The sequence below is a fragment of the Lolium rigidum genome, chromosome 3 (genome assembly GCF_022539505.1).
Source record: "Lolium rigidum isolate FL_2022 chromosome 3, APGP_CSIRO_Lrig_0.1, whole genome shotgun sequence".
NCBI lineage: Eukaryota > Viridiplantae > Streptophyta > Magnoliopsida > Poales > Poaceae > Lolium > Lolium rigidum.
This window is the reverse complement of record NC_061510.1, coordinates 13,136,561-13,208,649: the sequence shown is the minus strand read 5'-3', so window position 1 is coordinate 13,208,649 and position 72,089 is coordinate 13,136,561. Positions and strand designations below refer to the sequence as shown.

At 46.6% G+C, this 72,089-nt stretch overlaps 1 protein-coding gene across 1 annotated transcript; it reads left to right on the top strand.

Moving 5' to 3' along the window:
- Nucleotides 1-17,156: 17,156 nt before the first annotated feature.
- LOC124694345 (MLO-like protein 1) lies at nt 17,157-60,327 on the top strand. Its single transcript, XM_047227340.1, has 14 exons — nt 17,157-17,435; nt 17,557-17,614; nt 30,242-30,462; nt 57,639-57,755; nt 57,849-57,909; nt 58,083-58,174; nt 58,261-58,335; nt 58,408-58,496; nt 58,578-58,627; nt 59,225-59,265; nt 59,536-59,745; nt 59,841-59,908; nt 59,992-60,052; nt 60,142-60,327. The coding sequence occupies exons 1-14, from the start codon at nt 17,331-17,333 to the stop codon at nt 60,325-60,327; spliced, it is 1,434 nt and encodes a 477-aa protein (XP_047083296.1). The 5' UTR covers nt 17,157-17,330.
- Nucleotides 60,328-72,089: the final 11,762 nt, after the last annotated feature.

The following is a 72,089-nucleotide window of genomic DNA, read 5'->3' as shown; positions in this document are numbered from 1 at the left end:
AACTTCTCCGTTCTTTCACCATTCACCAGAACTGAAAACGAGACTGATCGAACACCTCTCATCACCATATTAACCCACTGACTGCTAAAACCTAGCTTCAACATGATTGCTTCTAAATAATACCACTCAACACGGTCATAATCCTTCATCATGTCAAGCTTTAACGCACCAAAACATCTGTTTCGCACTTTCTTCTTCTTCTTCATGAAATGCAGACATTCAAACGCCGTAATGATATTATCAGTTATCAATCGGCCGGGCACAAAAGCCGATTGTTCAGGAGATATAATTTTTGGTAAAATTATTTTAAGCCTATTTGCAAGAACCTTGGATGCGATCTTGAAAAGGACATTACATAAGCTTATGGGTCGGTACTGTGTAAGAGACTCCGGCGATGGAAGCTTTGGAATCAGAACCAGTAGTGTCTCGTTCAGACTTTCAACACTATCTTCTCCCCCCAAAATTCTCAGAACAGCCTTTGTCACATCCGGTCCACATACTCCCCAATGGCGCTAGAAGAAGTGGGCTTGATAGCCATCCGGCCCTAGGGCCTTAGATAGGTACATTTGAAAGAGCGCCACTTTTACTTCTTCAGCCACAAACGAAGAGTTTAATTTATCATTCATATTTCTAGTAACCTTCCCTGGTACATGAGACAGAACCTCATCAACCCTGGATATCCCTTCCGCATTATATAGTGTCTTATAAAATTCCATTGTTAACAATTTAATTTCCTCTGCATCCTCCGTAAGTGATCCATCTGGCCTGGTTACCTTAGAGATTTTATTTCTCTTCCTTCTACCATTAGCACGTTGGTGGAAATACTTCGTATTTTGATCACCCTCCGAGAGCCACTGGATCCTGGACCTCTGGCGCCACATGATGGGGGGTGCTGTATGCCGACCTGGTCGGCACGGACCAGGCACCGCACACCCCCCGATGGGCGGTTTGGGCCAGCCCAACATTTTGTTTCGCTTTTTTTTATTTTTTCTTTTTTCCTTTCTACCTTTTCTTTTTACGTTTTTTGAAAGCTAAAATGTTTTTAAATTCGAAGTTTCAAAATTTGGAAAACATTATTTTCGAAAATTTAATATTTTTTATGTATGAACAAATTTTGAATTTAAACATTTTTAAAACTTGAACAATTTTTAAATTTGAATATTTTTTATATTTCAACCAATTTTCGAATTTCCAAAATTGCATACTTGAACAATTTTAGGGTTTGAACAATTTTTTATTTGGACAATATTTTTAAAAACTATATTTTTTAATCTGAACATTTTTCAAAAATATCTATTTTTTAAAATTTTAAATCAATTTTTTTAATTTTAAGATGAACATTTTTAATTTGAACAAATTTAAATTAAACATTTTTTTGATATGAACAAATTTTAAAATAAACATTTTTTAATTTGAACATATTTAAAATATTTCTATTTTTAGAATCTGAAAAACAAAAAGTAACAAAAAAGAAACGGAAAAAAGAACAGAAGAAAAAGAAAACAGAAAACAAAAACAGGAAAAACAAAACAGAAAAAGGAGAAACAAAAAAGAAAAGAAAAAACGAAAAAAGACGAAGCCCGCACCTAACTGGGCCGGCCTGTACCGCACGCTGGGTGTGCGGCGCGCGGTACGCGCCGACCTGGTCGGTGTATAGGGTTTACCCACATGATTGCCTCTGTATGATATATCTGTTGCCGAACACATGCAGGCAGTAACCGATCCAGCCCAATTTGCTAGGGTGGAACGGGCCTAAGTTGGGCTGGGCGTTTTTACATTTTTTTTAAGTTTTTTCTATAATTGATACATAGGCTGGGCTAATCTTAGGGTGGGGCCACCTTTACACCGACCGGCTCTGCCACTGTTTGCAGCTGCATCTTGTTGCCAAGGAAGGCTCGCGCGGCGGCACGTCCTGCTCTTGGTGCTATTTTTTTTTTGTATAACTAAGTAGTGGTTGCAAAAGTTTGTATGTTTTTTAACAGATTGTAGAAAGATGTATTTGAATTACAGGGAGCAAAATGTTTTTAAAAAAGTGCATATAAAGTGAAACACATATGGTGTAGGTTCATCGGGTTGATTTTAGCGAACGGAAGGGATTCATCACTGTTAGTAACGTGCCGTTGAGAATCGACTATTATCAACGGTATTAATAGATTATATCATGAAATATAAATAGACACTAGTGGAAAAACAAAGTTTTACATAGTATATACTTTTATGATAGAGAATTCAACGGGTTCAACTCTATTACCTGTTTTTGTTCGCCTTGCTCTAATCGGTTGCCATGTACCTCTAGCTCTAACGCACGGCAACGAGTTTACGCCTCCATCCTCTCTATGTCTCGAATCCTCCTTGGGCTCTCTTGCGTGCCTCGACGCCCTCCATTATCAGCATTATAAAATCATTTCACATACAACATGATACAAGAAAATAGCAATAGGAACCCATCATATGTTCGAATATTTCATGTGGCTAGTCTCATAAAGTTCCATATATACATGTGCACAATGGTTTATGAAAAAATATCACAAGTCTTGCAATCGTCGAAAATAATTATGAGTGTTGTGATCCAGAAATAAGATACGGTATCGTAAAAAAAAAGTAGGTGAAATTCAAATAAATGAGGAAAAGTAGGGGGAAAATTCACTTTGGCTCATTGGTGTAGATGCATCCACTGTCTAAAAAATATTTTTAAAATGTCTAAATATTCTGGAGAAAAATATATCCGTTTGTACGTCTGAACATCTTATGTTCTAAGATGAAGTTATGCGAAAAGGCATTTTTGTGGCATGTGTAAAATGGGAATTTGTGGGGCTCTAAAATACATTTTCAAATGACTCTGTTTTTGCCTTTTTCTTGAACCATATAAAATGTCTTTTCCCCTAAAACAATATGTGTAAATATAGTTCGTCTGTCTGTACACCGGAGATGATTTTTCAGGTTTTTTAATATTTTGAAATAATTTTTTTTGAGGGGTTTGAAATAAAGCTAAACTGAATTATTCATGATGGGTACATCTACAACTACAAGCCCAAACTACCTTTGGGCTTAATTAAGTAATACGATTGGGCCTCGGCCGATAGCAATTTAACATTGCTGAGAAGTTGGGCTCCTTAGGGCATCTCCAACCGGGCGACCCAAACGGACGCGCTGGGCCGTCCGTTTTGGGCCGTTTGCGTGCCCGCCCGGACACGCGGACAGCGCCCCGCGTCCGCGTGTCCGTTTGGGTCGCACGCGGCGCCCAACGCGGCGACCCAAAGAGACGCCACGTGGTTCGTCTTCGCTGCGCGGCGCTGCGCCATGGCGAGGCCTCGACGGGACAGCCATGGCGGGAGGTGGAACGCGCGGGAAAGATCCCGCGCGCACCAAGGTTCCCGCGCGCGCGAAAACGCCATTGGCGCGCGCTCGCGCCCAAGTTTCCCGCCGGACCGCCGGCTATAAAGACGGCGGCGGTCTCACCCGGACCGCATCACCGTTCTCTTCCCTCCACCTTCTCCGGCGCCATGCCGCGCACCCTTCGGTCCACATGGGCCAAGCTCTCCCTCGCCGCCCGGGCCAGGGTTCCCGCGGACGGACGAGGAGGAGCGCGCGGACTCGCGGTGGGTCGCCGACGACGAGGCGCTCCGCGTCGCTGCCGAGGCGGCGGCAAAGAAGGCCGGTGACGCGGAGATGGGGGAAGCGGCGGCCGCGGAGGGCTGGCACGAGACCCCGGACGGCTGGTACGCGGCCGTGGAGGAGGGGGCGGACGCCGCGGAGGAGCCCGTCGCCGCGGAGGACCTCGCGCTGGCGAACATCAACGCCGCCATCGAGGAGCGTTGATGGCGTGTATTTCACACGTTCGTTGGGCAACCCCAAGAGGAAGGTATGATGAGCACAGCAGCAAGTTTTCCCTCAGAAAGAAACCAAGGTTTATCGAACCAGGAGGAGCCAAGAAGCACGTTGAAGGTTGATGGCGGCGAGATGTAGTGCGGCGCAACACCGGAGATTCCGGCGCCAACGTGGAACCCGCACAACACAACCAAGCTACTTTGCCCCAACGAAACAGGTGAGGTTGTCAATCTCACCGGCTTGCTGTAACAAAGGATTAACCGTATTGTGTGGAATATGATTGTTTGCAGAGAAAACAAGTAGAACAAGTATTGCAGTAGATTGTATTTCAAGTAAAGAGAATTGGACCGGGGTCCACAGCTCACTAGAGGTGTCTCTCCCATAAGACGAACAAGCATGTTGGGTGAACAAATTACAGTTGGGCAATTGACAAATAAAGAGAGCATGACAATGCACATACATATCATGATGAGTATAGTGAGATTTAATTGGGCATTACGACAAAGTACATAGACCGCCATCCAACCGCATCTATGCCTAAAAAGTCCACCTTCGAAGTTATCATCCGAACCCCTCCAGTATTAAGTTGCAAAACAACAGACAATTGCATTAAGTATGGTGCGTAATGTAATCAACAACTACATCCTTAGACATAGCATCAATGTTTTATCCCTAGTGGCAACAAGACAACACAACCTTAGAACTTTCTCGTCACTCGTCCCGGTGTCAATGCAGGCATGAACCCACTATCGAGCATAAGTACTCCCTCTTGGAGTTAAAAGCATCTACTTGGCCGGAGCATCTACTAATAACGGAGAGCATGCAAGATCATAAACAACACATAAGCATAACTTTGATAATCAACATAACAAGTATTCTCTATTCATCGGATCCCAACAAACGCAACATATAGAATTACATATAGATGATCTTGATCATGATAGGCAGCTCACAAGATCCGACAATGATAGCACAATGGGGAGAAGACAACCATCTAGCTACCGCTATGGACCCATAGTCCAGGGGTAGACTACTCACTCATCACTCCGGAGGCGACCATGGCGGTGTAGAGTCCTCCGGGAGATGATTCCCCTCTCCGGCAGGGTGCCGGAGGCGATCTCCAGGATCCCCCGAGATGGGATCGGCGGCGACGGCGTCTCGCAATGTTTTCCGTATCGTGGCTCTCGGTACCGGGGGTTTCGTCACGGAGGCTATTTGTAGGCGGAAGGGCAGGTCAAGAGGCGGCACAGGGGGCCCACACCACAGGCCGGCGCGGCCAAGGGGGGCCGCGCCGCCCTAGGGTTTGGCGCCCCGTGGCCCCTCTTCGTCTCTCCTTCGGACTTCCGGAAGCTTCGTGAGAAAATAGGCCTCCGGGCTTTTATTTCGTCCAATTCCGAGAATATTTCTTTACTAGGATTTCTGAAACCAAAAACAGCAGAAAACAAAGAATCGGCACTTCGGCATCTTGTTAATAGGTTAGTTCCAGAAAATGCACGAATATGACATAAAGTGTGCATAAAACATGTAGATAACATCAATAATGTGGCATGGAACACAAGAAATTATCGATACGTTGGAGACGTATCAGCATCCCCAAGCTTAGTTCTGCTCGTCCCGAGCAGGTAAAACGATAACAAAGATAATTTCTGGAGTGACATGCCATCATAAACTTGATCATACTATTTGTAAAGCATATGTAGTGAATGCAGCGATCAAAACAATGTGTATGACATGAGTAAACAAGTGAATCATAAAGCAAAGACTTTTCATGAATAGCATTTCAAGACAAGCATCAATAAGTCTTGCATAAGAGTTAACTCATAAAGCAATAATTCAAAGTAAAGGTATTGAAGCAACACAAAAGAAGATTAAGTTTCAGCGGTTGCTTTCAACTTGTAACATGTATATCTTATGGATATTGTCAACATAGAGTAACATAATAAGTGCAATAAGCAAGTATGTAAGAATCAATGCACAGTTCACACAAGTGTTTGCTTCTTGAGGTGGAGAGAAATAGGTGAACTGACTCAACATTGAAAGTAAAAGAATGGTCCTCATAGAGGAAAAGCATCGATTGCTATATTTGTGCTAGAGCTTTGATTTTGAAAACATGAAACAATTTTGTCAACGGTAGTAATAGAGCATATGCATCATGTAAATTATATCTTATAAGTTGCAAGCCTCATGCATAGTGTACTAATAGTGCTCGCACCTTGTCCTAATTAGCTTGGACTACCTGGATTATCACCGCAATACATATGCTTTAACCAAGTATCACAAAGGGGTACCTCTATGCCGCCTGTACAAAGGTCTAAGGAGAAAGCTCGCATTTGGATTTCTCGCTTTTGATTATTCTCAACTTAGACATCCATACCGGGACAACATAGACAACAGATAATGGACTCCTCTTTTAATGCTTTAAGCATTCAACAACAATTAATTCTTTTCTCATTAGAGATTTGAGGATGTTTGTCCAAAACTGAAACTTCCACCATGGAACATGGCTTTAGTTAGCGGCCCAATGTTCTTCTCTCACAATATGCATGCTCAAACCATTCAACTCAGTGTAGATCGCCCTTACTTCCGACAAGACGAACATGCATAGCAACTCACATGAAATTCAACAACGAGTTGATGGCGTTCCCCAGTAAACATGGTTATCGCACAACAAGCAACTTAATAAGAGATAAAGTGCATAATTACATATTCAATACCACAATAGTTTTTAAGCTATTTGTCCCATGAGCTATATATTGCAAAGGTGAATGATGGAATTTTAAAGGTAGCACTCAAGCAATTTACTTTGGAATGGCTGGAAAATACCATGTAGTAGGTAGGTATGGTGGACACAAATGGCATAGTGGTTGGCTCAAGTATTTTGGATGCATGAGAAGTATTCCCTCTCGATACAAGGTTTAGGCTAGCAAGGTTATTTGAGGCAAACACAAGGATGAACTAGTACAGCAAAACTCACATAAAAGACATATTGAAAGCATTATAATACTCTATACCGTCTTCCTTGTTGTTCAAACTCAAAACTAGAAATTATCTAGACCTTAGAGAAACCAAATATGCAAACCAAATTTTAGCATGCTCTATGTATTTCTTCATTAATGGGTGCAAAGCATATGATGCAAGAGCTTAAACATGAGCACAACAATTGCCAAGTATCACATTACCCAAAACATTTATAGCAATTACTACATGTATCATTTTCCAATTCCAACCATATAACAATTTAACGAAGGAGAAACTTCGCCATGAATACTATGAGTAGAAACCAAGGACATATTTGTCCATATGCTACAGCGGAGTGTGTATCTCTCCCATAAAGTGAATGCTAGGATCCATTTTATTCAAACAAAACAAAAACAAAAACAAAACGACGCTCCAAGAAAAAGCACATAAGATGTGGCCGAATAAAAATGTAGTTTCAGGGGAGGAACCCGATAATTTGTTGATGAAGAAGGGGATGCCTTGGGCATCCCCAAGCTTAGACGCTTGAGTCTTCTTGATATATGCAGGGGTGAACCACCGGGTGCATCCCCAAGCTTAGAGCTTTTCACTCTCCTTGATCATGTTGCATCATACTCCTCTCTTGATCCTTGAAAACTTCCTCCACACCAAACTCGAAACAACTCATTAGAGGGTTAGTGCACAATATAAATTGACATATTCAGAGGTGACACAATCATTCTTAACACTTCTGGACATTGCATAATGCTACTGGACATTAGTGGATCAAAGAAATTCATCCAACATAGCGAAAGAGGCAATGCGAAATAAAAGGCAGAATCTGTCAAAACAGAACAGTTCGTATTGACGAATTTTAAAATGGCACCAGACTTGCTCAAATGAAAATGCTCAAATTGAATGAAAGTTGCGTACATATCTGAGGATCATGCACGTAAATTGGCATAATTTTCTGAGCTTCCTGCAGGGCAGTGGGCTCAGATTCGTGACAGCAAAGAAATCTGGAACTGCGCAGTAATCCAAATCTAGTACTTACTTTTCTATCAACGGCTTAACTTGGCACAACAAAACTCAAAACTAAGATAAGGAGAGGTTGCTACAGTAGTAAACAACTTCCAAGACACAAAATAAAAACAAAGTACTGTAGGTAAAAACATGGGTTGTCTCCCATAAGCGCTTTTCTTTAACGCCTTTCAGCTAGGCGCAGAAAGTGTGTATCAAGTATTATTGAAGGGTGGTGCATTCTCAGCGAGGTGTGGAGTTTTATCAACTAGGCATATTATATTAGATACATAAGTTTTAGCATCTCCCTTTTCATTAGTCTTAGGTGTGCTACTCTCATCAAACAAATTTTCAGGAACAAGCCAAGCATAGTTATTTTCTAGTGCATCATTCATAGCTAGGAGCTTACATGGTATTGGTGCTTTGATCTCCCCTCCATCATCAATATTATTAGTGTATCTTATTCTATCCATATCCATCTTTTCAAGGAGACTAACAAAATTAGTAGGAGAACCAAGCATATTAAATTTAGCAAACACCTTTCTAGCTTCTCTTGCTAGACCACCAAATTCTCTAAGAAGGGTTTCTAATACAAAATCTTTCTTTTCCCCTTCTTCCATATCACCAAGCGTGAAAAACATGTGTTGGATTATAGGATTAAGATTAACAAATTTAGTTTCCAACAAGCGAACTAAATGTGCGGCAGCAATTTCATAAGTAGGCGCAAGATCTACCAAGTGTCTATCTTCAAAATTTTCAATGGTACTAACATGGTTGAAGAATTCTTCTATATTATTTCTCCCAACTATAGACCCACGTCCTACCGGTATGTTCTTTGTGGTAAAATCAAAAGGAAACATGATGAAATAAGTAAAGTAAATGCAAGTAAACTAATTTTTTTGTGTTTTCGATATAGCAAACAAGATAGCAAATAAAGTAAAACTAGCAACTAATTTTTTTGTATTTTGATTTAGTGCAGCAAACAAAGTAGTAAATAAAATAAAGCAAGACAAAAACAAAGTAAAGAGATTGAGAAGTGGAGACTCCCTTGCAGCGTGTCTTGATCTCCCCGGCAACGGCGCCGTAAAAATATGCTTGATGGCGTGTATTTCACACGTTCGTTGGGCAACCCCAAGAGGAAGGTATGATGAGCACAAGCAGCAAGTTTTCCCTCGAAAGAAACCAAGGTTTATCGAACCAGGAGGAGCCAAGAAGCACGTTGAAGGTTGATGGCGGCGAGATGTAGTGCGGCGCAACACCGGAGATTCCGGCGCCAACGTGGAACCCGCACAACACAACCAAGCTACTTTGCCCCAACGAAACAAGTGAGGTTGTCAATCTCACCGGCTTGCCGTAACAAAGGATTAACCGTATTGTGTGGAATATGATTGTTTGCAGAGAAAACAAGAGAACAAGTATTGCAGTAGATTGTATTTCAAGAAAGAGAATTGGACCGGGGTCCACAGCTCACTAGAGGTGTCTCTCCCATAAGACGAACAAGCATGTTGGGTGAACAAATTACAGTTGGGCAATTGACAAATAAAGAGAGCATGACAATGCACATACATATCATGATGAGTATAGTGAGATTTAATTGGGCATTACGACAAAGTACATAGACCGCCATCCAACCGCATCTATGCCTAAAAAGTCCACCTTCGAGGTTATCATCCGAACCCCTCCAAGTATTAAGTTGCAAAACAACAGACAATTGCATTAAGTATGGTGCGTAATGTAATCAACAACTACATCCTTAGACATAGCATCAATGTTTTATCCCTAGTGGCAACAGCACAACACAACCTTAGAACTTTCTGTCACTGTCCCAGGTGTCAATGCAGCCATGAACCCACTATCGAGCATAAGTACTCCCTCTTGGAGTTAAAAGCATCTACTTGGCCAGAGCATCTACTAATAACGGAGAGCATGCAAGATCATAAACAACACATAAGCATAACTTTGATAATCAACATAACAAGTATTCTCTATTCATCGGATCCCAACAAACGCAACATATAGAATTACATATAGATGATCTTGATCATGATAGGCAGCTCACAAGATCCGACAATGATAGCACAATGGGGAGAAGACAACCATCTAGCTACCGCTATGGACCCATAGTCCAGGGGTAGACTACTCACTCATCACTCCGGAGGCGACCATGGCGGTGTAGAGTCCTCCGGGAGATGATTCCCCTCTCCGGCAGGGTGCCGGAGGCGATCTCCAGGATCCCCCGAGATGGGATCGGCGGCGACGGCGTCTCGCAATGTTTTCCGTATCGTGGCTCTCGGCACCGGGGGTTTCGTCACGGAGGCTATTTGTAGGCGGAAGGGCAGGTCAAGAGGCGGCACAGGGGCCCACACCACAGGCCGGCGCGGCCAAGGGGGGCCGCGCCGCCCTAGGGTTTGGCGCCCCCGTGGCCCCTCTTCGTCTCTCCTTCGGACTTCCGGAAGCTTCGTGAGAAAATAGGCCTCCGGGCTTTTATTTCGTCCAATTCCGAGAATATTTCTTTACTAGGATTTCTGAAACCAAAAACAGCAGAAAACAAAGAATCGGCACTTCGGCATCTTGTTAATAGGTTAGTTCCAGAAAATGCACGAATATGACATAAAGTGTGCATAAAACATGTAGATAACATCAATAATGTGGCATGGAACACAAGAAATTATCGATACGTTGGAGACGTATCAAGCGTCTCGCCGACCTCACGCGCGTGACGAAGGAGCACGAGGGCATCTGGCGGGCCGGCCGCCGCCGCTTAGGCGACCTCCTCGGCAAGAAGAACGAGCTGCTCGCTATGCGAGCAGCCCGTGACCTCATCCAGATGCCGTCGCCCGAGCGGCGCGCCCGGGAGGATGCTGCGTCGGCGGAGCGCGGCCGGCAAGAGCGCATGCGCCGGCGGCAGGGCAACCACGAGGCCCATAAAGCCGGCCGCGTCCGCTCGGAGGCGCGCACCGCCGTGGAACGCGCCGCCCGCAGGAGCTTGAGCTATGCGGGAAGCGGATGGTTCCGCCTCGGAGGCGGAGCGCGAGCGCGCCCGAGCTGCGCTGGCGGAAAGGAGGAGGATGATGCCCTCCGTCCAAGCTGCCGAGGCCCGCGAAGCCGCCCGCGCCGCCGCCGACGCCCGCGCCGCCGCCGACGCGCCACCCAGCCCGTAGAAAGCTGGAGTGGAATCCTCACGCGTACAGGCCGCCCGCGTCGAGTGAAATCCACGGCCCGACGGCGAGCCGGCGAGGAGTCGCCGGCGAGGCCGCCGGCCCCGTACGTATAGGATAGAAGTAGTAGCTAAAAAAAAATGTAATGAGTTCTCTATTTAATGAAATATATTACTTATGCCTATGACACGCGGGCCAGGGGCGGACAGCGGGCGGACGCGAGCGACCAGCCTTTCGCGTCCGCGGCCACGCAAACCCGGCCAAGATTTGGGCCGGGTTTGCGTCGTCCCGGACGCCGCGGGCATCCGTTTTAGGGATGGGTCCGCGCGCTGGGCCGGGTTTTTGTCCGGCTGGACCCATCCGGACGCGCGGGCGCGGGATGGGTCGCCCGGTTGGAGATGCCCTTACATGCATAGTTTGTAGTTGCATTGTGAATTTGACTGTCTCAAAAAGACTCAAATTGTGATAGCCTTTTCTTCCATGTATAGATTTTCTGAGTGCGTCAAAAGAACGCAGCAGCTGTTGAAATACTTGTCGTCACCGGATCAGCAGATGGCGGTTGCCTCCTAGCTCCTTCGCGTCCGGAGCACGCTCGATTTCGCGCCGGATTCAAGCTAAGTATACGTCGTTCGGCCGCGCGCCTATAAATACGTGGCCAACCTTGAGACCCGCCGATCCCGATCACGATTCACGACTCCAAACCATCAAACCACGCCTACGTTCCTCGAGATCGGTTTCCATGGATAGCCGGTGCGCCTTCTGCTTCCACCCCCTGCCAGGCGCCGCCGGCGACGCCTGCCGCGTCTGCGCCGCCGCGGCCACGACCACGAGCCCCTTCGGTTCCTCTTCCGCCAACCCGAGCCCCTCCGCTTTCAGCTACTCGGCTCCTACGGCCACGACGAGCCCTCCCGCCTTTGGCTTCTCAGCGTCGTTTGGACAGGCGGCTTCGGCGAGCCCCTTCTCCGCCATCGGCTTCTCCACGCTGCAGAGCTTCTTGGGAGAGACGGCTCCTCCCAGCCCCTTCGCTTTACCGCCAGTGTCTGCCAACGCAACGCCCTATGGAGTTGCACAACCTCTCGGATCAATCACCGCCGAGAGCCCCGTGTTCGACGACGACGAGCCGGTGGAAGACCCTCCCGCTGCGACACTCGGCGGCGTCCAAGAAGCAGCATCATCGGCAACCAACGCGCCGCTCGTCCTCAACACGCACTGCGAGCTCCCGGCCATCGCGAGGGGCAGCGCCCGCGACAGCTTCGCGGTGCTGGTGCACGCCAAGGCTCCCGCCGCCGATCATGCGGCGCCGCGCCCGTCGCTCGACCTCGTCACGGTGCTGGACGTCAGCGGGAGCATGGCTGGTAGCAAGCTGGCGCTGCTCAAGGAGGCCATGGGGTTCGTCATCGACAAGCTCGGGCCGGCGGACCGCCTCAGCGTCGTCTCCTTTTCGCACCAGGCGCGCCGGGAGACCCGGCTCACGCGCATGTCGGACGCCGGCAAGGCCTCCACCAAGCTCGCCGTGGAGTACCTTTATGCCTGTGGCAACACGGATATCCTCAAGGGTCTCGACACGGCCGCCAAGGTGCTCGACGGCCGCCGGTACAAGAACACCGTGGCCAGCGTCATCCTTCTCTCGGACGGCCAGGATACCTGCAATCGCCCCTTTGGGTTTAATTACGGACCCAACAAGAGCTACGACTATCTCGTGCCACCTTCTTTCGTTGCCAACAACGACCGCTCCACGCCGATCCACACGTTCGGCTTCGGCACCGACCACGACGCCAAGGAGATGCACGCCGTGGCCGAGGCCACCGGCGGCACCTACTCCTTCATCGAGAACCAGGCGGTGGTGCAGGACGCCTTCGCGCAGTGCATCGGCGGGCTCCTCTCGGTGGCCGTGCAGGAGGCGTGGATCGCCGTGGCGTGCCCGCACCCTGACGTACGCGTGCGGTCCATCAAGTCCGGCCGCTACGAAAGCCGCGTCCTGGCGTACGGCCGCGCCGCCTCGGTGGACGTCGGCGAGCTGTACGCCGACGAGGAGAGGCGCTTCCTGCTGTTCGTGGACGTGCCGAGAGTCGCGGAGGACGACGAGGACGTGACGCGCCTTATCAGGGTGAGCTGCACGTACAAAGACTCGACGACCGGGAAGTCGATGCAGGTGGACTGCGAGGACGCTGTCGTGCGAAGGCCGGTTGAGGTGACGACTGAAGCGGACCAGAAGCCGTCCATGGAGGTACAGGTGGAGCGCTTCCGCGTGGAGGCGGCGGAAGACATCGCGGCGGCGCGGGCAGCCGCCGAGCGCGGCGACCACGGGGAGGCCGCGCGGATACTGGACAGGCGGCAGGAGGCGGCAAGGACGGGTGATCTGCTCGGCGACGCTCGGTGCGCGGCGGTGGTCTACGAGCTGGCCGAGCTCAGCGCGCGCGTGTCGACCCGGCGGGAGTACGAGCAGACGGGGCGGTCGAGCATGCTGTCCGGCATGAGCGCTCACGCGCAGCAGCGCGCCGCGTCCGTGAGCTTGTACGGTGCCATGGCGTCCCCCACGTTTGGAGCGCCGTCGGCGTGTGGAGCAGCGTGTCCGACGTTTGGAGCGACGCCGGCGTTTGGAGCAGCCTTCGCGACGCCAGCAATGATGGACATGGTGGGTTCGTCCCGGAAGACACGTCAAGAACGGGAACAGCAGCAGCACTTCTCATCGCCGACGACAATGCCGAGCAACGGCAGCATCTTCGCTGCCAACAATGGCAACAGCTCTAATCCTACTAGCTAGTACCGTGTCAGATTAAATTTGCGCAGTTTTTGCTCCTACACTATGTTCTGCAGTTCAAATCTGAAGGTTTCACAGTGTTTGGATCATTTTCGAATTTGTTATACCCGTTTCAACCTATATTCAAAGCGGCGGGCATGAAGATCCTTTGTCCGGGGATGAGGCTCGCAAAATTTGCATTGGATCTCTAATGAAATAGCATGTTGTGAACTTACAAATGATTTTTGCACAAAAAATGAACATTATATCATGTATCTGCAGTTCAAATCTGGTCGGCCTCCTGCCGATTCGGCATAAATTTATCTTTTTCATGAGAGGTGGACGGAAAGGTTCCAGATACACCGGTTGAGAAATTGTGCATTTTAGGTGGTCTAATATTTTTTAAAAAATGTGTTGGTACCAATGTAAAACTTTAATTTGGTGGTTGCTTCATAAAACACCTCGTTTTTGGCACCTCGAAAATGAAAAATGGCTTTTTGTTCGATGAAAAGGAAAACTTCCTCCTGCAACATCGTAAGACATTCCAAGATGCACATGTGTGCATAATATGGGCACATTATCACAAACTATGCCGCGATTCTATCCATAACATTGGTCGTTTGACCAAAATGTCATGAAACCTCGAACGTGATAGCTCATTTTGTGAAGATTTTTTTGTGATGTTTGCATTTTTCCAACTTTAATATTTTTTCTTGCAACTATGACACATAATATGACACCACGCGAAATTTCACATTCTTTGGATCATTTTCAAATTTGTTATACCCGTTTCAACCTATATTCAAAACGGTGGGCATGAAGATCCTTTGCTCGGGGATGAGGCTCGCTAAACTTGCACTGGATTTCTGATGAAATAGCATGTTGTGAACATAAAAATGATTTTTACAAAAAATCTTGAGCATTATATCATGTACCTGTAGTTCAAATCTGGTCGGCCTCCCACCGATTCGGCAGGAATTTGTCTTTTCATGAGGGGTGGATGGAAAGGTTCCAGATATAACGGTTGAGAAATTGTGCATCTTAGGTGGTTTAATATTTTTTTAAATGTTTTGGTACCAATGTGAAACTTTAATGTGGTGGTTGCTTCATAAAACACCTCGTTTTCGGCACCTCGAAAATGGAAAATGGCTTTTTCGTTCGATGAAAAGGAAAACTTCCTCCTGCAACATCATAAGACATCCCAAGATGCACATGTGTGCACAATATGGGCACATTATCACAAACTATTCCGCGATTCTATCTATAACATTGGCCGTTTGACCTAAATGTCATGAAACCTTGAACGTGATAGCTCATTTTGTGAAAGATTTTTTGTGATGTTTGCAATTTTCCAACTTTAATATTTTTCCCTGCAACTATGACACATAATATGACACCACGCGAAGGTTTCACATTGTTTAGATCGTTTTCGAATTTGTTATATCTGTTTCAACCTATAATCAAAACGGCGGGCATGAATATCCTTTGCCCGGGGATAAGGCTCGCTAAACTTGCACTTAATCTATGATAAAATAGCATGTTTTGAACCTAAAAATAATTTTTACAAAAAATCTTGAACATTATATCATGTACCTGTAGTTCAAAATTGGTTGGCCTCCTACCGATTCAGCAGCAATTTATCTTTTTCATGAGGGGTGGACGAAAAGTTTCTAGATACACCGGTTGATAAATTGTCCATCTTAGGTGGTCTAATAGTTTTGGAAAATGTGTTTCTACCAATGTGAAACGTTAATTTGGTGGCTGCTTCACAAAACACCCCGTTGTCGGCACCTCAAAAATGGAAAATAGTTTTTTCGTGCGATGAAATGGAAAACTTCCTCCTGCAACATCGTAAGACATCCCAAGATGCACATGTGTGCACAATATGGGCATATTATCACAAACTATGCAACGACTCTAGCCATAATATTGGTTGTTCGGCGTGAAAGCCATGAAACATCGGACATGATAGCTCAATTTTTAGAAGGTTTTTTAAGATATTTGCAATATTCCGAGTTTGATATTTTTCCAAGATAGATCTTATTTTTCTGAAAATTTTGATATATTATTTGTATTTTTCTGAATTATAATGATTTAGTTATGATTATTTCGAAGATTAATCTGGTAAAATGAAAAATAGCTATGCCGACGGATTTGCCGTCGGCACATGGCTGAAATACGACACAGACCTGACGCTGTTACCTCGCCGTCACGGCGGAGAGGCTGTGCTGACGGCCGAAAGTATACCAATGGCACCATCCAGGCGGCATTCCCTCGCTGGCGGTGTCCGATGGCCAAGAGAGATCGCTCATGGTTGACAGAGGATGGTGAGGAGAGAATAGATGAATGGCGTCGACCGTCGGGAACCGTATATGTAGGTCTCTCGATGAAGAGAGCGGCGGTTGCTCTTCTGCGAAGTTCGTGCTCCATTAAGGCGTTTCTTGCGACGAGGCCACTGCGACGGTTCCCGGCGAGGCGTTTGGGCTCCCCAGATCCCTTCGCGGACCATTTCCGATGGTTCAACGCGTCGAGGCCACTCCGACGGTTCCCCTTCCTGGCGACTGCACCGTCGATATGCACGCGGTGGGTGAGCGTCAGCAGGCGACCATGTGCTCGCCGCTGGGAAAATGGGCCTCCCCAGGCCACAAAATACATCCATCCGACGCTAAATAGCGCCGAATTTTGGCCTGGGGAGCCCCAACCGCTGGGGATGCTCTTACTAGTGGTGGAACAACGCACCTTATAAGATGGTTTAACTTTCTCTCAACTTTCTATGTGAGACTAAATTTTCCACCTCTTAGCACTCTCTAGTGAGCTGCCATCGGCTGCCACTATGTGGACTTTGAGATTTATAAAAAAATCTAAAATTTAATATGGATTATAAAATATGGGACCAATATTTTAACACCACTCCCCACCTTGCTTCTTGCTGTGTCAGGAACAAGCTTGGAGGGCCAGATATTATTGGGCTGCGCTGGGCCAAAGGCACACCGAAAAACCTTTGGGATACCTTTTGAGAGATGCTCTTACATCTGTCGCGCCGCCGCGAAGAGTGGTCGACCCAGCGGCGCTCCTCCCGGAGCCCTCCTGTCCAACACGCCTGTGTACGACAGCGCTATCCAGGCCGCGGCGTCGCCGTCTACGCCTCTACGGGGATCAGCTCCAAATCGCTTATCTCCACTATAGCCTGCACTTCAGGAACGCCGCCGCTACAACCACGGTGAGCGCGACAGCCATGAGCATCGGCGGGAGACGCCGAGAGTGCATCCCACCACCGTCTCCCGTTCCTCCTCTGCCAGCATCGCGGCGACGGGGTCCTCTCGAGGGGGGGCTAGTCCATCTTCTTTTCGCCGCTGGAGCAGGTCCTTGGGGTGGGGATAAGGACGGAGAGGAGCGAAGTAGCGACATGCTTTTTTATTCGGACGGGGTGGGGATAAGGAAGCCGTGATCTCCAGAGAGAAAGTCAAAGTCCGACCCTTCCCACCTACTCTGTCCAACGCGCAAATAAGTATGTTTCTATTCTCCGTAGCTTTGATAATTTGTTCGTGAGTGAAACTAGCTAGATCTGCCTCCGTCTCCCTTCCCGGTGACTAGCTAGATCTGCTCAAGCCGGTGGCCGGGGAGTGCCGATGACGACGCTTGAGTTCACGCCAACGTGGGTCGTTGCTGCGATGTGCTCCTTCATCGTGCTGCCCTCGCTCGTCGCCGAGCGGTGCCTCCATTACCTTTCCAAGGTAACCAATAGAAGCCAGCTTTTGATTTAACTTTACATAGTCCAACAGATGGCGCCCTTCCTGCCACTGTTCCTCCTCCTGCTGCTTATTGTCTACTATATATATGTTCTTCCGACGGAAGGCAATCAAACGGAAGCAACCAAAACCGCTCTATAAGGCCTTCCTGAAGATTAAACAAGGTAAGTCTCATTCTATTTTTAAAAAGTCGCTCGATCGACACAAACTAATAGCGTGGAGGCTGGAAAAGTTTGCTGTCATTTTTGTGATTGTGAACAATACCGGTCCGATCTAGGATTGGGGCTGCAACGCCCCGTGTGTATATAGAGTAAATTCCTTCTTGCGCCATGTGAATATTATTTAGTAGTTTCCATCACATCTCCATAATTTATTCCACACGTTGCACAAGATCTCTTGATGAGTATGAATAGATCGGTTGATTTTTCGATAAAAAAGACTCCAGTTCGAACAAGATTTTAGATTCGTCCCACATATATAGAAGCGATTTTCAACGTGATGCTACAGTGTCGTTTAGTTTTGTTTCTGAGCTAATATGTTTTTTAGGGGATTTTGCGCTAATAAGTGTCGTTTAGTAATATCCAGATCGTTCGCTGCTCGATCTGGGCCAAAATACATTTTTTTACCCAAATACAAACAGTGCCACGGTAAAGAATTGGCTCATCTACTGTGGAGACCTAAGGCCATCTCCAACCGCGCGACCCAAACGGACGCGCTGGGCCGTCCGTTTTGGGCCGTTTGGGTCGCCGGCCGGACACGCGGACAGCGGCCCGCATCCGCATGTCCGTTTGGGTCGCGCGCTGCGTCCAACGCGCGGACGCATCGCATAATCCGGAAACACGAAAATAAAAGGAAAAAAGCAAATTTAAACGAAATTTGATTAAAACATATGCCCTATTTTGGGCAAATTTATACATAGCCCTATTTTTGGGCAAATAACTAACAAAAGAAGCCCCTATATGGGCTTTTAAATTTAAACCTATACTAAAAACCCTCTATTAGGGTTTGGTCGGCGGCGCGGTGGCCGCCGGTGCGCCGCTCTAGCCCCCGTGGGCGTCGTCGGCGACGTCGTCGTCGTCCACCCCGGGCGGCGACGCGCTGTCGTGGGCTGGAGCGCGCCGGGGACTCCGGCCACGGAGACCACAGGGCCTCCTCCCACGGCGAGTGGGGTCCGGAGCCACCCGGCGCCGTGCCGGCGCACGGAGCGCCGCCTCCTTCCCGAGGCGCTGTTGTCTCTCTCGCCGGGCGCGGCGCCCGGCCTCCCGGCGCCGCCGCTCGTCCTCCCGCCGCCGCCGCTCCTCGGCGGCGGGCCTCGTCGGCGCGGCGCCTGGCCTCCTCCCGCCGCGCCGCCTCCTCCTCCTCCTCCCGTCGCGCCTGGAGGGCCTGGGCGTAGAGGTCCCAGTCCTCCGCCTCCTCCACCTCCCGCCGCGCCGCCTCCTCCATTTCGGAGGTGCGAATGGCCGCATGGAGCTGCGGCCATTTCGCCTCCTCCTCCGCCGCCGAGATGATCAGGGCGGCGCGGAGGTCCGGGTCCTCCTCCGAGGACTCCGGCTTGGGCTCGATGAGGAGCGGTGGCGGTTGCGGCAATGCCGCACCACCGCGGGCGGCCTCTCCGATGTGGAGGCCGCCGCGGTTCCTCCGGCCCGCAGCGCCGGCGGCCGACGCCGACTGGCTGTCGGCCTCGTCGTCGTTCGCTCCGGGAGCGAACCGTCGCTTCGGGGCCATGGCGGCGGTTTTGCTCGGGAGTGGAGTGGGGACCGGAGTGGAGGGCCGGATCCCTCCAGTCCCCATTTAATAGTCTCCTTGGTCACCGACAGGTGGGCCCAAGGGAGACGAGGCGACCAGCGGGCGGACGCGAGCGGACGGCGCGTGCCATCCGCGGCCACGCAAACCTAGCCCAGATTTGGGCCGGGTTTGCGTCGTTCCGGACGCCGCGGCCGTCCGCTTTTGCGGTGCGTCCCCGCGCTGGGCCGTGTTTTTGTCCGGCTCGACCCAAACGGACGCGCGGGCGCGGTTTGGGTCGCGCGGTTGGAGATGCCCTAAGAGCATCTCCAGCCGCGTCCCCCAAAGGGATTTGGGGCGCGCCGGACCAAAAATGCTATCCAGCCGCGTCCCCCAAAGCCCTTTTTTGTCCGGCGCGCCCCTATACGATGTCCGGCGCCCCGAGCCCGTCCCCGTCCCACAGGGGACGCACCGGGGACGCCGGACACAACGAAAAGCGAGGCGGGGAGTGGCGGGGCCGACCCGTCAGCGGCACAATTAATTTAAACCTAACCGTCGCCTACCTCGCGACGGAAGTTATTGGCGCGCATCGACGGTGCGGTTCCCGCAGAGGGCGCGGCGACGCGTCCCGTCGCGCCTAGCTCGCGTGCCGGCGTTAATGAGCGCCACCGCTCCTCCGCCTCCCTCCGGCCTATAAAAGGGGCGCCTCTCATCGTCCCTCTCACACACAAACCCTAGCGCCTCTCTCCCAAACCCCGGCCGCCACCATCTCTCAACAAGACTCGACGCTATGTCCGGTAGAGGCGGAGGCCGACCTCGCGGCCGCGGCCGTGGTCGTGGTCGTGGTCGTGGCCGCGGCATAGCCGAACGCTCGCCGTCGCCTCCCACGCCGTCGTCTTCATCGTCGGAGATGGACGTGGAGCCGGACGTCCTGTTCGAGTTCGTCCACGTCCTCAAGGGCGACCCGCGCGGCATCCGGAGGCTGCCGGACTCCTTCGCCGAGTACGTCGGCGGCGTACGCCCGCGCACGATGCATCCGCGGGAGCATTCGTGCGGCTACCGCCGGTGGATCGTCAAGGCGATCTACGACGCGCGCGGCAAGATGTACCTCAACATCGGGCCGGGAGAAGTTCGCGCGCCACCACGGCCTCGAAGCCGGCTTCATCCTCGTGTTCTCCTACTTCGGCAACGGGGACATGAGCGTCAAGGTCTTCGACGAGAGGCGCTGCCTCCGGGACTACCACGTCGACAGGGACTCCCACGACGATAGCACCGACGAGGAGGACGACCGAATGAGTGTTGTTTCTTCGCGGCGAATACGTGCACGGAGGTTTCCGCCTGTTCGCCTCATCGGTAGAACCAACAAGGGCACCATCATCCCGCTGGATTTTCCGGTTTAGGTGATCGAGTGTGCCCTCGAGTGTTCTTTCTTAGCAGCGAACACACGAAACCTTCGATGCACGGCCTAGTTAGGTTTAGTTTCTTTGCAATATTTTATATTTGTGTCCACCATGGTTCAAACTATGTATTAGTTTGTGGAAAACCATGTTCCAAACTATGTTTTTGTGTAAACCACGTTCCCAATTATGTATTAGTTTGTGGAAATTGAAATAAAAATGCCAAGAAAAATTATTTTAAATGTTTGGGGGCGGCGTTTGGGGGACGCGGCTGGGGAGCGACGTCCCCCAAACGCGGCACGAGCAAAACACGTCCCCTAAACGCTCAATTCGACGCGGTTTGGGGGACGCTTTGGGGGACACGACTGGAGATGCTCTAACTGGTCCTGGTCGTAGTGGCTGCAAACACATGCCGCTGAAATTGCCTTCTCTCCATTTTCTGTCGCTATCCCCTCGCTAGCTTGATCCCGTGACCAGTGCCGTCGTAGCGGGCTACTCGGACGGCGACGAGGTCAGGTTCTGCTGCCGCCTCCCCTAAACAAGGCTAGGTGCTCCTCCCGTCCGGATCTGGTGGCGCGGCACCTTCCATTGCAAAACTGGCACAATGAGGCTGCGTGTATGAGTCGAGGAGGTGCGGGGAGACGCCATGGAGGCATGTAGCTGCCGGCGAAGTGCTCGCGTCCAGGTCGGTGTGCAGTGCTTCGCTGACAACCGTCATAAGGCGTCGCCGGCAGTGGAAGGGATCCCACGATGGCCCAGGGCTTCGATCCGGCTTTAAAAATTGTGATAATTGATTTTCTATTATCATTATTCTCTGCAAAATTAGTTCTGCTACCCTGTCTGCGCATTCCTTTGATTCCGGATTCTAGAGCTACTTTTTCATGACAGATTTCGTATATAGTCCAGAATAGCCATGGCCCATGGGCTCTCCATCTTGCAACATTCTAGAGATTCAGAGTTCACACTATACATATCATGGGTCACATGTCGTGTACATATAAATTAATCAGCGGAATGGAACATAAATTTTAATTGTTATGCATCATGTAATCTCTTAGCCACTATTGTTGTGGATAGCCGAAAGATTGTCTCTCGACGCCTACATATCCCCAAACCATATGAGCCTGCTGTGTGTTCGGAAAAATAAAGGGCCAACTGTGTATCTAGTGTGTAACCATACGAATAATTTGAAAAAAAGAAGATAATTTCCACTCCTATTAAAAGCATTCCAGCTGTTTCGTATGGCTAAGTTAGAGCACAAATACATTTGTGGATATGTGCTTTAGTTTTCTTCTCTATCCCATTTAAATGATTTTCGAACATATATTCCTGGCATTGGCAGGAGGTGGTATATTAAACATAAAACACACAACTCTTCAAATAACACGAGCGAAGGAACAAGTGAAAAAATATACGGTTAATTGGTTCCTCGGAATCACATAATGGACATTTCTTGTAAAAGCATCTTCAATGGGCACACCGTCGTCCACTATTAACCGTTGTGGCTCCCTTCATTTCCCGCTGTCTCCATTCATTCATGTCACTCCTTCTAAAAGCCTCGCTGTAACCACACCTTCTCGGTGATGGCGCACAACCACGAATCCAGCGGCAGCGACACTGGTATCATGGAAGTTTCCAGCTGTTATTTTGTTTCCATTACAAAGCGTTGTTGATCAATCTAACCTTTAGCCGTAATCTGAAAAAAAAATCTAGATTGTATGTCGCCTCTTTATTAAAAAACATACTACTATCTTATTCTGAAATCAAATAGGTAGATCGTCCGTCGTCTCTACTTAAAATAATCTTTTAACATGCAAAAATTACTGTCTACAGAAGAATTACCATGTTATATATCGCCTCTTTGGTTTGAGAAACATATTATTGCCTTTTTCTACAAAAGTGTCAGATATAAACAATCCATCATTTATCCCATCTTTTATTTATGAAAAATATTACTACTTTTTTCCATTGGTCGCTACAAATTTACCTTACGGGCACGGCGTGCGCCGCGCTGCAACTTCCTAGTGTATGTTCATAAGAGCATCCCCACTCGTTGGCGCTCCCCACGTCCAAATCCGGCGAAATTTTCGTCCGGATTGGAGGAAGATTTGGCTTGGGGAGGAGTAGTTTCCCAGTCGTGTGCTCCCCAAGCGGCGTTTCTCGGGAAAAAAGAGGATGGCTCGGGGAATCCGGACGAAAGAGGAGACACGTGGGCGTGGGCGGTTGGTTTAGCTTCATCCGGAGTCCCCGGGAGACCCCCGGGAAACCGAGGATGGCATGGGGAGTCCGGACGAAAATATGCTCAAATCCGGACCAAAACGAGGAACTGGGGCCTGACTGGGCAGTTTTTCGCCGTCCGGATGAAAAAAAGTGGCCGTGGGAGGCTCTGTGGGGAGACCAGTGGAGATGCTCTAAGGAACAGCATATGCCCATTCATCATGCCCGCACCTATAGACTTTACTGTGAGGGAACCCAAAGTGTTCAATTTCCCAAAATAACATCCGGTTCCTTTTAAATAAATTAACATTAGTCTTTGCACTAACTAGAAACAATCATTCCATTTATTTCGGGGTTAACCCTCTTACAGACACTATATTTATTTAGTGGAACCACGGATAAAACATCATCAACTAGAACGTGTTTTCATTGCATAATGTTATAAGGGAAAATTGGTTCCGTGACCCACATATTTTTGTGCTACTCAGTTTTTTTCCAACCTACGTATGAAACTGTCCGCGCTTTTACCTCTTCATTCGAAACCAAGCGTGCTTTTAATCAGGCAGCGCATTTGTTAGCTAAATCTAGTTTGGATGTAAACTCTAGTTGTGTTTTTAATTCTGTTCCAAAGTTCATCGAGGGAACACTTTGTATTGATGTGTTTTAATCAATAAAATGTGTTTCCTGTTAAAAAAAACTCTTAAATCTATCTATATCTATACCTAATAATAAAGGAGCTAAGTTTCTGCCAAAATTTTCATCCAACTTTTTCTTAGATGGATTACACATAATACTGCAAGATGCCATTACGAGTACTGGTTCCTGCTATATTTTTCCCATCCCGAACAAACCCACCGTGTATTTGATCGATCTCGCAGCCCAGGTGTTCGGTCCATTGCGCTGCGAGGTAGTTGCATTGGTGGGCCTCCGTCCGTCCGTCCAAAGGGTGCAGTAGATTAGCCATCTGACATTACTATTTTGTGCTAGATAGTCCCACCTCACTCCACCGTAACAAGTTTGGCCGGTTTATATAGCTTAAGTTTCCTCTAATCAACAAGCCTCCTCACAAAGATTCGAGAGAAAGACGGCGAGGGATGGAAAGAAAATAACAACCCCAAAGGATGTCAGAGCTATTCCGAAATTTGGCCAAAAATTGTGTGCATTCAGATCACTGTGTAAGGAGGGATGTCAGAGCTATTCCGAAATTTGCCCCGAAATTGTGTGGATCCAGACCTCTATGTAAGGAGGCCAAGTAGAGGCGGGGTCTCTGCTGGCCATAGTAGATTGGGCGGCGGCGTGGCGAGCGCCTGCCGGGACCGACGGAGCGGCATGGGCGCCGACAACCCACTGGCCGCAGCATGCGAGAGAGAGAGAGGTGTCAGGGACTAGTATGGATATGGATTATGGAGTAGTTGGTTAGTAGGTGTAAGGGTACTATCGGTATTCCACATATGGTGTGATGTTATAGTTGGTTAGGTCTATATAAGCCTACCCTTGTATCCCCTTGCAATCAATCAAGAATATGAACCCTAATTTTATCTTAATTTCCTGTAATTTATCTTATATTTAGTTTTTGCAATTTACCCGTTTTCTACCGATTTTCTCTCAAATCTTCATTCTTCGTGATCCTCTTCGATCATCGATCCACCGGGATTTTGGCAAGTTGTGTATTCCATTTTTTACTGCAACTCGTGTAGTATGTAAAATATAGGAGAAACATGAACATGTAAACTTTGTCAAACTGGTATATATTTCATTTGAAAAATATACAGTAAATTGCGAATACAATTCAATATATGTACTATTTTATATAATAGAGCGTTTTAGGAATTGAGTTCTAATATATACATGTAGTAAATAATTGTTTTCTAAAGGTTGTATTCTTCTACTATTTCATACTACTTATTACTCTGTTATATAAGCCATATAATTTTTTGCCAAAAATCCAAAAAATAGCCGTATTAGAATTGTTGTCAAAATTACCCCTGGCTATAAGTTGCCGCATGGGATTCGTACAATTAAGACAAAACATGTCAATCCCTGTAATTTAGGAATAGATGCGATCAGTTGATTTGGCCGGCTAGCTAGTTTTCTTTTTTTTTGTCTTTTTTCTTTCTCTCTCACGTAGCCTGATTGATTTGAGGAGAGTTAATGAGAGAGAGATTTGTGGAATCTACTGGGATATGATCCGGGAAAAATCAGGTTGAGATGGCAAGGATGCAGACTTTCCTAATCTTGCTATACTATCAGCATCCTTCCCTTGGGGAAGTTTGGTCCAAAACCAACGAAAATAACCATCTTAGCCCATGCGTTAATTCTCGTGCAGGAAAACTATACGGTCTATATTCAGAAACGGAAGTAGTAGTTTGTATAAAGAGATAAATACATCACTGGTCACTGGACTTAGACCCTTTGCTCGCCTTCATCACCGTACTTAGAGATACGCGATTTACGGTCACCGAATACAGCGAGTGGTTCGTAAACGGTCACTCCCCGCGGTAGAACGTTGTATTTTGCAAACGGGGCAAGTGGTGGACACATCTGTCAGGTCTCAGCCAGATTTCATTTTGCAAATATCCCCAATTTTTTTATTTTCTTCTGCAGTATAGCTCCTCCCCAAATCACCCACCTAAAAACACCAAAATAAAATAAAATCCTGGATGCCCCTCCCCGCTGCCGTCCTCCTCCTCGTCGCTCCTCCGGTCGCCGGGGTCCCTCCTTCGTGCCGCTACGCCCATCGCATGAGCTGCTGCGGGCTCCCAGGAAAAAGGGAGAGGGCACAGGGACACCGCCGCGCTCCACAATCGACGCTCGCGAGTCCATGCGCGTGCCACTTCCCCTGGTGTGGGCTTGGAGACGACGAGGTCTTCCTCCACCTGGCAGGGCAGGGGCACCGCCGTCTCGAGAATGCAGGGCAGTGCGGGCGCGCCGCCGTCTCGAGATGCAGGGGCAATGCGGGGGCACCGCCAAACAGTTCCCCGGGAGGCTGCAGCAGGGACGCGCGGCCGTCGTCTTTTCCCACGATGCCCCGCCGCGCAAGGTCTACTCCGACCTCCCTGGCACCTCGCCACCTCTCCCCAGTGCGGCTCGCGCGCCACCGGCAGGCCCTCCGCCGCGCGCTCCAGGGCCGTCCTCGCATCCACACACGCCCGCCGCCAGCAGGGTCCACGATGGCGCGCCCCGCCGGCAGGCCCTTGGCCGCACGCGCTAGGGCCGTCCTCCCTCCACAGCTCTTGTCGCGGTCGTCTGCAGCCGCCCGGACGACGTGCGTCTCCGCGTGCCCAAGGACGTTCATGGACGACGTGCTTGTCAACACCGAGGCCGGCTCTTGGACAACAACTTCACCGGGATGGACCTCTTCCAGGAGGGGGAGCACGTCCGGTAGTGGGGGACGGTAATGTATGGCTCGCCGGAGTACCGTGCTCTCTCGCCAAGACTCGATTTGGGCGAGATTCGTCCTCGATTTGGCCAGCGCCTTTCCCTGGACATGCACGAGGAAGAGGAAGGAGAGGAGCGTGGCCACGTCGCATTCATGCATCACCTGCGGGCGGCGGACGGGGATGGGGCGAGGGCGCGCGGCCGCCACCACCGGTTCTCAACCAAGAGAGATGGGGGACGGGCCCAACCGGGGACAAGACGGGGCAGGGGGACAAGACGGGGCAGGCGGCGCACGGCAAGGCGCCGGCGGTTGGATGGGAGTGAGATCAGGTGACATGCACCTTTTGCATGTCACCGTGTGACATGCGACCTAAATTCAAATTTAAACATTGCGAAAAAATCTAAAAAAAGTCATGCATGTTCACAGCACATATTAAGATAATCCCTAAAAATTTCATATCAAAATTCGAAACATACATCGAGAAACAAAAAAGAGAAACTCAGATGTGAATAGTCTATAGAGAAACTCAGATTTGAATTCGGAAACTATTCATGATAGATTTCTCTTTTTTGTTTCTCGATGTATGTTTCGAATTTTGATCTGAAAATTTTAGGGGTTGTCTTAATATGTGTTGTGAACATGCATGATTTTTTTTCAATTTTTTTTATAATATTTAATTTAGATTTAGGCCGCATGTCACACGGTGACATGCAAGCAAAAGGTGCATGTCACCTGATCTCACTCCGGTTGGATGCATTCCCTTTCATCTTTGCAATTTGGCCCTTCCTTTTATTACTATTTGAAAATAGTCTATATTGATGGTTGGGGCCTGACATGTGGGGTCGACACCCTGCCACGTCAGCAAATACGGCGCTCTACCTCCTCCAGTGACCGTGTACGATGCAACCTCATGTCTTCGGTGACCGTAAATTGCGTATCTCTGAGTATGGTGATGAAAGCGAGCAATGGGTCTAAGTCCAGTGACCATTGATGTATTTAACAACCCTTCCCTAAATCGGAACAGGAAAATATATATGGTCAATTGGCATGTATTATTTGTATAAGAAAATATAATGTCCATAACTAGTACATAAAGCTTTATGTGCTCCGATGGCAACCAAGAATAAGCATACTAGCTGAATGCTCGTGCGTTGCCACGACACGTCACGTTTTTTAATGAGTAAGAAAGATGAGTATCGAACAAAATTATTTAGAGAAGAAACCACACATAGTTGTTCCATACTCCTTCGCTCGAGAGTAACCTCCGAGGCGTTTAACCACGCATAGTTGTTCCATACCCATTCGCTCGAGAGTAACCTCCGAGGCTTTTAGGGTTATTTCGCCTCCTGTTCGGGCCATGGATGCGGGGTGGATCTCGGCCGCCATCGGCGGAAGGGCTTTGTTCCCCTGGTTTTAGGGTTTTGGTTTGGTGCGGCGGCGTTCAAGTGTTGGTGGTGGCGTCTTCTCTAATAAAGTATCCCCGCCTTCAGCCCTAGTTTGGTGCGGCGGCGTTCAAGTGGTGGTGGCGGCCTCTTCTCTAATAAAGTTTTCCTAGCTTCAGCACCATCTCGACAAGAAACTTCTGGGAGCGGTGGTGGTTCTCGAGGACTTCTTCTGGATGTGGGATCTTCGGATCGTCATGGAGCTTCTTCGTCTCCGGGAGGGACGTGGTTTTCTTGACATGTTCGGCGACTTCTTGTTCGCAACCAACAATGTCAGGTTGACTCTGGGAGAAGCGGCAACGGCAGTCGACACGGTCTAGATGTTGAAGACGAAGGACATGTCAAGAAAAGATGGTCGCACTACAAAATCATTTGAAGTAATTATTATCAATATAATATTTCACTAAACATGTTTCAAAGTAGCAAAAATCGACATGGTAATTGAAGAAAATGCCGCACATATTTTTCTTAAAGCAATGTTACCTATACTGAGTTCAAAACTAACAGAATTTCTGAATAATTAACTGCAGTTATAGCAAACTCAGCTACTGCCTAAGACATACAATAGGTAAATTTGAGTTGTTAACATCTGTCAAATTCTGAACTCCTTAGTATTTCCATTTAACCTGCACATATCTCCATATGGTGCAAACCAAAGTGTAAGCAACAACCCTCGCTCGCATAGCAAAGTGTACTGTCTAAGCCATCTAATCAATATCAAATTGTACTCTCTAAAATTTTGTAAGCCATTGTTGGGTACGTATCTAAGAGCTGGTACGCCTGATACCCCATGCCGAACAGAAAGTGGATTACAGAGTCGCCGCCAACCTACTCGCCGACCCGACCGTTGCCGGACTGGAGGAGGTCAGCATCGGCTGCGCGCATAGCCATTCAAGGGAGTAGTGTCACTACTTGCCGCTGGCCTCCCCGCCATGCGCGGGTACTCGAGCTCAGGCGCTGCAACCTTGAGCCGCCCATCGATGACGACGCCGAAAAATCCGGCGAGCTGGCCACGTTCCGAACCGAATTCTCGCGGCCAGGGCCTCGTTTATAAGCAACCGATTGGGTTTTGATTTGGTAGAGTAGAGTTCGGTACTAACACGTTCCGTGATGGGAGGAAGAGTGGGAAGGAAACCAAGACGTAACGAAAGAAGGACACCTGTTTTTTTTGCGTATGACCAATTGACCATCAAAAGCTACAGCACGGACGTCGTGGGTTTTTTTTTGACAGGTTTTTCTTGACGTACAAAGGTTTTTTTTACGTACCACCACCACCTATCCGCGTTTAATAGTTAAGATTAAGATATACAGTAAGTCGTCAGTTCGAACCTCCACCGTGCACTATAAATTTTATTTATTTCGTAGCCCTGGCAGATGGGTCCTGCATGTAAGATGGCATCAAAGGTCACATGGGCAAATTAAAAATATCAGGACTATTTTTGCAAAAATTGCAGCACCACATGTCTGTTTTTGATTGACCGAGGACCAAAACTTCATATGTGATACAAGTTCTAGGACTGCAGTGTCACACTTTGCAAGATGTAAAACTAAACTATCACATGATGCATAAATTGATGGACTAAAAGTGTAATTAGCTCATGCAAAGCTCAACTTCGAGTTTGCGGAGCTGTGACCGGATGATCCTCTGGCTATGGACCACCACGTGGCGGGCCACCGCGAAATTTGGGAGGACCACGAAGCTCACGAGCAACTTCAGGCGAAGCGGTCGTAATCTCTAGCTAGCGTGCACCTAGCTAGCGTTTTAAAAATAATTGTCGTAACTTGGGTTACTTGTTTTACCTGGGTAGTACGACACATGAAAGGACTTCTTGCACAAGTTTTGCATTTTTTTTGATGTTTTTTATATTTTCTTTGAATTCTTTTAAATTGGTGTAAAAATTGGTAGCATGTGTATCCATATTAGATGGTCGAATCTTTTAACTTTATTTATGGATACTGGATATCACCCTTCTTGGGTACCTTAAAACGATTTTCCGAACTTTCTAGACCATACTAGAGCACAGTTGAAGTTTAAATTTGAATTAGTTTTAAAAAATCACCCGAAACTCATTTTAATTAGCAAAATTCTAGTTGGCAATGTTGTTAAACATGTCAGGACGCACCTGTGTGAAAATTTTGGGTGCATTATCAAGAAGGGATTCATGGATGTGGACAAGCTAGTCTCACTCTCCGCGCACATAAATTGTTCGACATAACAACATCATGCCCCCCTCTACTACATAATCAATGGATCCAATGCATTCTACTACTTGTGCTCGGAGAAGCGTGTGAAAGATGTTTCATCTCCTACTTCTAATGTATAATTGATGGCTCATTGTTGAATATATTGACAAAGGTTGAACCAGCGGCACCTAGACGGATCCGTGGCATGCCACTGTCATTGCATGGTTTCCACTCTAAATAAGAACATAACATACATATGGAAAAAATTGGAGAGAGTAGAGGAAAAAAATCAAACATAAATATGGAAAATAGTACATAAGTACATGAACAAAATCATAGCATACATATATTTGTCGAAAGCAATAGAAAAGTATCATTTTAATTCTTAATGCGAACTGATTAGGATTTATTTTACTTGTTCTAAATGGTTGCTTGGTGCAATTAACGCAGAGTTGTTGCAAGGGTTGGTCGCCCTGCTGCTCACATTGTTCCAAAAGTTCATCAAGAAGACATGCATTTCTCCTAGCTTGGCAGTCCACATGTTGCCATGCCGGAGGGCAGGTGCGCTGGGGCTCACAAAGCAGCACTATGTTGCCTCTCAAATCATTGGCAGGTTCGGAACCCGGATGTTAAGCGAAGACACGGAACGGAGCGAATACTGCCGTTCAAAGGTAATAGAATTTTTTTCTTCACAGTATTTGTTTGTAGCATATTCATTTGATGTTAATTATCTTTACTATTAAACAGAAATCAGTGGTGTTGGTAGGTAAAATAACGATTTCCATTTTCGTACGTTAAAAAACCAGGTGCTATCCCACATCAGGAAAACCGGAAACCAACTCAATCTAGTGATCCCGCGCGAGTACACGAACAAAAACCAACGAAGGGAAAAGAGCCAACTAGATTAATGTGGTACATAAAAAAGCCGCAGGCTAATATTACGTGCATTGCCACTGCCAAGTCAAACTTACCGTTTCGTTGTTTTGTTCCGTGGAAAAGAAAGAGATCACCAATCGTACACATTGCCAAACTCCTCCTCCAAACTAGGGTTGCAGCGTGGCGTTCCGCAACGTCCCGCAATAAAAGAAAATAAGGCATAGTTTAGCTCCTGATTAGAGGAAGGAAATACGCTGGAGATGGGCATGGCAGAAGAAAATTCATCCCGATTCCGGTCCCGTGTTGCAACCCTACTCCAAACCTAGCGATGCGCCACATGTGAACATCACCGGGCTTGGACGCGAGCCTCCTCACTGCTGCAGCCGACGAGATCCCCGTCAAGATCACTTCGTACGCCATACACCCCAACGGGTGAATCATCTTTGTGTCCTCACACACAACAGGCTGTGGCCGCGGCAATGCCTACGCCATCACCTTCTCCCAGGTTACCGTCGGTGACGGCAATGCCTGGGTCAGGCGACACTCGCTGTGGTACATTTGCACAGATCGGTGGCACTCACCCACGAGCTCTCTGGTGACGATGACATCAAGGCATGTGCACCTCCATCTCTGATTTGAAAGAAGTTCAGGCTCAAATACTCCTCCCGTTCCACCAAAAGTGTCTCATCTTTGTCAAAATTTACATGTATCTACCTACTAGATAGTGTCTCATCTCTCTTTTTCCTTCTTGTTCTTGTTTTGGCTTCCTTTTATTTCCGTTAGGTTTCATATCTAGCCTATCCAACTTGTTTGGGAAAAAGTCTTTGATGTTGTCGTTGTTGATACGCTTTTGATGGGACGGAGGGTGTATACTGAATACAACGGGACAGACACAAAGCAGATAGATAAGAGAGTAGAGACCCTGCTATGCTGCGACGCCACCTGCGAGCGAACGGTCCGCGCTGCCCTGCTCTCCATATGCCCAACAAGGTCAAACTTTCCCAGTTTCTGAACCGCAAGGTGGTCGCTCTGTACTAAAACGAGTGTACTGAATCTTTGTGTGTGTGTGAAATGTCTTGTATAAGAAGTGTTACAGTACAGAGGCAGTCCATTAGCTTGTCTTCGGCTACTTGGTTAGGTATACTACGAGACGTACAACAAAATAAACAATGCATGTATGATGTAGTAACTTGGACACTCTGTGACACCACCGGGCTTGAAGCCAAACTCGTCCAACAGGTACACGGGATGAGACTTGCTCGTATGAGAAGTATAACAAATATTATGAGCAACAATTAACACTGGCCAAACTCTTTCAGAACTCTGGGTAAAGCATAAAACTGCAAGATTCACTATAACAATAACAATGGCAGTGGCAATAGGTATGACAGTACCAATGGCACAGTAGCTATGACAGTAATGACAGTTTTTTTATGGGGCATTGCAGTATACAAATTTCTTCCTACAAGACTATATGTGGAGCCTATAAACTGAGGAAAATAGACTATCACTTGAGTAATAAGAACATTGATTAAGGATGGAAGTAATCCGATAACCATGATGCTATGTGTGATGAAAGAGAGTAAATGACAAAAAACTACCACAATTGAGGCAGTCGTGTCACGGAACTACCAAATGCGTTCGATATGTCACATGAATACCACTATTGGGGCATGTTCGTGATGAAGAGCACTGATTTCATCCGTGTTAAACCATTATCTGACTATTCGGGCCCACAACTGTGTGGCAGGTGGAAACCTAAGTGCTAGTTCCATTTTGCAAAATTAAACTCGAAATATATTTTTGTGTCACACACAAATCAAATCCCCCACATAAAAAAATTAAAATAGGAATTCCCATTAAAAATGGGAGAGGGTCTTCTCCTTCCTCTACCAAGCTAGGCCGCTGGTACGCCGTCCACGCGCGGCAGGTCGTCGCCAGTGCGCCAGGAGGGTGCCGCCGATGCACCAGGAGTACGCCCACGCGTGTCGAGTCCGCGGCCATCCACCTCCCCGCGCTTGGAACACAGCGCTGCTGCCTAGTCTCCTCGATCGCCGCCGAGTTTGACGGCGAGAAGAGTTAGCTAGTGGAGACAGGGAATTCTGCTGTGGCCCGTAACGGGCTCTAGTCACGGCCTTTAGTCCCGGCCCCATTATCAGCCGGGATAAATGGCCCTCCATGTGGCCGTGATACATGGTTGGGCTGGAGAACCTTTAGTCCCGGCCCGTAACCCCAACCGCGACATACTATTATTTTCAATAATAATGTTTTTCATTTTCCTAATTTCTTTTTTTTTCTTTTCTACTTTCTTTTTGTTTAACTTGTTACTCTCTCATTTGGACTATTTTTAATATTAATTACACTTAATCTGTAGTCAAATTGTAGACTTGGTCATCATTTCTCGGTCGGTCACCCATCCGCACACTACTCCACCCTCAGCACGCTTAATTCCTCGGTTCTTTCCTGCTGCACTCTCGAGAATGTGATTATAACTTATTGTAAATACTACCATATCAATCCTATTAACTCTTATACCATTGTGTCACATTTTTTTATTTTTGAAACCAAAAATAATCTGTAAACCGGAATTGAATAAATAATATATGTTTTTTTATTAGAAAAATGTGAGTGATTTGAATATGAAATAATTATGTTTTTATTCATTTATTATTATTATCAAATAATATATGCATTATTCATATAATATGGACAAATAATTAATATCTTGAAATCTGTAAACCGGAATTGGACAAGCAATATATGCTTTATTATTAGAAAAATGTGAGTGATTTGAATATGAAACAATTATGTTTTCATTCATTTACTATTATTATTATCAAATAATATATGCATTATTCATATAATATGGACAAATAATTAATATTTTGAAATCTGTAAACCGCAATTGGAAAGTAATATATGCTTTATTATTAGAAAAATGTGAGTGATTTGAATATGAAATACTTATGTTTTTATTCATTTATTATTATTATTATTATTAAATAATATATGCATTATTCATATAATATGGACAAATAATTAATATCTTGAAATCTGTAAACCGCAATTGGACAAGTAATATATGCTTTATTATTAGAAAAATGTGAGTGATCTGAATATAAAATAATTATGTTTTCATTCATTTATTAATATTATTATCAATTAAAATATGTATTATTCATATAATATGGACAAATAATTAATATCTTGAACTTTGTAAACCGCAATTGTTGGGGTAGATTAGCCTCAACCTGCGCATCATAATGCAAACGCCTATCCTCGAGAGAGAATAGACCATTAGGCATAGGGGCAGTGATCAACGGGATCAGCTCTCGATATATTGAAGTAATATCTACCTTCTATCTTTCTAATCATACCACATGCATTCAGAGTAGTAAAACCAAGACGGTGAAGGCCTTCCAATGCTCGTAAATTACTTACATTGATATTAAGCCTTCCACCTACACAAATGGGCCCCCGAGCTTCGTATATATGAAAGACACAGCTTATATATATTGAAAGACACATAGTTCATATATATGAAAGACACATAGTTCATAGTTCATATATATGAAATACACATAGTTCATATATATTGAAAGACACATAGTTCATATATATAAAAGGCGTACACATAGTTCATATATATTGAAACGATTCATAGTTCATACAAATATAGAAGACCACCACTACTCATCATTTTTTAATATTGAGATGATCAACATGACTATTGTAGCCAACTAGCATCCAATGCCTTCTAGCAATCTCGAAGCCCGGACGAGCGTCTAGAGCTGCATAGTGCACTTGCTCGTAGCTCAAAGGAAAATTAGCCCATCCAAAAATGAGCTCATCTTCTTTTTCTTGTGCGGCGACGTCCATCCTCTTCTTGTTGTACTTCTTCTTCTCAAGGTTTGTCCCAATGGTATAGTTTGCCAAATCATATAGACTCGGAATGGGCTTGTTGGTGGGGTTCGGGACTACCTTCTGGAGGTCATACGCAGAAGTGATATGAATGTCGTAGTGACGTAGCATTTTCACATTATTGCCGATAGTGGCACCGCAGAATCTGATGTTCCCGTCCTGCAAGAACTCCTTGAGCACTTGTGGCACTTCATCAGCATAAATAATCTGGAACACCAACGTCTCGGATGCCACCGAGAGTTGAAGGACGGCGGCGCGCTGCTCAGCGGCCAAGCGAGGGTCGGTGAACTCGCAGTCCAAGCCGACACACTTGGTCGTTGCGGCATCGAGAAAGTCCCTCTTCATGCCACGGATCCACTTCTCCACCCTTCTTGCACGCAGCGCGACCGTGACCTTGAATGCCATCCCTTCGGCCATGAGGTGGTACACCCGAGTCCGAGGAGCCATCGACGAAGAGGGAGAAAGCTTTTGCGAATGGTGGAGGAGAGGAGGATGGAGAGACTGATTGGCAATGGTGAAGAATAGTGGAGCATATAAAGCAATGGAAGAGGAAGATGAACAGGGCCAGCCACCAGTGATCAATTCCCGTGGTTGGCCGCGTCGGCGCCGGTGGTTCGATTTCCCCGCGCGATGCTCGATTTCGACGCCGGCTGCTTACGCGTGACGGGTCTTGCAACGGCGCCAGGAAGTAGCTCCTTGTGACAGTAAAGCACACGTTCGTTGGGAACCCCAAGAGGAAGGTATGATGCGTATAGCAGAGAGTTTTCCCTCAGTAAGAAACCAAGGTTATCGAACCAGTAGGAGATGAAGGCCACGTGAAGGTTGTTGGTGAAGGAGTGTAGTGCGGCGCAACACCAGGGATTCCGGTGCCAATGTGGAACCTGCTGATAACGCGTGAAGCACACGTCCGTTGGGAACTCCAAGGGGAAGGTGTGAAGCGTACAGCAGCAAGTTTTCCCTCAGTAAGAAACCAAGGTTATCGAACCAGTAGGAGATGAAGGCCACGTGAAGGTTGTTGGTGGAGGAGTGTAGTGCGGCGCAACACCAGGGATTCCGGCGCCAACGTGGAACCTGCACAACACAATCAAAATACTTTGCCCCAACTTAACAGTGAGGTTGTCAGTCTCACCGGCTTGCTGTAAACAAAGGATTAAACGTATGGTGTGGAGAATGATGTTTGCTTCTGAAGAACAACAGAGAACAGAGTTTGCAGTTGATTGTATTTCAGATGTAAAAGAATGGACCGGAGTCCACAATTCACTAGTGGTGTCTCTCGAATAAGAAATAGCATGTTGGATGAACAAATTACAGTTGGGCAATTGACAAATAGAGAGGGCATAACAATGCACATACATATCATGATGACTACTATGAGATTTACTTAGGGCATTACGACAAAGAACATAGACCGCTATCCAGCATGCATCTATGCCTAAAAAGTTCACCTTCGGGTTAGCATCCGCACCCCTTCCAGTATTAAGTTGCAAACAACAGACAATTGCACTAAGTATGGTGCGTAATGTAATCAAAACAAATATCCTTAGACAAAGCATTGATGTTTTATCCCTAGTGGCAACAGCACATCCATAACCTTAGAACTTTCTGTCACTCGTCCCGCATTCAATGGAGGCATGAACCCACTATCGAGCATAAATACTCCCTCTTGGAGTTACAAGTATCAATTTGGCCAGAGCCTCTACTAGCAACGGAGAGCATGCAAGATCATAAACAACACATATATGATAGATCAATAATCAACTTGACATAGTATTCCATATTCATCGGATCCCAACAAACACAGCATGTAGCATAACAAATAGACAATCTTGATCATGATAGGCAGCTCACAAGATCTAAACATGATAGCACAAGAGGAGAAGACAACCATCTAGCTACTGCTATGGACCCATAGTCCAAGGATGAACTACTCACGCATCAATCCGGAGGTGGGCATGATGATGTAGAGTCCTCCGGCGATGATTCCCCTCTCCGGCAGGGTGCCGGAGGCGATCTCCTGAATCCCCCGAGATGGGATTGGCGGCGACGGCGTCTCTGGAACTTTTCTCGAATCGTGGCTCGGTACTAGGGTTTTCGCGACGGAGTGAATAAATAGGCGAAGGGGCAGAGTCGGGAGGCGGCCGAGGGGCCCACCCCATAGGCCGGCACGGCCAGGGGCCCCACTGCGCTGCCCTAGGGTGTGGGATCCTCGCGGCCCCTCTTCGTCTCCTCCTCGGACTTCTGTAAGGCTCCGTGCAAAATAAGACCGTGGGCTTTTGTTTCGTCCAATTCCGAGAATATTTTCTGTGTAAGATTTCTGAAACCAAAAATAGCAGAAAAGAGGAACTGGCGCTTCGGCATCTTGTTAATAGGTTAGTGCCCGAAAATGCATCAAAATGATGTAAAGTGTATGTAAAACATGTGAGTATTGTCATAAAACTAGCATGGAACATAAGAAATTATAGATACGTTTGAGACGTATCAAGCATCCCGAAGCTTAGTTCCTACTCGCCCTCGAGTAGGTAAACGATAACAAGGATAATTTCTGAAGTGACATGCTGCTATCACAATCTTGATCAATACTATTGTAAAGCATATGAGATGAATGAAGTGATTCAAAGCAATGGTAAAGATAATGACTAAACAACTGATCATATAGCAAAGACTTTTCATGAATAGTATTTTCAAGACAAGCATCAATAAGTCTTGCATAGGAGTTAACTCATAAAGCAATAGATTCTTAGTAGAAAGTTTTGAAGCAACACAAAGGAAGATATAAGTTTCAGCAGCTTGCTTTCAACTTCAACATGTATATCTCATGGATAATTGTCAACACAAAGTAATATGATGAATGCAAATAAGCAAGTATGTAAGAATCAATGCACACAGTTGACACAAGTGTTTGCTTCTAAGATAGAAAGAAGTAGGTAAACTGACTCAACATAAAGTAAAAGAAAGGCCCCTTCGCAGAGGGAAGCAGAGATTACTCTTGTGCTAGAGCTTTTTATTTTGAAGACATAGAAATAATTTTGTCAACGGTAGTAATAATTCATATGTGTTATGCATAAAACATCCTATAAGTTGCAAGCCTCATGCATAGAATACCAATAGTGCTCGCACCTTGTCCTAATTAGCTCGGATTTCCATGGATTATCATTGCATTACATATGTTTCAACCAGGTGTCACAAAGGGGTACCTCTATGTCACCTGTACAAAGGTCCAAGGAGATAGATCGCATTTGATTTCTCGTTTTTGATAGATCTCAACTTAAGGACATTCGTACCCGGAAAACATAGAAAACAGATAATGGACTCCTCTTCAATGCTTAAGCATTCAACAACAGATAATATTCTCATAAGAGATTAAGGATTGATGTCCAAACTGAAACTTCCACCATGATACATGGCTTTAGTTGGCGGCCCAATGTTCTTCTCTAACAATATGCATACTCAAACCATTTAATCATGATAAATCACCCTTACTTCAGACAAGACGAACATGCATAGCAACACGCATGATATTCAACAAAGGTGTAATAGTTGATGGCGTCCCCAGAAACATGGTTACCGCTCAACAAGCAACTTATAAGAAATAAGATACATAAGCAACATATTCAATACCACAATAGTTTTTAAGCTATTTTCCCATGAGTTATGTATTGCAAAGACAAGGAATGAAATTTTAAAGGTAGCATGCAAGCAATTTACTTGGAATGGCAGAAAAATACCATGTAGTAGGTAGTTATGGTGGACACAAATGGCATAGGTTTTGGCTCAAGGTTTTGGATGCACGAGAAGCATTCCCTCTCAGTACAAGGCTTTTGGTTAGCAAGGTTGTTTGAAGCAAACTCAAGTATGAACCGGTACAACAAAACTTACATAAGAACATATTGCAAGCATTATAAGACTCTACACTGTCTCCTTGTTGTTCAAACACCTTTACCAGAAAATATCTAGACTTTTAGAGAGACCAATCATGCAAACCAAATTTCAACAAGCTCAACGATAGTTCTCCACTACTAGGTTCAACACTACATGATGCAAGAGCTTAAACATGATCTATTTGAGAGCTCAAAACAATTGCCAAGTATCAAATTATTCAAGACAATATACCAATTACCACATGGAGCATTTTCTGTTTCCAACCAAATAGCAATGAACGAAGCAGTTTTCAACCTTCGCCATGAACATTAAAAGTAAAGCTAAGAACACTAGTGTTCATATGAAACAGCGGAGCGTGTCTTTCTCCCACACAAAGAATGCTAGGATCCGAGTTTATTCAAACAAAAACAAAAATAAAAGCATACAGACGCTCCAAGTAAAGCACATAAGATGTGACGGAATAAAAATATAGTTTCACTAGAGGTGACCTCGATAAGTTGTTGATGAAGAAGGGGATGCCTTGGGCATCTCCAAGCTTAGATGCTTGAGTCTTCTTGAAATATGCAGGGATGAACCACTGGGGCATCCCCAAGCTTAGACTCTTCACTCTTCTTGATCATATTGTATCATCCTCCTCTCTTGACCCTTGAAAACTTGCTCCACACCAAACTCAAAACAAACTCATTAGAGGGTTAGTGCATAATAAAAAATTCACATGTTCAGAGAGGACACAATCATTCCTAACACTTCTGGACATCACCCAAAGCTACTGAAAGTTAATGGAACAAAGAAATCCATCCAACACAGTAAAAGAGGCAATGTGAAATAAAAGGCAGAATCTGTCAAAACAGAACAGTCCGTAAAGACGAATTTTTAGAGGCACTTAACGTGCTCAGATGAAGAAGCTCAAATTGAATGAAAGTTGCGTACATATCTGAGGATCACTCATGAATTTTCGCTGATTTTTCTGAGTTTCCTACAGAGAGTTGTACTCAAATTCGTGACAGCAAGAAATATGTTTCTGCGCAGAAATCCAAATCTAGTATCAACCTTACTATCAAAGACTTTACTTGGAACAACAATGCAATAAAGTAAAGATAAGGAGAGGTTGCTACAGTAGTAACAACTTCCAAGACACAAATATAAAACAAAAATTGCAGAAATAAAATGGTGGGTTGTATCCCATAAGCGCTTTTCTTTAACGCCTTTCAGCTAGGCGCAGAAAGTGTAACTCAAGAATTATCAAGAGATGAAGCATCAATATCAGATTTGGGAGTTTTCTCAACAATGCATTGTATCTTGTCTATGTAAGTTTCAGAGGCTCCTCTTTCATTACTTTTAGGCTTACTATCCTCCTCAAATAAATTTTCAGGAACAATCCAATTAAAATTCTTTTCTAGTGCCTCATGCATTCTGCTTAAGAGGTATTGGTACTTTAATCTCCCCCTCACAATTGGTTTTATTAGTGTACTTTAGCCTATCTTTTTCCATCTTTTCAAGGGTACTTGCAAAATTAGTATAAATACTCCCTCTTGGAGTCACAAGTATCAACTTGGTCAGAGCCTCTACTAGCAACGGAGAGCATGCAAGATCATAAACAACACATATATGATAGATCAATAATCAACTTGACATAGTATTCCATATTCATCGGACCCCAACAAACACAACATGTAGCATTACAAATAGATGATCTTGATCATGATAGGCAGCTAACAAGATCTAACATGATAGCACAATGAGGAGAAGACAACCATCTAGCTACTGCTATGGACCCATAGTCCAGGGGTGAACTACTCACACATCGATCCGGAGGCGATCATGGTGATGAAGAGACCTCCGGGAGATGATTCCCCTCTCCGGCAGGGTGCCGGAGGAGATCTTCAGAACCCCCCGATATGGGGTTGACGGCGGCGGCGTCTCAGGAACTTTTCTCGTATTTTGGCTCTCGGTACTAGGGTTTTCCGATACGAAGGAATATATAGGCGAAGAGGCATCGTCGGGGGAGCCAGGGGGTGGGCTCCCCACATCTGGGCGCGCCAGGAGGGTGGGCCGCGCCGCCCTATGGGGTGGCCCCCCTGCTGGCCGCCTCCGACTCTTCTTCGATGTTCTGGAATCCTCCGTGGAAAATAGGGCCGTGGGCTTTTGTTTCGTCCAATTCTGAGAATATTTCCTCTGTAGGATTTCTGAAACCAAAAACAGCAGAAAACAGGAATTGGCGCTTCGGCATCTTGTTAATAGGTTAGTACCGGAAAATGCATAAAAATGATATAAAGTATGAATAAAACATGTAGGTATTGTCATAAAACTAGCATGGAACATAAGAAATTATAGATACGTTGGAGACATATCACCGGCCAGTAATGGTGACGCGCGTTGGCTTCCGCGGGAAACGAAGCGTTTGACTTTAAGTCCTGGTTTGGTTTACGCGCCGGGACTAAAGGGGGTAACGCATGCGCCGCGTGCCGCAAAACCCTTTAGTCCCAGTTTGAGATACGAGCCGGGACGTTTGGGTCCTAACGAGCCGGGACTAATTGGTGCCGTACGCTTGGAAGTTTTTGGGGTGACGTGGCCAGGCCTTGGATCCCGGCCCAGGACATGGCCGAGACTAAAGGTGCCTGACCAAAGGCATGTTTTCTACTAGTGGTTATACCTGACGGCGCAACACCCCGCCACCGTTGCAGCCGCACTCTCCCCTCCCATTTCCCCCGCCGCCTCTCTCGGTGAGGCCCATATCAACCGCCCCGCAAGGCGCTCAATGGCAAGGACAGCAGAGGGCAGAGGTACTAACTGCGCATAACTGCAAGTCCTGAAATGCGAGGCGGAGGGACTCGGCGTCGACGGAGTCGCTGGCTGTCTGGTGGAGCAAGCTGGGCCAGCGGCGCCGGAGCCAAGCTGGCGGGGGCGACGAGCTATGGAGGACGTAGTGGGGGGTCGCCGGCGGTCTCGGTTAGGTCCTCAAAGACGCGCGGCGGTTGGAATTTGGGCGGGAGCAGGGCGAAGGTTGAGGTCGCATGGGTGTAGCACCGGCCGGCAGGCCGACGGCAAGGGCTCGGCGTGCACGGGGACGAATTGAGCTCGCTGCTCAGCCAGCATGGGTACTAGGACTTGATTGCTTTTCAAAAAAGGGAGGTAGGGGGGTCTTTTGTAAATTTAGCAAATAAATCTTTTGTTTTTGCCACGTAGGACCTAAAAGTGGGTTCCAGCTGCTAGAAAGTGATTAAGATGCGCAAATTAGAAAATCAGTGCTCTTCATCACAAATATGCTCAAATAGTAGTAGTCATGTGACAAAACGAACATATTTGGTAGTTCCGTGACACGCCTGCCTCAATTGTGGTAGTTTTTTTTATCATTTAGTCGATGAAACATGGCAGTTTTCTTTAGGAAGTCAGGAAATGACATTGTCGGAAGTTTGAAATTACAGTACCTGTATCTCATCAAAGCATAAAATGCTTGCACCACACTTATTTGCTTGTTTATGAACAAGGAACTTATCAGCAACAGCTAAGGATATGCTTTTATTGTGTACCTTGTTTGTACTTTTCTTCCCCAATCAGCCACTCCTTTAATTTGGCATCGAAAGGGAGTCCTTATATCCAACTAAAAGTAGTCCAGTGAATAGACTTGTCATCATCCCATCTCTTCCACACATCATCCATATGATCATTTATTTCAAGCATAGTCTGCACGAAAGAGTAATTCAACTTTATATAGATCATAGATAGCAGGATCCAAACTGAAATATGATAAGCACCAAGTTGATTCACAAAAGCAATTTGAAGCAATTTACTCCAAGGTTCTACGCCAAGGTTCATTAGAAGCAATTTGACAACACTAGGAGTTGATTCACAAAAGCAATTTGAAGCAATTTACTCCAAGGTTCTACGCCATGGTTCATTAGAAGCAATTTGACAACACTAGGAGTATTTTATTTTCGAAAAATGGCGCTTTATTACTCAAAGTTTTGACGCAATACACCTGGCTTCCGCATAGCTAGGATGCACAGAGCCGTACACGGTTACAAAATAACACATTGTTCATCACAAAGGAGATCTCTAGAATAAAAAAACATATGAGCCGCTATCCTCAGACTATGCAGCCACCAATGTTGGATAATAAATTCCTTGGCCGAATTCTCCAATCGTGTAGACACCACCGTAAAGAGGTCGCGATCCTTAAAGCGCTGAAGCGGCGACCATAAACGGAGCGTAGCCGTAGACCGGTAAATTATCTGCATAAGAGAATAATTTTTTTCGTTAAAAACCTTATTATTTCTACATAGCCAGAGTGGCCATATGATGGCTATCGCTCCCACGCTGTCCTAAACCTAACCTCTACCCCATTTAGCCAATTGCCAAAAATATTTACAATGCTATGGGGAGGGTATAAGCTAGATCATATCTAAATGACTAACCATATAGCTTTAGCGAACCGGAACTGGAAGAGGAGATGTCTCTTCTTCGTGACAGAAAACACATTTCTTACACCCATGCCAGTTTCATTTTGCAAGGTTATCTTGGTGATGATAACACCACGGCGTAGGTACCATGCAAAGACCTTTGGTTTTAGTGGTATCCTCAGCTTCCAAATCCTTTTATTATTGTAAACCAGTTGAATAGGTTCAATTAACGCTTCATATATGGATCTTACCGAGAATTTGCCATTCTTGGTAAGTTTCGAGCGGAATATATCTTTCCGTTGAACCAGTTTGATTGAAGCTAATCTCTGTAGCAATTCATTCCAAGAGGTTAAATGGAGACCGACTACATTACGCCTGGATGCCATAAATGTTGGAGAAGTTTTCATCACCCTTTGAAGAGTTACATCCTTAGGACGTACGATCATGTATAAAGCTGGATATTATTCCCGGAGCGTGATTGTCCCCAACCATTTATCCTCCCAGAAACATATCTCCGACCCATCCCTAATGGAGAAGGACCCATACAGGAAAAAGTGCCTCTTGGCAGCCATGATGCCAGCCCAAAAGTGTGATTCTTCGGGTTTCCAAAAAACCTGAAAAATCGCTTTTGAGCCTATCTACTTCCCCCTCAACAAGTTTTGCCACAGACCTTCCTCGGTTAAGAACCTAGCCAACCATTTACCTAGTAAGGCTTTATTCTTAACATCCAGATCATGGATACCAAGTCCACCTTGATCTTTAGGACGACATACAATACTCCATTTTGTCAACCGATATTTTTTTCCTTTTACTATCTCCTTGCCAAAAAAACTTGACCGGAGATAATTCAATCTATCTAGAATTCCTTTAGGCAACTGGAAGAACGAAATCATATATAGTACCATATTTGTCAGTACTGAATTTATGACTACCAAGCTTCCACGGAGAGATAGTAATTTTCCTTTCCAACTACTAAGTCTTTTCTGCAATCTTTCCTCGACTATTTTCCATTCGGGTAGAGTAAGTCTCCGATGATGAATCGGAATACCCAATAGCTTATTGGAAAAGAGACTAAATCACATCCAAATAACTTGGCATATTGGTTGGCATCGTCTTGGGCGTCACCGAAACAAAACAATTCACTCTTATGAAAATTAATCTTTAGACCAGATAGCTGCTCGAAAGCTGAAAGAGTTAATTTCAGATTTCTTGCCTTATCCAGGTCGTGATACATAAATAGAATTGTATCGTCGGCATACTGCATAATAGACAGTCCCCCATCAACTAGATGAGACACCACTCCTTCAATCTAACCACCTTCCTTTGCACGCTCAATTAAAATGGCCAGTATATCCGCCGCAATGTTAAATGACATTGAAGATAGGGGATCGCCTTGACTCAACCCTTTCTTTGTTTGGAAGTATTTACCCACGTCGTCATTGACTTTGATGCCAACACTTTCACCAAAGATAAAGTTATTAATTAAAGCGCGTCATTCTGGAGAAAAGATTTTCATCTGAAGTGTTTGTTGTAGGAAAGACCATTTAACTTTATCATAAGCTTTTTCAAAGTCGATCTTAAGGATAACCCCATTTAAATTTTTGCGGTACATCTCATGTATCGTCTCATGCAAGGTCACAACACCATCTATGATGTATCGACCTTGCATAAATGCAATTTGAGTTGGACACACTACGTGATCAGCCACTGAATTTAGTCTAATAGTAGCAACCTTGGTGAAGATTTTAAAGCAAACATTAAGGAGACAGATTGGTCTGAACTGCTAAATACGATCAGCATCGTTAACCTTAGGGAGGAGAATGATTTCCCCAAAGTTAATCTGGAACAGTTCTAGTTGCCCGGCGTGGAGCTCTTGAAACAACTCTATGAGATCTTTTTTAATAGTACCTAGAATGTTTGGTAGAACTCGGCTGGGAAACCATCAGCTCCCGATGTTTGTTATGCTCTATTTGGAAAACAGCTTTCCTTATCTCCTCCTCCATATATGGGGCGGTAAGGACATCATTCTCCTGAGGGAACACTTGTGAAATATCATAAATTCTGGATTCATTCAGAGATATATCTGACTCCTCAGGTGCCACAAATAAACCTTATAATAAGATGTAATGCATGACTTTAATTGCTCATGTCCCTCGATCGTAGCATCATCTTGGAGGAGGGAGTGAATGCGTTTCTTTCTGTGTATGTCATTAGGAACACTATGAAAGTATCTCGTATTCGAATCTCCCTCCAATAAGAACTGACCCTTTGATTGTTGGTACCATTTGAGTTCCTCCTCGCGTTATAGTCCGGCTAACTTCGCATTGTACTGATTTTTTAAATCAAATTCTTGCATCGTCAACTGTCTAAGTTCCGCCATTGCCTCTAAATCGTCAATTGACATCGAGAGGCCGAGTTTCTCTTGTTTGAGTTGTCCAGTCATATGTCGCACCCACCTTTCAAGGTATTTTCGCACAACCCTTAGCTTGCTATTCCACCTTTGGATAGGAGTGCCCGTGACAAACTGCTGTTCCCATACATTTTAACCATATCCGAGAAACCCTCCCTATGTAACCATCCGAGTTCGAATTTGAACCGACGTTTACGAGGTGGAGATGGGGTCCCAACACTAGGAATATAAATTGGGTCAAACTACAAATCTAAACTGACCACATTTTGTATCCATCATGAACAGCGTGAGCTATACATGAACTACCTGAACAGTATGAGTAGTTGGGAATTTGCAAGAACTACGTAAACAGGTATGCTCTTGTACCAAATGAAATGTCCGTGTTGCTGATTTGAACTAGCTTGACGGAGAGGGTTCGACGGAGCAGCGGCGTAGTCAGTGTTGGAAACGTAGTTGACGGAGACGTCATGGACTGGCGGGGCGATGAAAGTGGAGGCGGCGTTGACGATTGGAGACGAAACCTTAGAGCATCTCCAGCCGCGTCCCCCAAACGTCCCTCAAATCGCGCCGGATTGAGCGTTTGGGGGACGTGTTTCATTCGTGCCGCGTTTGGGGGACGTCGCTCCCCAGTCGCGTTCCCCAAACAAAATTTCGCAAATTTTAAACTTAACTAGATTCGAATAGATTCGTCCAAACTTACATAGATTCGAACGAAATTTGACTAACTTTAAAACTAAACCTAATCTAGAACCACTTGCGGCGGCCGGAGGCGTCGTAGTACTGCTGGAAGTTGTACATCTCGTCGGTGACGACCTCCTGCTTGACGCGCTCGTCGACGGGCTCGTCCACGGGCTCGTCCTTCACCAAGCCGCTTGGTCCTGCCTCGCCGTCGTCGGTGAGGTCCACCAGCGGCTTGCCGGAGTCGCGGATGGACATGGCGATCGCCGCGTCCAGGTCGCCCCTCCAGGCGTCCTTGTCGTCCATGGACGCCAAGAACGCCGCCCGCAGCCCTGGGCAGTCCTCGGGGTCGTCGCTGCTGGCGATGAGCCGCTGCTGCCGCTCGTACTCCGCCAGCAGCGCCGCCTGCGACGCTTCCTCCGGCTCCTCCTTCACCTCCGGCTTCGGGATGAGGAGGGCGCCGCCGCGCCTCCCTTGCTGCCGCCGGCTGCCGCTGCCGCCACGCCTCGTGTTGACGGGCGTCGCCGGCTCCTCCTTCACCTCCCGTTTGGGAACGGTGTACGGCGCCGATCGGTAAGACGAGGACGGCGTCGATCGCGCCGGTCCCGAGGAAGAAGAGTGCGAGGAGGACGAGTACGTCGTCCTCCTCGGCTGCCATTGAGGAGACGGCGGCGGCGACGACGGCATCTCCAGCCTTGGAGCGCCATTGCGGATGCCGCGGATGACGTTGTCGAGGGTGCGCCCCGGAACGCCCCAGAACAGGGCGCGGCCGTCCTTGTTCCAGCTATTGGGGCCGCCGACGAGGTTGTCGGTGCTGCGCATCTCGATGTCGTACTTCGCCTTGAAGTACGTCGTCCACCAGGCGTCGTTGTTGTCGACCGCCCAAATCGGATCCAACCGCTCCTGGGCGGTGAGTTGAGCCCGACGGGCCTTGACGGCGTCCCACCATTGCTCCGTGCGCGGCTTCGGCGGCGGCGGAACGCCAATGCCGTTCACGGCCATCTTCCAGCCGCCGCTGCTTGGCAGCCGCATGTCCGGCGGGACTGGATACCGGGCGTGGTACAGCGCCCACGCCTCCGCCACGGTGAGGCTGCCGCGGCCGAAGCCGTTCGCCGCGGCGATCTTGCGGGAGGACAAGCTCGACATTTTTTGAGCGGCGAGGAGAGGATCTGGGAAGGGGGAGGCGGCGGCGACGAGAAGGATTATGATGAGCGGCGATAACTGGAGGGCGTCTTAAAACAGCGGCGGCAGCGGGTGGTTGCACGCAATAACTCCGGCGCGGACGACCACGCGGCCATGCACGACGAGACGCGTCCCTGCGTCGCCTGGGAAAACAGGGACGCCATTAACGTCGCTTGACCAAAGGTAGGCGACGGGGTTTTAGCCTTCCGTGCCGGCCGACGCGTCGGGCCCGCGTCGGTTGGCCTCGCTTTCATTGTGTCCGGCGTCCCCGGAGCGTCCCCTGTGGGACGGGGACGGGCTCGGGGCGCCGGACACCGTATCGGGCCGCGCCGGACAAAAAAGGGCTTTGGGGGACGCGGCTGGAACGCTTTTTTTGTCCGACGCGCCCCAAATCGCTTTGGGGGACGGTTTGGGGGACGCGACTGGAGATGCTCTTAGCTAGCCTCATCCCATGTAGTACACAAAGTCGCCAACCGATCGTCATGTACCACGGCCCCAGCTGGCGGTGGACGTCTCGTCTGGACCAATCACTCCAATACTGAAACAACATGTGTGCCGACCACTGGTTTGATGCCGGAGATCCAACCAGAACAAAAGGAGCGCTCCAAGGAGTGATGCGCACACCCCGAACAGTCACCGGGTAGATTATTGGATATGAGCTCTAGACAAAAGTCAATGACCAGCCGTAGTGAGCTATAAAAGAACTACCTGCCGAGCATCTTCGCCATGCCCACGGTTTCCTTCGGTCCGCTGGACGGTTGCTTGTCCGCCATCCCTTTGTTGTGATTCCACCACACCAGGAAGTCTGGCGTGCGATCCGCTGGAGAGGATGTGGAAGATTTGGTCGTGTGTGCCTCGTCGATCTCCCGATCGCCACGAGCGCCGCCTTAGCACTCGAAACCCTAGAAAAACGTTCAGCATGTGCATGGGCCCTCGTCGCTGCCTCAACTGCAAGAGCGAGGACCATGTGGACCGCAAATGCCCCAAGGCCATAGCGCCGGTCGCTGGCGAGCTTGCCCATAACGCTTCGCCGCCGCCCCGTGGTGGCTCTCCAGCGACGTCAGCTGCTACTGCTGCTGGTCCCCGTGTGGTACCCGGCATGCAAAGTGTGCTTACCGTGTCCTGGCTCGCTAGCGGTTGGGTCCCAGGGAGTTCTCGCTCCCGCCACCCCTGCACCCCTCTTTGTAGGACCGCTTGGGTGACTGTGGTAATGTGCCGGTGGTGGAGCAGCAGTCTGCTGATCCTCCTGCCCCTCATGGTGTCGTAGAGGTGGTGGTCGAGACACCATTTGAATGTGGGTTGCGCCTAGAGCGGGAAATTCGTGATGTGCCGCCGATGTGTCCAGAAGATCGGGCACAAGGTGTGTCTCCTTTTACGACTGGGAGCGGCATAGAGAGCAGGAGCTGCGCGCCGACGTGCTCCTCTCTATGGTTGGAGCCACTGCCACGGAGCGGCGCCTTGCTCCGGTGGTGGATGTTGATGTCGAGGCGGCGTGTCTGGCTCGCGAGCATGGTATCATATACCAGACGTACGTAGGAGGTGGAGTCTACGGAGAGAGTTCTCTGGTGGGGCTTGGTGGCGTTTGTCTCCGGCACGCGGCGGGCGGTTAGCTGCTCGGCGGCCATTATCGAGCGCTTCCCCGAGCTGGAGGGGCACTTCTTTGTGCATAGGTATTGGCTGACAGACCTACTGCTGGTCTTCGATCCTAGGGCCAACAGAGACGTCCTTCTCACCGCCGCCACCAACCCATTTGACGGAAGAAACTTCTCGTTCGGTTCGGCATCTGGAACTGCCAACTCCTGGCGACGCGCCACTACTTCCGTTTTCCCGTCCATCTCGAAGTGATGGGTGTTCTGCCGATCGCGTGGAACCTGGACACGGCCAGGTGCATCTTGGGCTCATCTGGTTGGGTCGAGCGGCTGGGCTCGGTGACAGCCAGCCGCGCTGACATGGGAACCTTCTGCATCACGGCTTGGACGGACGACCTCGTCGGGGACCAAGAAACTTTGGCTGGCGAAGCACTTGGCGTTCGATGAAGACGACAATGACCTACTGCTCCCATCGAGGCGCTGATCCCGAAGGAAGTCACCTTGCTGGACTATGACACCACCATCGACATGGTGCATGTGGAAGACACCGGTGGCGCCCTTGATGCTCCTTGCTAGGCAGTGCCTCCTGTCCTGGGCCTGGTGGTGACGGCGGTGGCCCGAGCAATGGCGGGGGTCGCGCCCCGTCCCGCTTGATGATTGCTCGCAACCTCGTGGCGCTCGTGCTGGTGGCGTGTCGGCCGCTGCTCCCACTCGCCGGTGGAGGGGTAGCGCAGAGAGGTGGGTGGTGTTGGGACACATTGTCTCTGTTAGGCCGTGGCCACCCGCTATGGAGCTCGTTGCTGCCCCGTGCCTGGACTCTGTAGTGGTGCCTAGCCTGCGCGCGCCTACCCCACTCTGCACCTACAGCAGCGGCCTCGCTCGCGTGCTCGATGTGGATTCGGCCAAGGCAGGGGAGCCGGCGATAGACTCCGGTGGCGGAAAATTTTGGATCCAAGGTGGACATGGATGACTTTGTTTTCTTCCGGCGTGGCTCAACCACTCTCTCGCCCGGAGGTAATGTAGGTTCTTCGAGCTCTGCTTCGATCCAATCGCGGAGTCCGAAGGGCTAGCCCAAGGCTCATCTGGTGCTTACGGTGGCTGACGAGGGGCCGCTTTCTAAGACAGGCCCGCTCTCGCCCACTAGCTTCATCGGCTCGCTGGACTCGTGGAGGACCATTGACGACCTCTTCAAGGTTTTGCCCCTCTCGATGTTTAGGATGGAGCTGTCACCCACTCCCTCCCAGGTGGCAGCGACGGATGAGGTGGAGGAGGGCGAGATTGTGGGGGACGCCGCTGCTGTTAAGGTCCAACCTCTGTTGCCTGGCACTGCGACGTGCTTCACGGGGGGGGTGGTGCGCTCTGGTGATGCGCCTCCACTGGAGGAGTCCCAGGCCATGGCCTCTGTTTCCTCGGGCTCCACGGGCCTACGTTGCAGGCTGGAGACATTTCGGGAGAAGTGTAAGACGAAGAAGGCGGTGCTCCTCCCCCGCCCAGAGCCCGGGAAGACGAGGAAGAAGAGGCCTCCTCCCTTGACGGTCCGCAGGAGTGTGGAAATGGCGGGGAGGTTTGCTCAAGGGGCTTCGATTAAGCTCCAGCAGCGCACCCTCATGCTTCAGTTGGGGATTGCATGCTGGAGGGAGGTCATCGGCGACAACGCGTTGCAGGCCTACCTCCGCTACTTCGACGAGAAGCCCATGACGGCGGATCACCTGGAAGCCTCCCTTGCCTTGTTTGGCTGGCACCCTGATGTCCTCCCCGTGGTTGATGATGACCTTGTGGTTTGAGTTGTGGTTTAGTGTGGTGATTTTCTAGCTTTCTTGTCGGGATGGACATGTTTTTTCCCTCTTGGTTTGGAATGTTGGTCGCCTAAACTCTTTGGCCTGTTGTGACTCGATTTATCAAGTGGTTCTTGTCTCGGGCGCGAGTGTGGTTTGCTTCCTAGAGACTAAATTACAAGTGGTGTCCCATGCCACTATGGACAGGAGCCTAGGACAAGATTTTGGTAGCTTCTTCTTCCTCCCTACTGATGGTACTTGTGGGGGTATTCTCCTTGCCAGGAAATCTTCTGTTATTTCCCTCTCCACCCCCACATTTCCAACAATGCCATTACAGCCAGAGTGGGGCCGAGGGAAAATGTGCGCTGATGGCTCACTGGAGTTTACGGTCTGCAATCTGATGCGGACAAATGCTGCTTCCTCCAGGAGATTAAGGACGTCCGGGATCTCCACCAGGGTTCGTGGGCGCATGCGGGAAATTTTAATCTCATCGTGGATGCGGCTGACAAGAACAACACCAACCTTAATTGACGCATGATGGGAAAGTTTCGGCGTGTCCTGGCGGAGCTGGACTTGAAGGAGCTTTACGTTAATGGATGCCGCTACACGTAGTCTAATGAACGCGAGCGGGCTACCCTGGAGCGCCTCGACATGGTTTTCTCCACTGTGATTGGGAGGTGCTATTTCCCCCTCCTTCCTTTTGGTGATGGGTTCCTCCACCTCAGACCATTGTCCCCTTCTGCCGAGCCTTGCGACCGAGATGAAAGCCAGTCTCCCATTCCAGTTTGAGGCGTTCTGGCCTAAGGAGGACGGCCTTTTGGAGACTGGGGAGAGAGCTTGGTCCGCAGGGCTGGTGGTGGCGAACCCGTTCAAGCATATGGCGGGGAAACTAGCGGCAACTGCCAAAGCTCTCTCTAGTTGGAGTTACCTCTTCATTGGTAGGAACAAGAGGCTGATTCTGTTGGCCAACGAGAGCTCATCCTCCGGTTGGACGTGGCTATGGAGTCCAGGGCACTCTCGATGGAAGAGAGGGGCTTCCGCCGCCTCATGCGCAAGCTTCTGGGGCTTGCCTATCTGGAGCACACTATGGCGAGATAGAGGTTGAGGATCACATCGCTTGTAGAGGGTGATGCCTGCACGAAGTTCTCCACTTGCACGCTAACCACCGAAGGCAGAAGAAATTTATCGCTCACCTCAAAATGGATGGGGTTCTGGTGGCTGAGCAGGAGAAGAAGGCCGAGGCGATGAATGCCTTCTACAGTGACTTACTTGGTTTGGAACCGGAACAAGCTTTCTCTCTCGACCTTGACTTCTTAGGGGTGAAGTCCCATGACCTCTTGGAGATGGACCTACCTTTCACCGAGGAGGAGGTCTAGGAAGTGGTGTGTGCTCAGGAGCTTAACAAGGCTTCAGTGCTAGATGGTTTCTCGGGGAGGTTCTACGTGGCTTTTTGGCCCATCAACAAGACGACGTGATGGAGGCCTTTTAGTATATGTGGGTCGGGTATTTCAGGGAGTTCCACATGGCCAACAAGGCCCTGGTTTTGCTGCTCCCTAAACGGGCAGATGCCGTGGAGGTTAAGGTCTTCCGCCCCACTAGTCTGATCCACAACATGGCGAAGCTTCTGGCCAAGGTCCTCTCCTATCGCCTTGCGCCTAGGATGCCCGAGTTTGTTCGCCCCAGCAGAGTGCTCTCATACGTGGTCGCTGCCTTCATGACAACTTTCATCTGGTGCACCATATGGCACGGAAGCTTCACGTGCTCACGTGCGATTCCATCCTGCTTAAGCTCAACATCACCAAAGCTTTCGACGCCGTGGATTGGGCCTTTCACCTGGAGGTAATGGCCAAGTTGGGCGTTGTCCGTAAGTGGACATCCATGGTCGGTGAGCTGCTCAGCTCCGCTTCGACTCGAGTGCTCGTGAACAGTGCAGCCCGGGAGATCATCTTCAATCGCCGAGGTCTGCGTCAGGGTGCCCCTCTTTCCCCTTTGCTCTTTGACAGAGTGATGGATGTCTTGCACCTTATGTTTGAGAGGGTAGCGGTCGTGGGTTTGCGCACGGAGCTCTCGGTCAGTGGTTTCCGGCATCACACTTAAATGTATGCCGATGATGTGGTTACCTTCATCAAACCCACCGAGGTGGACCTCTGTGCATGTACCCAGATTGTGGAGGACTTTAGGATGGCATCGGGGTTGCACACCAACCTGGGCAAATGCTTGCTCCACCCCATGTGATGCTCTCGGGAGCAGGTGGCTTTGGCCAGTTCTATCCTCGGTTGTGAGGTGGCTACTTTCCCTTTCAAGTACCTGGGACTCCCCCTTGTGCTTAGAAACATGACATCAGCTCGGCTGCAGCCCGTCGTGGACAGTGCAGCCAGTAGACTGCAACCGTGGTGTGCCAAGCTCCTCAACCGTGGTGGTAGGACTATCCTCGTCCAGAACACACTCTGCGCGATCCCGTCCCATGCCATGATGTCGCTGGATATCCCTCCGGAGGTCATTGAGGAGCTGCTCAAGATCTATCAGGTCTTCCTTTGGAAAGGGCGGCCGGAGATCAGTGGCGACCATTGCTAGGTAGCGTTGGACAAGGTGGCCTCCCCTAAGGCCTTTGGTGGCTTAGGTATTCCAAATCTCCGCCTCCTTAACCTTGCTCTTTGTTGCCGGTGGGCATGGCTACAGAAGGTGGATGCTTCAAAGGCCTGGGCGGAGTTTAACATTCAGCTCCCCGGCCTCTACACGACTATCTTTGATTCGGCTACCTGCTATATTATGGGCATTGGTGAGCGAGCTTGGTTCCGGACTGACATGTGGCTGGATGGTGCTAAAGTGGCAGAGATTGCACCGAATGTGGCTAAGATGGTCTCCCAAAGGAGGTATGTTGCATGCTCGGTGCGAGAGGGCCTTGCTGGCCAATGGCTTTGGGACAGTGGTCCAGACATGGGAGAGGAGGCCTTCCCATGAAGAACATAAAAAATTACATTTAATATACAAGAGCCAAGATCCAATCTACAAGATGCAAGTAGTGTGAGAGAGATTTACATCTACATACCCTTATAGATCGTTAAGCGAAAACGCATTTAACGTGGTTGATGTAGTTGTTCCCTTCGGGATCCACTCCGATCCTCATCGCAACCAGTGGGGCCTCCGAGTTATGCACACGTTGCAGCACAAGACCGCATCCTCCTTCTTCATCCAAAAAGTATGATGGAGATGTAGATGGAATCTACATGCCAGCAACGCGAATACGGTGGATGCTACGGTGGAGATTTCTGTGGCCAGGGCTTCACCTGCACGTAGGAGCGTAGGGAGAGAGAGGGTAGCATGGGGTCTGGTGGCAAGGGATTGAATTGGCCGACACCCTGCCCTCCCCTCAGTTTATGTAGGGTAAGGGAAGGTGACATAGGTATCCCTGATGGGACTGCCGAATAAGGTACTCGGGAGTTACTGAAGGCCCACGAGCCGAAGTTTATAAAGCTCGGAAGCCCAATAAGCGTCGATATGGAAAATAGAGATAGATTAGGAATAATAGACTTGTATTATTACGGGAAGGACTCAAATAAGTCTCCGAGACTTTGTACCTGGTACGATACGAAAACCTCGGCTCCACCTCCTATATAAAGGGGAGCCGAGGGAGAAAGAAAGGATCGAATCATTTTTAACATCAACCCTAGCTTTTAGCAGTCGAGCACCTTTTTGACTGAAACCTTCGAGATCTACTTGCCCTCTACTTTCCGCGAAACCCTAGTCTACAACTTGTAGGCATCGACAAGTTAATACCTTGTCAGAAGGGGTGCGGCCAAATTGGCCCCCACTCCAAGTCTCTTGGCCAGCGGCTAGGGGGGACCTTGCCTCCCATGTTCTCCCCTTAATTCAAGGGATTCTTCCTTATCCCTTGGTATGGAGCGCATGTGCCATGATAGGATGGACGCCTGGCCCATGTAGGCCATGGTGTTCTACCCATCTACCCCATGTGTTCCCTCTAGGATAGGGCCCCATTGTGGGACCCCAAAACCTTCTAGAAGATTCTCGCTACGATACAAGAAAATTCCAAACTTTTTCGGGACCCTAAAATCAATTTCCCTTATATAAATATGATTCTCTGGATCATTCTCTACGAACAATCTCCGGACTCACCTTTCTTAATATCCCATTTTTACCATAGTGATGTTGAGCGTTAAGTGTGTGACCCTACAGGTTCTAGAATCAGTGGACATGATCGAGACACCTCTCCGATAAAAAATCTAGAGTGGGACCTGAATGTTCATAATGATTCCCACACTTTTAACGAAGATCTTTATCGTTTGAACAAAGATGGAAAAATCCTGTTTTTGATAAATGCAACTCAACAATTACTTTATGATATACACAAAAATACCTTTATGATCACCTAATTATGAAGTGACGTTTGATCACCTTAAAGTGTTAATCCAGTACTAGGAAGTGACATAGTATCATTGTCTAGGGATTTGTATATATTTTACATTGGAAAGCTACAGCAGTTAAACGTTGATAAGATTGTATTGCTTTGCTTCATTTATGTATTTTCTATCATGCTATTCTTTTAATGAGATGACCCCGTTGTTAATCGACAACACATGTGTATGGTCACGAAATCTTAACCGTCACTGACCAATGGACTAGTCTAGTAGATGGTTTCTAGGGACACAGTGTTGTTTACAAACCACACTAGTATTAATATTTCCACTTAATACAATTCTAGCATGAAGTATAAAATATTATCAAAAGCAAGGAAATATGATAATGACTATATTATTATTGCCACTAGTGTATATTTCCAACATGAAGGTCTCACCAAGCCACCCTATGGCATGCCGGACGCACCACGAATCTAGCATACCCACAACGCGCAACGCATGAACAAGCACCAGAAGGCGCCGCCGTTCATTCAGGGAGTCCTAGATCTAGTTTTCCCCCAGAGCAGTCCATGCGACAAAGAGGATGACTGCAACAATGATGCCTTCATAAGGATAGTGATGCATAAACTCCACCATCACCAATAACCGCAGTTGGGATTCTGTTTTCAGCAGCAGCTATGCCTCCCCACTCGTAGCCTGCTATATCGTCGTGTGTTCGTCGCGCAGATGAGATCCATGCACTCCATGGTTAGTTGTGTAAAACTCACAATTACCTTACAACGAAGCTTCACCCCTCCTCCACCCATGACCTCCCCTAGACATCTAGGGTAGGCCACCGTTGCCCCTCACCATACAACCGCTAGATCACCGGAGGGCAAAGCCAGATCGAGGGGGGTCGCGGTGGAGGGCCCCTTCTCCGTCGCGGTTATGAGGAGTGGCCGCAGCGACCCTCGAGATGGTGCCTCAGCTCAGTGCATGCTTGTAAATGGTGTGTCGGTCACGAGCGTGAAGTGGATTCCTCCACCTTTGAGAATCCACCCTAGCGGCAATGGGATACAAGCGGTGGCACCGTCCTTGTCGTGGCTCCTGGGAAGATTGTACGCTCCCTTGGGACATGGTGGTCGACTGAATGGTGGAGATGGTGGCCCAGCCGGTGTGGACGCGAGAATATTCTATCAACAGCGGCGCCTGTGGGCTTCATATACCTCGTTGGATCGTTGGGGGCATTGTGGTGGCTTTTCTTGTTCCATACGTGCTCCGCGGGAAACCTTAGATTCAGGCTTCCCAGATATGATGATGGCACCTTTCATGTGTCGTCACCCCCATGGGTGCATCATGTTTGGAGATATTTATCGGCTAAATAGACAAGTGGATAGCTTTAGTGGCTAGGAGAAAATTTTCGAGTGCTTCTTGCGCGTGGACCCAGGTGGAGCAATGTTGCATCTACGGCATCGATGACGGTGAGTCTCGACGGCGTCGAGAGACAGGGCCTCGGTGGTGGACACGATGTGATGCACACGCGCAGGACGGGGCAATTGTCTGGCGCCATGGCGGCAGGGCATCGATGGTAGACGTGGCAACTGCTATGCAGATCTTTGTCCTGAAGATGGATCAGTAGTAGATAGTGGTGACAACTTCTGTAGCCTGTGCATGAGGTGCTCGCTAATAGGAAGTACAATAGATCCTAATCTACAGGCTACAAGCCATTACACATCAGCAAACTCTGATGTGGAGGATAAAGAGAAGAGAGCCGACAACTTGTAGCCTAGGTGTAGCACAAAAATCAAAATGATGGAGCCCGCATCCAGCTTGCGGTAGATGCTATAGCCGGCTCTTCCCTACCTTTTGTGTTTTGCATGCAAAAAATCCCTATGCAACCATTTAATACTTAAATATATGTGCTCCCTTTGTTCCGGTATAGGTAGATTGTAAATTAAATCATGATGAGGACGTGGGCATAGCCCAGTGGTTGGAGTCGCAATAGGAGAAATATATAACAAAGCATATATCATTAGAGAGCTTAGATGTTCTACTTTTTAATGATATAATTTTTATATTTTATAATTGATATTATGTTGACCAAATTGACAATCTAAGAATACGTGGAAGCCCTATGCACTAGGACGGGCGTAGTACAGCCAATCTAATAGCCAATTTATTGTATGAAGATTTATTTGTGAAATCTTTATATATGACTATATAGCCGGTAGTTGGTTACACTATTGTTCTTGCTCTAAAGAGTCTACTAGCACAAATGAGTGCTCTCGCTTCGATCAGTGGGTGTCTCTGGGTATGCGATGTTCTTAGTTCTTAGGTGATGAGAGTTTTTCATTGTTTTCTAAGGGAATAATGCCCTGTTGACATGATCCTCACTCGTTGTCGGGTGTGTAGGTATTGCGTGGTGACTTTAGGTAGTTTGCTGTATGATTTTTTTGTATACCTTTGTTGAATAATTTAATAAAAAGGTTGTATGCATCTTTTCGATGCAGAAGTCAAGGTACTCCCTCCATTTCGAAAAAGCTTACAAAGGACAAATGGGTTTTTCAATACAAGTGGTCCGGCTTTTTTTATGCAGCATGTCCTCCGTTTTAGCATATTTGTAGGCTGAACAAAAAAAAACTTCCTAATGACAGACCCATTTTACATTTCTCAATACTACCAATTCAGTATTAAATAGTACTGTTGATAAGGGAAACTATGCAATCTTCAGATCTTTCTACGATTTGGTGATACACGTGATCTCAAGCGTTTGTTTAAACAGGGAAAAGTTCTATTGTTGTCCAGTGAAGTTATACATCAGCTGGTAATTTTCGTACTTGTGCTGGCTGTCGCGCACGTTTTGTTCAGTGTTTCAACAATGATTTTAGGAGTTGCAAAGGTAAGTCTCTGACGAATTACGTAAGCTGCATAATATGCAATAACAGGGTTTGCTTTGCTATTTTAGCTGATTTCACCATCTTCTCTGACTCAGATACGTCAATGGAAACAATGGGAAAGTGAATTTCATACAGTCGATTACAACGCAAGAAGTGGTACTTAGACCATTTTTCGTGCTGCCAACAATAGACTTGTTGCCTTCTCGGTTGACAGCAATTGTTCTCTTCTGTGAAACGAAAATGGATAAACTAAGAAAAAGCGACTTTCGTTACAATTTCAAACGTTTTGTTAGCAATTGGACGATATATAAATCCATCTTTAACTGCAGGGTCTACCAGGTTTTCCTTTGTGCGTCAACATTTATTTGTTAGGAATCATTTTTATGCTGTTGACCAGGATTCAAGAATATTGGGTTGGCTGGTAAGAAAATCATACCATGACTATTATATCAGATATTTTATTTTGGGTTATGTTGGACTAATCAAGCTTTGTTGAATGTCATTCAGCATTCTTTTGTTAAGCAGTTCTATGGGTCAGTAACTAAAATAGACTACACCACAATGCGTCTCGGTTTTATCAATGTAAGCATCACTGCATCACCGCCGTGTGTCCTCTCTTGTCTGTTGAAAGTTGACGCCATTTTTGTATTGCAGAATCACTTCAGTGGACATACAGTATTTGATTTCCACAAGTACTTGATGAGGGTTTTACAGAACGATTTTAAGAAAGTAGTTGGGATAAGGTAATCCAAAGAGTTGTCCATGCTTTTTATATTGTTCTAAGAAAAACAAGAAGCTAATTAGCATTGTTAATTTTCTTTCAGATGGTACATGTGGATATTCGTGGTGTTCTATCTCTTGCTGAATATTAATGGTACAGTTTAAATCCTTTCTAAAACGGACACGCATGCGTATGCTTGCGTGTGTACACGCACGTGGATGTTGTGTGTGTGCGTTTGTGTGTGCTTGCGTGTAGATTTCCCTTTTGTAAACGCGACAAGAAAATAATGAAGAACGAAAAGAAAATTGATGCAGAGACACAAGATTTTAACGTGGAAAACCCCTCCAACACAGAGGGAAAAAACCACGGGTGTCAGCCAGCAAAACTTCACTATATCGATGTTTACAAACGCCATGGGTTATCTTATAATCTGATAAATCCTACCCGGTGGCTTAGAAGAGGTATATATAGATGGTGGCATCAACCTGTTTTGGTCGAAGTCTCCGGCGATGGACCTCGCTCCGCTCGTCGGAAGTTAGTCTGGGTTTCAAAAATCATTTGTTAAATTTTTTTTTTCTGAAAAACAGCTCTCATTTCAAATCTTAGATTAGAACACGTCTTTCAATTTGAAAATCTGAACTTATGTTTTGGGTAAAGGCAAACAGCCGTAGAGTGGTGTTCCCCAAAATTGTTTTTTACCCTTGTCAATAACATTTCAGATAACTTCTGCCCCGTTTTTACTATATGCAGGCTGGCACACATACTTTTGGATTGCATTCCTTCCTCTTCTGGTAAGTGCATATACAATAACACGATGTTTCAATGTGATATCACTTCAGACATTTCAATGTGAGGCATGACTGCTTCAAATTCTTCTGATGCTGGAAATTAGAACAAAAGCCCAGCAGTACTAATTTTTTTCCTAGCCAGTATTAAACAACATGTAATCTAAAAAATGTATTAAGCAACATGTAGGAATATCAGCCACACCGTGAATAGTGTATAGATATTTGGGAGTACGTGCTTACTGGGCAGTGGGCACTGCTATATCCTCTTTGCAGCTTCTGTTGGCCATTGGCACCAAACTGCAGCACGTCATCAATCTGCTAGCTCGGGAAGTACATGATAGGGCAAATGTGATAAGAGGTGATTTGGTTCTAAATCCATCAGATGACCTTTTCTGGTTTGGACGGCCAAGGATTATCCTGAGCCTAATCCACTTCATCCTGTTCCAGAATGCGTTTGAGATCGCATACTTTTTCTGGATACTGGTAAGTATTACGCGATGCCGTTTATGAATCGCATTCAGTTAGGAATTTAGGATGCAATGACCGATCACGAATTTTTCTGCCTGCTTCCGCTGTAGATCACCTATGGATTCAACTCCTGCGTCATGGGGAAAGTTGGATATACCGTGCCAAGGCTTGTTATTGGGTATTTTATATGTTTCTCCCGTATGAAAAAATTCAGCACGATCTTGCTCTGGACTCACTACGTCCTTGACCTCGTAATTGCAGGGTCATTATTCAATTTATCTGCAGCTACATCACCCTGCCTCTGTATGCAATTGTAACACAGGTGCATCGGACATCATGTCTCTACTCGTGTACAAGTTTCCAGTCGTCTATACAGATTAGTAACGGACTGTCTATCTTCTGAGCATGTAGATGGGAAGCTCCTGCCAGAAGGAGCTCTTCAGCGATAATGTGCGCCACGCCCTCCAGGGATGGGCTCAAGGAGCTAAGATGACAGCGCGGGATAAGCATATTGACATGGTTATGGCGGGGCCTTCCGTAGAAATGATGAGACAAACTTCACGGGAGAGCAGTTGCGCCGATGAAAGCATCGAGTGATGGTGCATCAGGGTAGTGACTAGTGTCTGGCATATTGTCAGTCAAAGTATCCGTATTGACGTATTGTGTAGTGCGTTACTGTTCGTATTCTTGTTAGGTGACCGGGGCGCAGGAGAAGGGCTTTACTACGTTCGGATGCATTTTTCTTATTACACTGAAATGACTACAATTATTGTTCTGGGAGTTTGGGTAATGGGTAACCTCGTTGATCCCATACATGTACCAAAATCGGGCTAGCGATTTGCCGATAATTAAAGCGGGAGAAAGAGGAGTGAGTACAAAAGCGCGTACTCACGAGGAATAGAATTGGGCTTTTCGCAAAAAAAAAAAAAAAGAATTGGGCTTCACTTGCCTATAAAGGTATGGTGAAGTTTAGCGATAATAAAGTACTAAAAGCCTCCAAACGGAAAAGTGCACCGTCAATAAAGCCTTGGACAACAACTATATATTGGGTCTCCCAAGTCAACACCCAAGAGGGCTTATCCGTTGAACATATAGGACGTGTTTGGTATCCTACATGAAATTCATGCACCACTGCGTCAGCGAGATGGGCCTCACTGCGTGTTGTGAACGAGCAATGGGCTATGAAACGCGGGTCGTTTGGCAGCCTGAGCGGCCTTTCTGCACCGGAGATGGAAGCAAGGCCCCATTGTTTGGTTCCCGTTTCCAGCCCAACTTGCACGCACGAAAACATGAATCAGTTGTTTGGTTGCTAAAATCACAGTTCCATATCCTTACAACAATTCAAATAGGGTTCTGTCAAAAAACAATTCAAATAGGGTGAGAATACCGTGCCATAACATGTTACATACGATCAGACACTAGGTCGAAGAAGAAGATCCTCACGATCACTACGATGAGGAAGACGATGATGTAATCTTTGACCCGACTCGGACGTACCTCCGATGGTGCTCCTTGTAGAGCATGCACTTCCTCCGACGGTAGTTGTGCTAATGGCACTGGCTCATCGAATAACTCATCTGCCAGGAAGGTGAGGTACTCTTGATGTGCCTCCTTCAATGTTCCATACCCTCGGTAACTGTTGTTGGAGTAGCCACTGACCTGATCTTGACACACCCTTCACGAGCTGTAGATTCCTAGAACCCATCTGTGGAACACCACATACCACTAGCACGGCATAAGAAGAACAGGTAATTGATCACAACCATGAACCAACTCATAACAGAGCAATAGAACTACAAGTGTTGACAGTAAATGATAAACTAACATGGGCATGCATGATCATTCCAAAAGTGGATCACAAGTTCATCCTACACTAGTATGGTATCACCCTACCACCACAACAAAAGTGGGTGTCACCAGGATTTCTCCCCATGAGTTTATCTTCATTGACAGCTACGAGGGAGTCAAATTCAGCACGTTCGACACAAAGGTAAATGTCGGTATTCCCTGCTTACCCCGTGCCACCTCGATGTCGATCGCGATGAGCATACAAAATGTTTGGTTCACAAGGTTGCCGGCCAGCGATTTCTTGGCGCACTACGGGAACCCGCCAAGCTGCCGACGGCCGGCGGCCGTCGGCACAGCCTGCCTCACCGTCGGCCCACGTCTGTGCCGACGGCAACCGTCGGCACCTTGCCGTCGGCACAATATGGCCTCGGCACAGACAAAGTAACCGTCGGCACAGGCTGGCCGTCGGCACAGCATCCTGTGCCGACGGCTTTGCCGTCGGCATAGAAATAACGCCGTTTGGCAATTTTGGCTCGATTTTTTTGAATTTTTTTTTTTCAAATTTTTTCAAATTTTTTTTTTAAATTTTTTATCCCAATTTTTTTAATCTCTCACAAGCATTATTTTAACTCTAACTACACTTAACATTAGGTCAAATTCCACTCATGATCAGACTTCCCGGTCAGTCACCCATCCTCACACTACTCCACCCCTAGCACGCTGATACGTCTCTGACGTATCGATAATTTCTTATGTTCTATGCCACATTATTGATGATATCTACATGTTTTATGCACACTTTATGTCATATTCGTGCATTTTCTGGAACTAACCTATTAACAAGATGCCGAAGAGCTAGTTGTCGTTTTCTGCTGTTTTTGGTTTCAGAAATCCTAGTAACGAAATATTCTCGGAATTGGACGAAATCAATGCCCGGGGTCCTATTTTGCCACGAAGCTTCCGGAAGACCGAAGAGGAGTCGAAGTGGGGCCACGAGGCGCCGCCACCATAGGGCGGCGCGGCCCGGGCCCCGGCCGCGCCGACCTATGGCGTGGGGCCCTCGTGTGGCCCCCCACGTTGCCCTTCCGCCTACTAAAAGCCTCCGTCGCGAAACCCCCAGTACCGAGAGCCACGATACGGAAAACCTTCCAGAGACGTCGTCGCCGCCAATCCCATCTCGGGGGATTCTGGAGATCTCCTCCGGCACCCTGCCGGAGAGGGGATTCATCTCACGGAGGACTCTTCACCGCCATGGTCGCCTCCGGAGTGATGAGTGAGTAGTTCACCCCTGGACTATGGGTCCATAGCAGTAGCTAGATGGTTGTCTTCTCCTCATTGTGCTTCATTGTTGGATCTTGTGAGCTGCCTAACATGATCAAGATCATCTATCTGTAATACTATATGTTGTGTTTGTCGGGATCCGATGGATACAGAATACCATGTTATGTTAATTATCAAGTTATTACCTATGTGTTGTTTATGATCTTGCATGCTCTCCGTTATTACTAGAGGCTCTGGCCAAGTTTTTGCTCTTAACTCCAAGAGGGAGTAGTTATGCTCGATAGTGGGTTCATGCCTCCATTGATATCTGGGACATTGACAGAAAGTTCTAAGGTTGTGGATTGCTGTTGCCACTAGGGATAAAACATTGATGCTATGTCTAAGGATGTAGTTGTTGATTACATTACGCACCATACTTAATGCAATTGTCTCGTTGTTTTACAACTTAATACCGGAAGGGGTTCGGATGATAACCTCGAAGGTGGACTTTTTAGGCATAGATGCAGCTTGGATGGCGGTCTATGTACTTTGTCGTAATGCCCAATTAAATCTCACTGTACTTATCATGACATGTATGTGCATTGTTATGCCCTCTCTATTTGTCAATTGCCCGACTGTAATTTGTTCACCCAACATGCTTTTATGTTATGGGAGAGACACCTCTAGTGAACTGTGGACCCCGGTCCATTCTTTTATACTCGAAATACAAATCTGCTCGCAATACTTGTTCTTTACTCGTTTTCTTGCAAACAATCATCTTCCACACAATACGGTTAATCCTTTGTTACAGCAAGCCGGTGAGATTGACAACCTCACTCGTTTCGTTGGGGCAAAGTACTTTGGTTGTGTTGTGCAGGTTCCACGTTGGCGCCGGAATCTCCGGTGTTGCGCCGCACTACATTCCGCCGCCATCAACCTTCAACGTGCTTCTTGGCTCCTCCTGGTTCGATAAACCTTGGTTTCTTTCTGAGGGAAAACTTGCTGCTGTGCGCATCATACCTTCCTCTTGGGGTTCCCAACAAACGTGTGAGTTACACGCCATCAAGCTCTTTTTTTGGCGCCGTTGCCGGGGAGATCAAGACACGCTCCAAGGGGAGTCTCCACTTCCCAATCTCTTTACTTTGTTTTTGTCTTGCTTAATTTTATTTACTACTTTGTTTGCTGCATTATATCAAAACACAAAAAAATTAGTTGCTAGTTTTACTTTATTTACTTGCACTTTATATCAAAAACACAAAAAAAAATTAGTTACTTGCATTTACTTTACTTGATTCATCATGTTTCCTTTTAATTTTACCACAAAAGACATACCGGTAGGACGCGGGTCTATAATTGGGAGAAACAATATACAAGAATTTTTCAGTCATGTTAGTATCGTTGAAGATTTTGAAGATAGACACTTGGTAGAACTTGCTCCTACTTATGAAATTGCTGCTGCTGCTTTAGTTCGCATGTTGGAAACTAAATTTGTTAATCTCAATCCTATAATCCAACACATGTTTCTTACACTCGGTGATATGGAAGAGGGGGAAAAGAAAGATTTTGTTTTAGAAACCCTTCTTAGAGAATTTGGTGGTCTAGCAAGAGAGGCTAGAAAGGTCTTTGCTAAATTTAATATGCTTGGTTCTCATAATAATTTTGTTGGTCTCCTTGAAAAAATGGACATGGATAGAATAAGGTACACTAATAATATTAATGATGGTGGGGAGATCAAAGCACCAATACCATGTAAACTCCTAGCTATGAATGATGCACTAGAAAATAACTATGCTTGGCTTGTTCCTGAAAATTTGTTCGATGAGAGTAGCAAGCCCAAGACTAATGAAAAGGGGGATGCTGAAACTTATGTATCCAATATACTATGCATGGTTGAGAAAACTCCAAACCCCGCTGATATACACTTTCTGCGCCTAGCTGAAAGGCGTAAAAGAAAAGCGCTTATGGGAGACAACCCATGTTTTTACTACAGTATTTTTGTTTTATATTTGAGTCTTGGAAGTTGTTTACTACTGTAGCAACCTCCCCTTATCTTAGTTTTATGTTTTGTTGTGCCAAGTAAAGTCTTTGATAGTAAAGTGAATACTAGATTTGGATTACTGCGCGGAAACAGATTTCTTTGCTGTCACGAATCTGGGTCTAATTCTCTCGTAGGTAACTCAGAAAATTAAGCCAATTTACGTGAGTGATCCTCAGATATGTACGCAACTTTCATTAAATTTGGGCATTTTCATTTGAGCAATTCTGGTGCCCTAATAAAATCCATCTTTACGGACTGTTCTGTTTTGACAGATTCTGCCTTTTATTTCGCATTGCCTCTTTTGCTATGTTGGATGAATTTCTTTGATCCATTAATGTCCAGTAGCTTTATGCAATGTCCAGAAGTGTTAAGAATGATTGTGTCACCCCTGAACATGTTAATTTTTATTGTGCACTAACCCTCTAATGAGTTGTTTCGAGTTTGGTGTGGAGGAAGTTTTTAAGGATCAAGAGAGGAGTATGATACAATATGATCAAGGAGAGTGAAAGCTCTAAGCTTGGGGATGCCCCGGTGGTTCACCCCTGCATATTCTAAGAAGAATCAAGCGTCTAAGCTTGGGGATGCCCAAGGCATCCCCTTCTTCATCGACAACATTATCAGGTTCCTCCCCTGAAACTATATTTTTATTCCGTCACATCTTATGCACTTTGCTTGGAGCGTCGGTTTGTTTTTGTTTTTGTTTTGTTTGAATAAAATGGATCCTAGCATTCACTTTGTGGGAGAGAGACACGCTCCGCTGTAGCATATGGACAAGTATGTCCTTAGGCTTTACTCATAGTATTCATGGCGAAGTTTCTTCTTCGTTAAATTGTTATATGGTTGGAATTGGAAAATGCTACATGTAGTAATTCTAAAATGTCTTGGATAATTTGATACTTGGCAATTGTTGTGCTCATGTTTAAGCTCTTGCATCATATACTTTGCACCCATTAATGAAGAAACACTTAGAGCTTGCTAATTTGGTTTGCATATTTGGTTTCTCTAGAGTCTAGATAATATCTAGTATTAAGTTTTCAACAACAAGGAAGACGTGTAGAGTCTTATAATGTTTACAATATGTCTTTTATGTGAGTTTTGCTGCACCGTTCATCCTTGTGTTTGTTTCAAATAACCTTGCTAGCCTAAACCTTGTATCGAGAGGGAATACTTCTCATGCATCCAAAATCCTTGAGCCAACCACTATGCCATTTGTGTCCACCATATCTACCTACTACATGGTATTTCTCCGCCATTCCAAAGTAAATTGCTTGAGTGCTACCTTTAAAATTCCATCATTCGCCTTTACAATATATAGCTCATGGGACAAATAGCTTAAAAACTATTGTGGTATTGAATATGTACTTATGCACTTTATCTCTTAATAAGTTGCTTGTTGTGCGATAACCATGTTTCTGGGGACGCCATCAACTATTCTTTGTTGAATATCATGTGAGTTGCTATGCATGTCCGTCTTGTCTGAAGTAAGAGAGATCTACCACCTTAATGGTTGGAGCATGCATATTGTTAGAGAAGAACATTGGGCCGCTAACTAAAGTCATGATTCATGGTGGAAGTTTCAGTTTTGGACATATATCCTCAATCTCATATGAGAATAATAATTGTTGCCACATGCTTATGCATTAAAGAGGAGTCCATTATCTGTTGTCCATGTTGTCCCGGTATGGATGTCTAAGTTGAGAATAATCAAAAGCGAGAAATCCAAAATGCGAGCTTTCTCCTTAGACCTTTGTACAGGCGGCATGGAGGTACCCCATTGTGACACTTGGTTAAAACATGTGTATTGCGATGATCCGGTAGTCCAAGCTAATTAGGACAAGGTGCGGGCACTATTAGTATACTATGCATGAGGCTTGCAACTTGTAAGATATAATTTACATAACACATATGCTTTATTACTACCGTTGACAAAATTGTTTCATGTTTTCAAAATAAAAGCTCTAGCACAAATATAGCAATCGATGCTTTCCTCTTTGAAAGACCATTCTTTTTACTTTTATGTTGAGTCAGTTCACCTATCTCTCTCCACCTCAAGAAGCAAACACTTGTGTGAACTGTGCATTGATTCCTACATACTTGCATATTGCACTTGTTATATTACTCTATGTTGACAATTATCCATGAGATATACATGTTACAAGTTGAAAGCAACCGCTGAAACTTAATCTTCCTTTGTTGCTTCAATACCTTTACTTTGATTTATTTCTTTATGAGTTAACTCTTATGCAAGACTTATTAATGCTTGTCTTGAAGTATTATTCATGAAAAGTCTTTGCTTTATGATTCACTTGTTTACTCATGTCATTACCATTGTTTTGATCGCTGCATTCATTGCATATGTTTACAAATAGTATGATCAAGGTTATGATGGCATGTCACTTCGTAAATTATCTTTGTTATCGTTTTACCTGCTCGGGACGAGCAGTAACTAAGCTTGGGGATGCTGATACGTCTCCGACGTATCGACAATTTCTTATGTTCCATGCCACATTATTGATGATATCTACATGTTTTATGCACACTTTATGTCATATTCGTGCATTTTCTGGAACTAACCTATTAACAAGATGCCGAAGAGCCGCTTGTCGTTTTCTGCTGTTTTTGGTTTCGTAAATCCTAGTAACGAAATATTCTCGAATTGGACGAAATCAACGCCCGTGGTCCTATTTTGCCACGAAGCTTCCGGAAGACCGAAGAGGAGTCGAAGTGGGGCCACGAGGCGCCGCCACCATAGGGCGGCGCGGCCCGTGCCCCGGCCGCGCCGACCTATGGCGTGGGGCCCTCGTGTGGCCCCCACGTTGCCCTTCCGCCTACTAAAAGCCTCCGTCGCGAAACCCCCAGCACCGAGAGCCACGATACGGAAAACCTTCCGATACGCCGCCGCCGCCAATCCCATCTCTGGGGATTCTCGGAGATGTCCTCCGGCACTCCGCCGGAGAGGGGATTCATCTCCCGGAGGACTCTTCACCGCCATGGTCGCCTCCGGAGTGATGAGTGAGTAGTTCACCCCCGGACTATGGGTCCATAGCAGTAGCTAGATGGTTGTTTTCTCCTCATTGTGCTTCATTGTTGGATCTTGTGAGCTGCCTAACATGATCAAGATCATCTATCTCGTAATACTATATGTTGTGTTTGTCGGGATCCGATGGATAGAGAATACCATGTTATGTTAATTATCAAGTTATTACCTATGTGTTGTTTATGATCTTGCATGCTCTCCATTATTAGTAGAGGCTCGGCCAAGTTTTTGCTCTTAACTCCAAGAGGGATTATTTATGCTCGATAGTGGGTTCATGCCTCCATTGATATCTCGGGACAAGGATGACAAAGTTCTAAGGTTGTGGATTGCTGTTGCCACTAGGGATAAAACATTGATGCTATGTCTAAGGATGTAGTTGTTGATTACATTACGCACCATACTTAATGCAATTGTCTCGTTATTTTACAACTTAATACCGGAAGGGGTTCGGATGATAATCCGAAGGTGGACTTTTTAGGCATAGATGCAGCTTGGATGGCGGTCTATGTACTTTGTCGTAATGCCCAATTAAATCTCAGGTGTACTTATCATGACATGTATGTGCATTGTTATGCCCTCTCTATTTGTCAATTGCCCGACCGTAATTTGTTCACCCAACATGCTTTTATCTTATGAGAGAGACACCTCTAGTGAACTGTGGACCCCGGTCCATTCTTTTATACCGAAATACAAATCTGTCGCAATACTTGTTCTTTACTATTTTCTTGCAAACAATCATCTTCCACACAATACGGTTAATCCTTTGTTACAGCAAGCCGGTGAGATTGACAACCTCACTCGTTTCGTTGGGGCAAAGTACTTTGGTTGTGTTGTGCAGGTTCCACGTTGGCGCTGAATCTCTCGATGTTGCGCCGCACTACATCCCGCCGCCATCAACCTTCAACGTGCTTCTTGGCTCCTCCTGGTTCGATAAACCTTAGTTTCTTTCTGAGGGAAAACTTGCTGCTGTGCGCATCATACCTTCCTCTTGGGGTTCCCAACGAACGTGTGAGTTACACGCCATCACATGCTTAACTTCTCGGTTCCATTTAGACTAGATTCCATGAAAGAAATGACACCTTGTTGACAATAATATAATATCAATACTATTAACCCTTATTACTTGATGTCGCGCATCATAAATTTTTGAATTCCAAACAATTACCTACATAAACTACAAGAATAAGTATATTAATCTTGAATTCAAATGGACAATAAAATGATTTATTTTTTCTTTTTTATTTAATATGGAATAATTAATATTTTTAAATCCGTAAATTAAAATTTGACAAATAATATGTCTAAATCGATTAGAAAAATGAGAGGAATCCAAATATGACATCTATATCATATTTTGAATCTAAAAATAACTTTTCCAAAAATTCATGAGCATTAGATCATGTACCAGTAGTTCAAATCAGCGGGCCTCCCTGCCGACTCGGCAGGAATTTGTCATTTTCATGAGGGATGGACGGAAAGGTTCCAGATACACCGGTTAAGAAATTTTCCATCTTAGTTGGTCTAGTATTTTTTAAAAAATGTGTTGGTATCAATGTGAAACTTTAATTTGGTGGTTGCTTCACAAAACACCCCGTTTTCGACACCTCAAAAATGGAAAATGATTTTTTCGTGCGATGAAATGGAAAACTTCCTCCTGCAAGACATCCCAAGATTCACATGTGTGCATAATATGGGCACATTATCACAAACTATGCCACGATTCTTTCCATAACATTGGTTGTTTGACCTAAATGTCATGAAACCTCGAACATGATAGCTCATTTTGTGAAGGATTTTTTGTGATGTTCGCAATTTTCCAATTTTAATATTTTTCCTTGCAAATATGACACATAATATGACACCACGCGAAGGTTTCACATTGGTTGGATCGTTTTCGAAATTTTTATGCCCGTTTCAAACTATATACAAAACGGCGGGCAAGAAGATCCTTTGCCCGGGGCTGAGGCTCGCCAAACTTGCACTAGATCTCTGATGAAATAGCATGTTTTGAACCTAAAAATTATTTTTACAAAAAATCCTGAGCATTATATCATGTACCTGTAGTTCAAATCTGGTTGGCCTCCTACCGATTCGGCAGGAATTTGTCATTTTCATGAGGGGTGGACGGAAAGGTTCCAGATACACCGGTTTAGAAATTGTCCATATTATGTGGTCTAGTATTTTTGAAAAATGCGTTGGTACCAATGTGAAACATTAATTTGGTGGTTGCTTCACAAAACACCCCGTTTTTGACTCCTCAAAAATGGAAAATGATTTTTTCGTGCGATGAAATGGAAAATTTCCTCCTACAACATCGTAAGACATCCCAAGATGCACATGGCTGCACAACATGGGCACATTATCACAAACTATGCCACGATTCTATCCATAACATTGGTTGTTTGACCTAAATGTCATGAAACCTCGAACATGATAGCTCATTTTGTGAAGGATTTTTTGTGATGTTCGCAATTTTCCAACTTTAATATTTTTCCTTGCAAATATGACACCACGCAAAGGTTTCACATTGTTTGGATCGTTTTCGAAATTTTTATGCCCGTTTCAAACTATATTCAAAACGGCGGGTAAGAAGATCCTTTGCCCGGGGCTGAGGCTACAAATGGAAAACTTCCTCCTACAACATCGTAAGACATCCCAAGATGCACATGTGTGCACAATATGGGCACATTATCACAAACTATGCGACGATTCTAGCCATAACATTGGTTGTTCTGTGTGAAATCCATAAAACATCAGACATGATAGCTCATTTTTTGAAGATTTTTTGAGATAGTTTCAATATTCCGTGTTTCATATTTTTCCAAGATAGATCTTATTTTTCTGAAAATTTTGATATATTATTTGTATTTTTCTGAATTATAATGATTTAGTTATGATTTTTCGAAGATTAATGTGGTAAAATGAAAAATAGCTATGCCGACGGCAAAGCCGTCGGCACAGGGCTGACGCTGTTACTTCACCGTTACGACGGAGAGGCTGTGCCGACGATCGAAACTGTGCCGACGACAACCGTCGGCACAGACCTTCATGTGCCGACGGCTAACCTACTGGCCTGGCCGGAACGGGTCATGTGCCGACGGCCCCGATATTTTGCCGTCGGCACAAGATCTGACCGTCGGCACCTCGACGCGTTTCCGTAGTGGCGCTCAAGGCTATACCTATCAGGGTATTCTGGCATCATCGACATTGGCGCCTTGGTCAACCGCTGCCCCGGCCTGCAAGAGCTAAATGCACCTTTCCTATCTCCAACATCACTGTGCACTCGCCCACCCTGCAGAAAGTTCGTTCTTCACATTATACGGACAACCCTACTGAATGCCACATCATCGACATAGTAACTCCCATACTTAAGCAACTGCTACTGAATGTCCATGCCGCCAGGGACATTGGTGTGTCCGTCTCAACGCCAGCACTGGACAAGTTCTCATGGCGCGCAGCACGTATACACCATCATCGTCTCTTTTGTTTGGTTCTTGGAGGCTCCAGATCATGGGCATAGAGACATTTGAGAGGAGCTACTTAGGGCATCTCCAACGGGGTGACGTAAACGGACGCTGAGCGACCGTTTGCATCAGCCGTGACCGAAAATGCGTCTGGGCACTTCTCCAGCGAGGCGACACAAAGTGACCGGAACCCTGGAAACTTATTTTGCATACTTCATAAAAGTGAGGTTTTCATAGTTTGGACATCGAGCCGTGACGGCTTTGACTTCGATGATGGTGAAGGCGGTGGTGAAGAAGGTTCCTCTAGATGTCCCCCACCCACCCGATGCGGTGGCTCTTTCGATCTCCTCGATCCTCAGGATGATGGATCTAGAGGAAGTGTCTATACCATCCGGATTCTTTCTGATCTAGGCATGCTTGTTTATTTTTTTTTATAGTATTATGTCTGACCCTTTCTCATCTTCCTCTTTTCTACGGAGATTATCTGATCCTCACATGGTTGACACCAGAAGCCATCCACCGAAGATGGCGCCCGACGTGTCGTGCTCGTGTATGGTAGAAGGAATAGTTGTGTTGGGTAGGAGGGTTGACCACTTCTAATCCCTCGTCTTTTCGCCTTCGTAAAAAATGTTAATTTGTGTATGAGTGTTTTTTATTGAGAGATTGTGTGTGTGTCACTTTTTTTTAGGTTTGTGTGTGCCAGTTTAACCTTGATGACACTCGGCAATGTAGGTGGGCTAAAACAACCGTGGACTAAGTGGGCTGTGACGGC

What these genes read in the sequence shown, in the direction of transcription:
- LOC124694345 (XM_047227340.1), top strand. Translation starts at nt 17,331, where the DNA reads ATGACGACGCTTGAGTTCACGCCAACGTGGGTCGTTGCTGCGATGTGC. An exon ending in GCCTCCATTACCTTTCCAAG is followed by an intron (nt 17,436 to 17,556) that starts GTAACCAATAGA and finishes TTCCGACGGAAG; the next exon opens with GCAATCAAACGGAAGCAACC. An exon ending in TGTATGCAATTGTAACACAG is followed by an intron (nt 60,053 to 60,141) that starts GTGCATCGGACA and finishes CTGAGCATGTAG; the next exon opens with ATGGGAAGCTCCTGCCAGAA.